Source organism: Amaranthus tricolor, chromosome 5 (genome assembly GCF_026212465.1).
Source record: "Amaranthus tricolor cultivar Red isolate AtriRed21 chromosome 5, ASM2621246v1, whole genome shotgun sequence".
Taxonomy (NCBI): Eukaryota; Viridiplantae; Streptophyta; class Magnoliopsida; order Caryophyllales; family Amaranthaceae; genus Amaranthus; species Amaranthus tricolor.
Genome location: NC_080051.1, coordinates 18434212 through 18506300, shown reverse-complemented (window position 1 = coordinate 18506300; position 72089 = coordinate 18434212). Strand labels below are relative to the sequence as shown.

Here is a 72089-nt window from a genome sequence, read left to right as displayed (position 1 = left end):
ATTCGAGTTATCAGGTCGATTTTGGGTCGGATCAAAATCGAGTCTTATGTCCACATTGGTTTTTATAAATTTTAAAATTCATTTTAAAGTCGGGTCAAATCAAGTTCGATTATAAAGTCGGATAAATGTCGAATCGTCAGTTGTGTTTTGAACACCTCTCAAATTATACGGTCATCTATCTTTTCTGAGAGGATATTTGATTAAGAAAGACAAAAATGCAAGAAAAATTAAAATCAATTAAAAACTTCCTCTATGACCTTCAACAAAGCAAGAGCAATGTAAAATTAATGAACCTATTACTAATAATCTATTTTATTTGTCTATTAGTAATGAAAAGTTTCTTAACCGAGTTAATTAAGTTTTTTACGAATGTAAATAAGGGACTCTGAATACTTAATTTCAAATTTTGATCAATTTTGTTAACTCGTAAATTTAAATAAAAGTGAGGATTTCGTACGATATTCAACTTCATTGATGAGAAATTTAGTTATTAATTAATAATTATAAGAATAATTAGTGAAAATAATGAAGCATCGCATGAACTCTAGCTTAACTCGTATTTTAGTAATGAATTACTTTTATGTTTTTTTCATTGCATGGTTATTTTTTTTTGTAGTGAGAGTTTTGGAGAGAAATTGTGCACTTTAGAGAATCAAGTGGTATGAAATGCCGAGTTAGTCTATTAGTTGCGAATTTTTCTTATTATCCTTATAATAAAATTTAGACTTTTAAAATTGACTTATTTTTAGCTGGAAGGAATTCTCTAACTTATATTTAAGTTTAAAAAAACAAATTAAAGCAGTACATTAAGAATTAATATATCAGCATTTATATTCTTACATTTTTTCGGCACAATATAAATCTAGTTAATTTTTACTACTTTATTTTAAGGCCTTTCTCTTAGTGTATGCAAATTTTTCAAAATTTTTTTTGAAATTCTAAGATTTTCATTAATTTTCTAAAATCCTAGAATTTCTATATAAATTTAAAATATTTGCATATACTAAGGGAAAAGTCATAAAATAGAATTTCTATATAAACTTAAAATTTTTTGCATATACTAAGTTGGCAACAGTTCTTTCCAGTCTCCATCTTGTCATCAAGATTGATGATAATGCGTCTCAATATGAGTTTGTTTTTGTAGTAGCCACTTGTCACCATGATGAAGTTTTAAGTCAACAATGTTCATACTATTAATAATTAATAACATCATATAGAAGTAATTAACAAAAATAGGTCCTGAGCATTCCAATTTCCAATTAATGCTTATTCCAACAAACTAAGCGTGTTTGAAACTCCTAATAATGGTTATAATTCCAATTAACATTATATAGAACCAAAAATTAAGCGTAATTATTGTCCTTATCAAACATCAACCACTAATTTCGTCCTTTTCCATTTTCATTATTTTTTTACATCATGTCTCTTATTTTACTTTATTTTTTTTTAAAAAATGTATACTACCACAATTTTTTATATCAATCACGTATTCAAATTTTCTATTAATATCATACACACAATTTAGTAACCATAAATTATAATATTATATTTAAATAACAACGAGTTCTACAATACTCATCAAAGTTCACTACAAATAAATGGCAAAAGGGCAATAATACTTCGCCCTACCTTTTAATTGCTAAAATGAAAAAAGTGTGCCGAGTGATTGCCCATTGGGCCAACGCTACAAATGTGGACGCTAAAAATGAAAATTAGATGTCTGAACCGCTGAACGTCGCCAAAAACACGGGAAATGGGCGACGGCTCATCGCATTATGCTTCAGATATTAGCGAAGATCTGGGGATGTCACCTGCCCATCACTGAACATATTTGTGTTAACTTCAATTCATCCATAAAACTCTTACCCACAAAAAGATTCAATGAACTTAACACAAAACTAACATCAAACTCAATACACTTAATAAAACTCCAAATAAAACTAGAAAATTAATTAGAGAAAATAGAAAATATGACTTACAATGTTAAAACTAGCAAAAATGGTGAAGAGGGTAAGTGAAGGTTGTGGTGGTGGTGAACCGAGGCTGTCGTGGTGGTGGAAGGGCCCAACGCAGCCTAGCTGCTGTCCAGGGGCTGCACAACATAGCCAAGCTGCTGTCCACTGGCTGCACAACGCAGCCTAGCTGCTGGTGGGGGAGGCGGCACTGCTGCTACATGGCTGGCTGCCGGCTGATGTTGGTGTTCGTGGGAAGGGTCTCGTGGCCTGTGGTGTGGTTGGGCCACTGCTACCGTGAGGAGTGAGGGAGAAGGAGAAAAGAAGGGTGGAGAGGTTAGGGATGACGGCTATCAACAAGGGTTTCAAGCCCTTTTATTATTATTATTATTATTATTATTATTATTATTATTATTATTATTATTATTATTATTATTATTATTATTCCCCTTTATTTATTTATTTATTTATTTATTTATTTTCTAAATTCACTTTCTTGAAATGCCCAACTAAGAAGGCTCACTTATGTGTGCTCACAAATTCTAGTAAATAGAATAGTTTCGATTCGAATCTCTTTATTTTTAGTAATCGTAATTGTATTTTTAATATAAATATATGTTAATATTTAAATTCGTATATGAAAGGAATTTATTAAAACTACTTTAAAATTAATTTAATATAATTATAAAATACCCAAAAGTTATTAAAATATTAATTAATGACGTCAGAAAATCTCGGGGTATTAGATTAAGGCTTAGCTCAGTGTTTGGATCAAGGGGTAGTTTAAGAGGTTTGTAGGAAGTCAATTTGTATTCTTTAATGAGGTTAGTGGTGTATTTGGTTTGAGAGAGGAAAATGCCTTTTAGGGCTCGATCAACCTCTATGCCTAAGAAGTATCGAAGGTGGCCATAGTCTTTCATGTGAAATTCGGAGGACAGGAAAGCTTTGGTTTCTGTGATTGTGCATGGGTCATTGCTAGTTATAAGAAAATCATCTACATATACTAATATCAAGTTTAATGATAAGCATGATGTTTGGTAAAGAGTGAGTAATCACTCTTGGACTGATGAAATCCACATGTTTGAAAGGCATAGCATAGTTTAGAGAACCACTGTCTAGGCGCCTGTTTGAGGCCATAGAGAGACTTTTGTAGCTTGCAAACATTAGTAGGAGTAGGAGAGTTGAGGTGAATGGGGATCAGATGCCCAAGCCCCTGATATCCTATGGGAAACTTCATGTACACCTGCTATCAAGGTCACCATGTGGGAAGGCGTTTTTTACATCAAGTTGATTAACTTCCCAATCACTAAGAGTTGCCACTACAAGCAGAGCCCTAACTACGGTAAGTTTTACCGTAGGAGCAAAGGTCTCCACATAGTCAATACCATATTGTTGTTTGTTTCCCATGATCACTAGGCGTGCTTTGTATCTTTCTATGCTGCCATTAGGAAGATACTTCGTTTTGAAGAGTCATTTATTGCCTATGGCTTTTTTACCAGGGGGAAGATCTGTGATAACCCAAGTGTGATTGTTTTCTAGGGCAAACAGTTCTTCATTCATAGCTATTATCCAGTGAGCATGCTTGTTGGCTTCAGAAAATACCATAAGGTTAGAGGCTTGATGAAAATTAGCTATGAAACAATGAAATTGAGGGTTCATAGAAGCAATAGTAGAGTTAGCAATGGGTGTAACATAATCTGCAAGCCAACTAGGAGGGGTTTTAGGTCTATTTGAACGTTTGAGAGGTGGTGCTAGTGGGGAGACAATAGGGGCTGTAGAGGTGTCAAGAGAAGTAGAAGGGCTAGGAGGAGAGGCAGGAGGACTTGAAGGGTCATCAGGAAGGGATTCACCATCTGATTAGTCTTCCCATAGAGTTGGTTGTTGAATGGATTTTTCAGGAGAAGGAGGTATTAGTTGATGAAGTTGGTTAGGGTTCAAAGTGTAAGAAAAAAATGTGTTCAAACCATTTGATATCTCTGGACACAAAAGTTTGTTTAGACAGAAGGTTCAAGAGTTTATATCCCTTTTGAAGGGGAAGGTAGCCAATGAAAACACACGGTATACTCCTGGGGTTCATCTTGTCATTATTGTGGGTTGGATTGTATGCAAGGGCTAGGCATCCAAATGGCTTAAGATGGGAGTAGGAAGGTTTTTATTGTGGAGGATTTCATATGGAGTTTTGTTGTGGAGGGTGGTGGTAGGCAATCTGTTGATTATGTAGGCACTAGTTAGCACATAGTCACGCCAATAGGTTTTGGGTAAGCCAACTTGCATTCTCAAACACCTTTCTATTTCCAACACATTTCTATGTTTTCGTTCACACCGCCCATTCTGCTGAGCCCTATCAACACATAGTCAGATTTTTGTTTAAGTAAAGTTATCCAAATGGTTCTAGTGTGATCATCTATGACAGTGAGGAAGAATTTGAAGCCTTCCCTTGTGGAAACTCTGTATGGTCCCCAAAAATCTATGTGAAGGAGTTTAAATGGTTGGGTATCATGAGATTAGTTGAGCTTGTAAGGTTGTTTGGTGAGTTTTTTCATAGGGCAGGTTACACACAGATGTTCTATTTGTGTAGATGGTTTACAAATGACACCTAGGTGGTACAGTTTCATCATAGGGGCATGTCCCAACCTTAAGCGCGATAAGAAAGTTTCATCCATTTTTCCAGACTCAATACACCCATGTGCTACCTTAATAGAATTATGTGCATCATGTTTCATTTCTCCAACCACTGAATTTATGTTTTGCTTAATGAGATAATATAGCCCATCTTTTGACCTACCTAGCCCCTAGACCTTCTGAGTGTCATTGTGAACAATATGCACCATCCAGCATAAAAGTTTACCTTACAATTTTGAGAATCAATGAGCGTTTTTTACAGATAATAGACTATTTTTAAAGTTAGAGACTACCAAAACATCTTTAAGGGTTAGCCATTTGCAAGAGTTACAGAACCACAATGTGAAATTTTGGATGTTTTACCATTATGCAGATTTATTGTATACTCATCTTTCATAGGCCAAAGATTAGTTACACATTCCACACTTCCTGTCATATGATCAGTAGCACCTGAATCTACTATCCACTTAGCTCTTTTTCCATTTGCACAAAAGCATGATACCATATTTGCAAAACCAGCAAAGTTGTTGTCAACTTCTTCTTTTGAATGTGTAGTGTTCACAGAGATTTTGTGGCCTCCTGGAATGTTTTTTAGAAGCTGCTCCAGTTTCTCTACTGTGATTTCACTCCCCTTTCCTAGGATACCTTTTTCTTGAGCATTAGCAGCCATTCTAGCACCTTTGTTCCTACTCCAATTCTGACTTGAATGACTTATCCTAGGATTTCCTTCTTTTCCTCCATATGGTTGTTTATATTTGGGATGCCACTTTGGATACCCCACAACTGTCTAGCACCTCTCCTTCATATGCCCTTTGACTCCTCAAACAATGCAACACACTTTCTCCGCTCCCTTTGCTAAACATTGCAGAGGATTCCATAAGAGATTTCATGGGATTTAGGATAATCCTCTGGGATTCTTCTTGTTAAAGAGAGCTGCATGCAAAATCCACTGTAGGTAGTGGTGTTATCATAAGTATTTGACTTCTCAAGGGCTCCATAAGTTTCATCTAGACCATTCAATAATTGAAATAGTCTCTTTTTTTCTTTTTGCTTTTCAAAGGCTTCTAAGAACCTGGTCACATCTTCACCAGTTGTATTCAGTGTTGGGAGTTGATCCAAAGATTCTAGCTCTTCCCACACACTCTTCATCACTGTATATTACTCATTGGTAGATGATGAGCCTTGCTTAGTTTCATACAACTCTTTATTGAGTTTGTATTTCAGAGATCCATTGGAGATTGAAAACCTCCTTTCAAGATACAACCATATTTCTCCTGATGTCAGCATGTACATGATGGTTTGTTTGATGCCCATTATCCATCCTATAACAGTGTCATTACAAGTGTCCCATAAATCACCTTTGACTCTATCCTCTTCATCTCTTGTCACTGTTCCATTGATGAAGCCAAGTTCTTTTTTGGATGACAATGCTATTTTCATGGTTCTTCTCCACCTTCTGTAGTTGCTTATATATGTGAGCTTATCTACACTCATTGTATTGGGACCATCTGATCTGTGCAGGTAAACGGGATTTTGAGGGTTCATTTTCTCCATGAACTGAATGGTAAGAGTATAGAATAAAGAAGAGAAGAGAGAAAATAAGAAGGGGAATCAAAAAACAAAAATAAAAAGAATGGAGAGGCAGAAGTAGAAAATAGGTATAGATGATAATCAGAGTTCGCAACGCTCTGATACCAGGATGAGTGAAAAAGAATTAGCAATCCAAAGGGAATGTCCTTTGTATTTCATTCACTCATGCTTTTTTAAGACACAAGCATTATATATATATATATATATATATATATATATATATATATATATATATATATATATATATATATATATATATATATATATATATATATATATATATATACATATATATATATATATATATATATATATATATATATATATATACATATATATATATATATACATACATATATATATATATACATATATATATATATATACATACATATATATATATATATATATATACATATATATATATATATATATACATATATATATATATATATACATATATATATATATATATATATATATATATATATATATATGTATATATATATATGTATATATATGTATATATATGTATATATGTATATATATGTATATATATATATATATATGTATATATATATATTGAAGAAAAAGACTTTTGGTGGATATCGAAGATTTGTAATTTTTAGTTTTAGACGCTTTTTAAACCTTTAAAAAATATTTTTTGACACTTTTTGCGTCAAAAATATCAACTTTGTTCCATCAGCTAAATACTCCGTGCTTTTTTGTAGTGTAGCCTTCTCCCCTTCTTACAACATGTCATGTTCCTTAAAAATTAGAACATAATTTAAGTAGTTTTGTAATACATAATCAAAGAAATTACTTATCTAAATCATTCAAATTTATCCATCCCTAATCATTTGATAACAATATTATTTACCTTTCTAGAAATAAGTTTCTCAAAAGATTTTCCAACTTGCTAATTTGAAACAATATTTTTTTGGGATCTAAATATTGATAGCAACAACTCCTACTCGTAAACATCTACTTGTATTATCCGGCCAATATTACATTGTGTTAGACACTGATGGTAGAATCCGTGGGAATATTTCATATTTATTGTGCTCACAAAATCAGGTGTACATTTAGTTTTCACAATTCACAAACAATTCTCCCCAAGAAAGGAAGCATTTTCTATTCCTATAAAACATGGACGGACGGCCTAATGTCTTGTAACATGCTTAAATCTTATAATGATGATATACATGGATCCCATTATGTGATAATGAAATAAAAGCGCATGGAAACAAACATTCATAACAATACTAGAAAAAATAATAAATAATGTCAATAATTTAAATGAAAAATTACGTTCAACGTTTGATTAAGACAATTATTCATGCCGGTATTTTATTATGTAAAAACGACGTATTGTTATCATTTGAAAATTTTTAAAAATACTAAATACCATCAAAATAAATACTATTTAGATCATAAAAAAAAATCTAATTTTTGAAAAGAAAAAATGGAATTAGAACATTTTGATTCAATTTTTAGAATTATTTTTGATCTGTTTTTTGAAATTTACTTACAAGTCTTCCTCTTCTAATAATAATAATAATAATAATAATAATAATAATAATAATATAAATATCTAGTATTCTAGAACGACTAGTAAAAACTACAAAAGTTAAAATCAAAGGTCATTTGATAAAGCATGTTTATAATGGCCATAAACCTACTAAACAAAAGAGTACTCCACTCATTTTTAAAACTCTACAAAATTTAGGACTCGTCTCTTTTCTTCCTTAATTTCTTCACGTGGCACACTGCACCCTACACACTTCCTTCTTCATCTCAAATCTATAATCTGATGCGAAGTACACGAATCTTTATTAATTTAAATTAAACTAAAAGGATTAGAGCGATTTGATAACAAAATGTGTGTTCGAAATATGATTAATCTTACCTAAATATTTGATAATTTAAATTAAAATAAAAGGATTAGGGCTCAAACGACTGACCTCTAATGTAGAATATATACCTTCAACCAACTCATCTAGCAGTACTTTTTATAATTAACTGTTTTCTTTTTTCTTAAAATTTAAGTGATGTCAATTAATATTACTAACCTTATTGGCAAGTATATTATAGGTAGCACAAGTGTGCTCCTTGATTGCCCAAGCACCAACGGCCAACCATATCTATAAAAATTATTCTGTATATTAATATCATAATATCTATGAATTTCAAATCTTTAATAATATATGCTTCTAGAATGGTAAATTATAAGGTACGGTAAATCTTTAATAATACTATAGTATGGTAAATTTACGGTGAGTTATATTTTGGTATTAAATCTTTAATAATAAGATAAACTTGGCTTTAGATTGGCCCTTGCTCACAATTATGTCTAGAGGATGAGATAATTATAATAAAGTAAAAGTTCAATAAGTTTTGTATATATATATGGTAAGATGGACACTATAACCTTTTTTTAGAAGTGAAAAAAAGAAATATCATTCAATTTTATAATTTAAATTATCAATGAAAATTTGGTCATACCTTTGATATGTTATTCTCAAGAAAATATCAAGAGGCCTAGATGTTGCTACTCTAATCAGTCTACCAATCAAGACGAAATACCCAAGTAAGCTAGCACAATGTAATTTAAACCTTATTAAATCCCAGTTTTTAGGGTTATTTTGTGATGACACTTTTTAGGAATATCATCAAAACTAGAAATATATTTTCTTATGCCATATTCATCAACAAGTGATGAATATATATTATTTTATAAGACTCATCATACAATCAGGACCGTCTCTGACATTTTAGGGGCCCTAGGCAAAATAGTATAATGAGACCCTTAAAAAATAATAATAGAAGAAGATTTAATAACATTCATTCATTGTCACTGAAGCACATAATATTCCGATAAGTATTCAATTTCAATACTACTACTTAGTAACAAACTACCAAATTATATCATTTCAATCTTCATTTGAAAACAAACAAAATTAGATACTCTATTAGATAGATAAAAACATGACAAAAATGAATAATTAGAACAAAATAATAGACTTGGGAAAAATAATCCAGAATAGATAAGATTATTAAGAAAAATTTTTAAAAAAATAGATCACTAGTGGAAAAAAACATATATGTTGCTAATTAATTGCCGTGGTTTTTGTTGAACGTAGCTTAAAATAGCATAAAAGAATAATTAAAAAAAAGTTAGTTCAAATGCTGCGGTTTTGTTGTAGCTCGCAGCACATAACCTAAAAAAAAAAATTCAGACTTGAGTATATGTTGTTGCTTATGGCAGCCCGAAGCAAAAAGTGATTATAAAAAATTTAAAACCCGCGTTTCAACATTCATTTGCTCAAAACCCTCATATAACTATTGTATTCTCCTAAAACCCACGACTGTCTTGTTCTTCAAATTCTTCAAAAATTTCTTCAAAAACCCACGAAAATCTCTTTAAAAATCTCTTCAAGTTCTTCAAAAACCCACGACTGCTACTGTGTTCTTCTCTTCAATTTCGTTCATCATCTTCCAAACCCCATGACTGCTACTGTGTTCTTCAATAACCACCCATTGCACGAATTTCCTTCTCCATCTTTGTTTAAATTTTTCAATCCACCATTGTTGATTTTCCTTCAAAAACCCACGAAATAAGGGCTAAGTCTTGTTCTTCAAGGTATAAATTTTTCATCTTTATTTAAGTTCTTCAAGAATAGCTTCATTGTGTTTTAAGGATTGAGTCTTTTTTTATACTAATTTTGATTTTGTTTTTCATTGTAGGTTACATAATCCTATTGTAGAAAAAAAATTATCATATCTAATTACCAAGATATGTATTTTATATTTTAATGTGAATAATTTTACTTGTGTGTGTCGTACTTGAATATTTGAATGTGAATAAAATTAATTAATTAGGATTTTTAGGGTAGATTGAATGTGAATAATTTACTTATGTATATATGTAGTTGTATATTATTATTTTCTTATTATTTTGATTGTGTATTTGATTAAAGAAAATGGTTTTTTTTTTGTTATATATGTTTTCTAATTAAAATATACATAATTTGATTACTTTAAATAATATAAAGGTTATATAGGGTTGAATAGGGTTAATTATATATGTTAAAAGTTGTGTATTAATTTTTTTTTATTAATTAATTACAGTTAGGATGACTAAAGATCGTTCTTGGATGTGTGGAAGCATTGACTCGTCAGAACTTATTGATGGCATATTAGAATTTTGTAGTATTGCGGTTGAACATCAAGTTAGGACGGGGAGAGTTGATTTTTATTGCCCATGTGTCACTTGTGGCAATATATCAAAGGTAGATAGTGTTCATATCCTTAGGGAGCACATATTTCGACGCGGATTTAGGCTTCAATATCATGTTTGGGATTAGCATGGTGAGGAGGGAGTTTACAAAGAGAAAAGTGTTGTTGAGGATGTCAATAATGTGGCCGATGTCAATGAGGATTGTAATTCCCCGAGATTTTCTGACGTCATTAATTAATATTTTAATAACTTTTGGGGATTTTATAATTATATTAAATCAATTTAGAAGTAGTTTTTTTAAAAATTCCTTTCATATACAAATTTAAATAATGTTAACATATAATTATACTAAAAATACAATTACGATCTCTAAAATAAAGAGGTTCGAATCAAAATTATTATTTTTTTTATTAAAATGTGTGAGTACACAAAGGTGAGTCCCTTAGTTGAGTCTCGTAAGAAAATGAATCTAGATTAAATAAATAAGCATAATAATAACAACTATGATAAAAGGGCATGAAACCCTTGTTGCTCAAACTAAGCTGTCACTCCCTTCCCTCCTCCTCCTTCTTTCTCTCTTTTCCCCGTACGCCGCCAGTGAGCAGCTGTGCCGCCACCAGCAACCGGCCAGCCTGCTGCACGGCCCCACAGCAACACCGGTTTTTCTTCCCTCCTCCACGACAGTAACCACAGCCGCGCGTCAGGGACCAGCTGTGTGCAGCACCGCCAGCAAGCAGACGGACTAGGCCTCTCTCCAGCCGATTCTGGGCTCTTCCACCACCTCCACAAGCTTCATTCTCCTCTTCACTTTCCTTACTAGTTTTATCGTGGTGAGCCATCTCCTCTTCCCCTAATTGTTTTCTCCTTGTTCCAATTGAAACTTATAAAGTTTATGAAAAAAGTGTTGAACTTTATATGATTGTTATTGAATCTTATTATGAGTGAGAATTGGATTGATGATTTGAATGTACTTATGAATTAGGTTTTAGAAATATGAATGAAAAGTGTTGAACGTTGTATTATTGTCATTGAATCTTTTTGTGGGTAAGAGTTTAATGGTTGAATTGAACATATTTATGACTGAGGGTTTGAAGTGTGATTAGAAATTATGGGTTGTGTTGGTTATGTGTTAGTTTCTTTCAAATTTACTTTGAGTAACAATTAAAGGTGTTATCTTTGAAATTAGTAATAGTGTGGGCTTTCATGTACTTTATGGTGCTGTATTAGTTTATTGATTCTTGCTATGGACAATGGTTAAAAGTATTTTCTTTGAACATTAAATGGCTAGGGTTTGGATTTAGAAATGAAATTACAAATGATGTGTGTTCTATGCTATATTTTGGTGGTGTGACCATTTATTGGATAATCTTACAAATTGTTTTAAGACTTAGTTTGGTTAAATATTATTGTGATAGATTTAGTTTGTAATGGTTATGATTAGAGTTGAATATATAGAAGTGATGTGGTTGTTAAATTGGGAATAATATTTGCTAATTGTGTAGTTTGATTGTTGCGAATTACAAGTACTCTTATTTGGTTGTTATTGAAGTCATAATGCATAATCTTAGTAAGCCAAGAGCACAATGTCAACTTATCGTCGATGGTTGCTAAAGTTACTTGTCGTTTTATTTTGATTATAATTCTTTCTAGATTTGGAGAATGTAATGATATTGCGATTTGTACTTTAATAATTATGTTTGTAATATTTACTTTTTTTTTTAGTTTCTTATTGGAAGAGCAAGTTACATCTTATCTCTTCCTTCATGTATAAATTAAGTGTTTAGCTCTCGTGACGAAGCATCCTGTAATTTTCTTTGTTTTAAGTCTTCTCTCAAATAAATCTATCTTTCCTTCTGTACTTATCTTACTATTATCAATAATATTGTAAGAGTTGTATTCACTAATTGTTCATTTTATTTCTCAATCGATCCTATACCCCCTTTGCAATTTTTGTTTCATTCACCAATTTAATGTTTAAATAATGCCAACAATTTGATTGAAAACAAAATTATTACAACATTGATGGACGTTAATGAATAAAACGGTGAATTAAACATTTAATTGGTGAATTTAAAGTTAAAATTGTAAATTAAATAAAAACTGGATGCTACCATATGGAAAAAACTTATAAAATGATGAATTAAATGGGATTTAACAAGAACTTAACGGAAAATGATACGGGAATTACTTTGTGCATAAACTGGATGCTACCATGTGGAATTTTCTTAAATAAGTGCTACCACTGGCATTTCATGAAAACTGAATGCTACCACGTGGAATTTTCCTTTAATTAATTAAGTATGGTGTTAATCCATCTTAAAAAGGTTAATGATTATGTAAATGTTAAGCTACATTATAAAACTCTTCTTCTCTAATACTTAACATGAACTAATAAGATTAATTCATTAACCAATTGAAATCCATATAATCTCTTGCTTTCATAGATTATTTAGGCAATATGTCAAGGTGATTTGTGGACTGTAAAGGAGTCAATTAGGATAGACGTTGACAAGCTAAGTTGGGTCTCTATTGTGGTAATCTCTGATACACGGACACGCCAATTAACAGACGTGTCCCGTGTCGGACACGTGTCGGACACGGACACGCAAAAATCCGTGTCCGACACGCCAAATGAAGTGTCTAATATTTTAATATTTTTCCGGACACGCGGACACGGCTAGGACACGCAAGGGACACGGCAAGGGACACGACAAGAGTGAAGGACACGTTTTTAAAAAAAAAAAAAATTTAATGTGATTTTTTCTTAAGAGTTCAATTCTTAATTGTGGTTTTTTAATGTGTTTGTAATTTGATTTTTAAATTTTTAATTTTTTTTTGAATTTGTATGACTTATTTTAAATACTCATGTTGTTTATTTGGTACTTATTTGCATTTTATGTGATTTTTATGTTTTAAAGTGTTTATTTACAAATATCAAATGAAAGATTGTAAAATTATCTTTACTTTGATATATTTATTATATAACCATTTTCGTGTCCCCGTGTCCGCCATTTTTAAGTTGACGTTTTTCCGTACCCGTGTCGTGTCCGTGTCCGTATCCGTGTCCGGTTTAGTGCAACCTAGGTGGTAATAAGTCTTTCATAATTTATATCCTATTATATTAGACCTTGAGATGGATTGGACTTACTTAGGTTATTGGGCCTTTTAGAAGGTCAGACCAAACCGACACAATTTAGAAAATTAGAAATAAATAAGCATTTATTTGCAAAAAAAAAAATAAATAAATAAATTCATAAGTAAGCTTTGATTAAACTTATATCTAAAAGTAAGCGCCTCCGGCCTAATGTTAAGGGTTGGTTTTTGTTCACTGTTACTAATAACAGTCAAAAAATCAACTCAATTCCCTCCTGTTAGTAAGAGCGGCCGATTAGTTGGCTGAATTTTATTGACTCAGCTTAAGTAATGACCCGCTATTGGTAACAACGGATGATTGTTTGGCTGAATTTTTCGACCCATCCGTAGTGATGGCCCGCTGTTGTTAAATGCAAACATACCTAAACCGTAGCATCAAACTAAAAGACGTTTATTTTTTAAATAAGTTTACTACAAATTTATTTTTTTGACTTTTTCTATCTAAATTTGCTTATTGATTTTTAAATTTTCACACAATTTACCCTAATGACCATTGAATATCTGGTCCAAATATTCAAATGGTTTGTATGTGATAAGATAGAATGTGGTTAGTATCCTGGGTAGTAACTTTTGATTTTACACATAAAAATGGTGGGCGAGGACATCTCCAATGGCTTTTGGCTTAGTGGCCAAGATTTACTAGACTATGGGTTGTTTTGTACTTGGCTTTTACATTGATTTTTGGATTGAGTTTTGCCTTTTGGCTTGTTGGTTGATCAATCAGCCAAAAAGTGTTCGGTAAATGGCTTTTAAGTCAGCTGAAAAGTTGGATGTTAAACCAAAATAAAAAAGCTACTCCAATTAGTTTTCTTTTTTGTTGGTTTTTAGCTTATTAGCCCACTTTTCTTTAATAAACAGCTAACTAATACTTAAATTTACCAAACATCTCCACAAACTCCTGGCTATTTTAGCTAGCTTAAATACCAATAAAAATCGCAAATATTTTCAGCTAGTCAAACAAGCCAGTTAAAAAAACCAATCACCAATAGCCAATAACCAATTGCCAAACACCCCTCTATACTCGATCTTGGAGGGTTGAGTATAGGTTACTCATCCACTACCACAATTACGCTATAATTCAAGTGAACAATGCTAAGCTTAAAGGCCAAGTACCATCCCTAGTTCATTTTCATACTATTTCCATCAAATGCCTAACCGTGAATCTTTAGCTTATTAACTTCTGAAGTGAATTGTCCTGAAATCCTAACTCCATCTAGAAATTATACAAATATGACAACGATTTACATTCGGCATTCGCATTGTTTTCCCATGTATCATACATATGTTAGGACAATAATTTCTCATTTCAATGGGTATGTAATATTTAAGGACAGCTATTTGTTTTTTTGGTTTCATAACAGTTGTTTATTATTGTATTCTCTTCTTGTAACACTAAATTCACAATAGCACAAATATCGTCGTAACACCTTTCAACAATGCGATGGTCAGTTTTCAAGTTTTTCAGACGACCAATAATAGACATATTGGTGTGATTCTTACAACTTTCATATAATGGACTGTCTACGTACAGAATTCAACATCTCAAAGAACTGTCGACAATAAGTGTTTGGATCTTCATCGACGTGTACTGGTGATTCATCAACTATCAGTACAATATCAGATGGTTGGGGAAAAAATTGATGGTAAGTGTCTGGGAATATACTAGCAGCTGCATCTAGAGCTGTTCAAAAGTGACCCAACTCGAAAATCCGAACCGAAACCGAAAGTAAACCGACCCGAAAATGTGTTCTTTTTTTGGTTTATCGAACCTACAGTACTCGAACCGGTTGACAACCGAAAATGGGAAAGTTGAACCCGAGCTATAACCAATTTTTGTAACCGAGACATAACCGTCAATCGAAATTACCCGAACCTAATAATGACCGACCCGAGTCTTATCCGACCCGAATCATGCTCGAAATCGAATTCTATCCGATTAAAACCGACTTAACCTGAACGAATTTTAGATCGAACTGCTGTAAACCTAAACCAATTTTTAACATAAAGGTATGATAGACTCATATTCAATCATCTCATTTGTTAATCTAATAAAGTGTCAGATATTTTAATAAATTAAATTTTATAAATACACGGTTTCCTATATTTTGAGTTAATAATCAATGGTCAATGTTTATTTAACTACTTTTAATCGAATTAGATGAATATTGATAGAACTTTATAATTTTAATTTCCGGTCAAACAAGTAAAAGTAACAAAGTAATAATGATTACTAATTGATTTGCATTTTAACTATTTTGCTTTAAATAAAGGAAATCTTATCATCAATTAAAAATTGAATAACTTAATTTGATATTGATTCGATCGATAGTAATTAGTAATACGTAGCTGAATTTTTCTTTAAAAAAAAATCTCGAACCCGATCTGTACCCGACAAAACCAAACCAATTAGTAATCGATGACAACCCGAGACCGATTGACACTCAACACGAAATTCAACCGACACCGAACTGATGCTAACCCGATTGCTTGAATAACCGATATCCAACCGAACCGTAACTAACCGACTCGACCCGAGTGTGACCCGTTGTAACACACAGCCAAAAAATAACTGATTTGAAATGCAACCGAACCGAATGACACCCGTCCGAAACCGACCCGATCACCCAAATGAACACCTCTAGCTGCATCATACACCATTTGCGAGTAGGAATTTGGATTGTTTGACGATTTCTTCTATTACCTCAACAACATCAGAACTTGTTCATAACTCAGTGTTTTGATGATAGTCCTAGGGGTGTTCGTAGGTCCAAATCCGGACTAGACGGAACCCATTGGATCGAAATACCGAAATTTTGTATATTCTAAGGCCAAAGATCGGATCGGTTCCATCCATTTCGTTCCCAGTCTAATCCAGTTTTCTCCCGGTCCGGTCTGAGTTTAGATCGGAAGAAATTTTTAATACCAAAAATAAATTAACAAATAGAAGATTTTAAAATAATTCAGCAAATTAATTATTATAAAATTAAAATATTTGAGTTAAAAAAATTATTTTTGTTAGAAATAAAAAATATGAAGCCCTTCAAATAAGTATATACATAAAAATTGTTAAAATTATTCCTCTTCAAAATTACTTTTATATGATGTATCTGGTCTAATCCGGTCTAATCCAGATTTTTCAGGGTTTAGACCAAACTAGACCGGAAACCCAGAATGAAGAATAAGTAAGACTCGGAGCCCGGATCGGATGCAACTGGTCAGGTCCGTTTTGGGTCTGGTCTCAACCGGTTCCACTCCAAATCGCCGGTCCGTTGTCATTTTGCACACCCCTAGATAGTCCGGCTCATAATAATTTTCAAGAAAACCTATTCTCATTAGATGTTTTCTTACTTCATTTGGTTCCTTATAGCAATGATTTATGTACTTTTTTCAAGGATATCTAATCTCAAAATTCATGTACTAAATTATAGAATTACTAACCTCTTTAAATACCGCTTTTATTTCCGTAAAAAATGAAAACAAGACGTTCATTATTCAAACAAAATATGGCGATGACTATGCAACTACAAACATACCAACGCCTAACTTTGAAATTTAAATTTCAAATTATACGATATATGGGAGACACAATGGCGATCGGACGTCGTCGTCCAACAATAAAAAATCAAAATATTACACAAGAGAAGGCGATGAGTTGGCGACCGAATCCAATTGTCGCCGAGTATTAAAAATAAGGATAATTTTAGCACAGGCACGGGCGACGAGCTGATGACCAACTCTAGTTGTCGCCAATCGCAAATACCCATAATAAGTATGTTATTTTGGATGGGCGACACCATGATGCCATCGCCAATCCGTCGCCACGCCTAGGTTCACTTTTGGCGACACGTGTTACATCACCTGTCGCCATGGGCAATTACCACTCAAATATCACCTTTTAGTTTACATACTTATTTGTAGTGTCCCCTTACATCGTTTGTTATCCTTGTTATAGATGTTAGTATTTGTTTGGAAATTTTTCAATAATTACAATCTCCATATATTTTACAATAACTTTATTATAATTTTTTTAAGCTTATAATTTTCACTTTTTATATATTAATTTTATTATTTAATAAAATAATATATTCACCATTTAAAACATTAAAATTTTTTATTCCTATAAATATTCAACATCAATAAGTTACAAAAAAGATACTATACTCAAAACAATTTAATTTTCTTAAAAAAAATGGAAAAGAAATACACATATATAACAAATCAAACTCCATTTACAAATAATGATGTTGACGAACCAATAAAAGAAGACGTCGACTACGTCGTTGAAGAACCGGATTTTCCTTAACCTCATGCGACGTCGCTTCGCTTTTCCCCTGCGGTATTATACTCAGCAAATCATCCTCCCCTTCCTCATCATGACCATCCAATAAATCACACAAATAATTTTCCAAATCTTCCGGACTAAATTTAACTACCGAATCAATTTTCCCTCTTTCTCTACTCTTAGCCAAAACCACCTTATACTTATCATACATCTTCCTATACCTTGCGTCAACTTTTCTTATTATCGACGCTTTCATTTCATCTCTTAATTGTGTATCCTGTACAATCCAGTCCACCTCCTTACGGTACTCCTCTTCAAAATCAACGTTGAATCTCTTAAAACTTTCTTTCACTTGATCAAGACTCATATCCACCGTTAGATCTTTTGGTAATGCTGATATTACTCTTCCCCATCCCATTCTTTCGTAATTCGCTGCGTATTGTATAACTTTTGCGCCGTGTTTGTTTACCCATTTTTCACCCAACACGTTATACAATTTTGTACACTTAACTTTTTTTACTACATATTGTAAATTATTAGCTAAAAATAAATAAGAAAGAGCAACATCCTTGTAAAGCTCTGATTTATTATCTAATTTTCCGAGTAATACTAAAATTAACCATCCAAATTGTAACGCTAAAGGGGACGATAATGTTTTTCCTTCGAAATAACTTTCAGGTAACGGCGATTGTAAACTTACCGGATAATCAATCAGTATTTTTTCCAATGACGATGAATGATCAGCCAAATGAATTAAATAATTTATCACATATTTAGTTAGCGGGTGGGCCCCACCTCCTGGGATTATTGCTTTATTTGTATCTTTATTTACGGAGGATTCAAACTCCGCCAACATCAGCTTGACGGAGTCAGAAATCCTCCCTAACGAAGACGTAAACTCTAATCTGACAACTGATGTCAAATCCGATGAAAATAATCTATCAATTTCCGATGTATATTCATATAACCCATCATAAAGTTGAAGAAAATTGAACATTTTATCAGGTGATTTCTTTGCGTGTTTCGCAAGTTTCCCAGGTATAATAATCAAAATTAGGGCACCCTCTTTACAAACCTCAGAAAAGCAAGATTCAGTAACAGAAGATAATGTACCAGAAGAGAACAAATTCTCACATAATAATTTCTCATGGGAAAATATTTTCATGCAAATCCCAACATTTTTTAACCATTTTTTCATCTTTAAATCAATAGTTTCCCAATCAAGTTTCTGAACATGAGCTTTTTTTAACCGTCGAGTTTCCATTTTTAGAAGTGCATCATCAACAAATGATCTTCTTGTAAGTTTATATATTTTTAAACATTTCTTACCAAACCCAGCACTCATCATACAATCTGCAATCAATTTAAGGTCAGCAATGGCAGATGAATCTTCAGTAGTATTAATGGGATAATTATCCCCATTACTATTACTTCTTGTTTTTTGATTTGATATAGTAAAAATTGATGATTGGTGATCTGATTGAAGGGAAAATTGATGAATATTATGTTTACTATTTGTTTTTAAAAGAGAGTAAAATTCACTACTTAGTCTTTTTTTGGCAATACGAAGAAGGTTTTGACAAAAGGCTATTTTTTTGTGTGATGGATTAATGGAGGAATTGTTGAGGGAATTTGTGTAGAAAAGAAGAACTCCATGGAGGTCTTTAACGGCTCGCATGAATTCTAGAACTTCTTCACGGGTATGGTGGTTGAATAAGGATGTATTTGGGGAGATATCTGAGGTTTCATAGTCCCATGATGAGATTACTTTCATGGATAAATCTAGGGTTGCTTCCATGACTATGGGGTTTTTTTTTTTTGTTGGTTTTGGTTGTTTGATTAATTAAGGTGTTGATTGAGGATAATTAAGTTTTTTTTTTGGGGGAATTAATTATTGGGTTTGAAATGGTGGGTTAATTGAATTTGATGTTTGGGAGATGGAGGAGGGGAAAGAGAGTAAAGGGTAGGTCATAGGTGCATTTAGAATTAAGGATAATGTTAATGTTTAATTAATGGGTAAGAGGGATTTAAGGAGGGAAGATAGGGGTGAGGGATAATGTATGTTAATTAATTAAATATATGTGAATAATAATAATAATAATAATAATAATAATAATAATAATAGTAATAGTAATAATAATAATAATAATAATAATAATAATAATCATAATAATAATAATAATAATAATAATAATAATAATAAAATAAATAAATAAATAAAAGTTGAGGTTTACAAAAGTCTAATAATTTAATGTCAAAACTAAATATGGTATAGAAGAGAGAGAATAATGAGGAAAGAATAGCAATTTTAATAGATATGAAATAAATGAGATAATTAATTAATATGTGAATCAATGGTATTAATTATAGTTAATACTCTCTTCTTTGTCTAATGTTCTTCTCATTTAAAATATTTTATTTTAAATGATGCGTATTTAGAGATAACGAGACTCGAAAATTTCTTTGAAAACTGTGCAAAAATAAATGGGAAGAAAAAAAAACGGAGGGAATATGTTATCACTTATAACTTAGGGAGTTTCTGTACTTCTGGACAACTGCAATGTGTCCAAACGTATAGGACAAATGAAATTATAAGGTATCATGTTTGTTGCTTGTTTTTGCAGATTGATTACCTATTTTTGAGCTTTCAAACATGCTAGAAAGACGTCGTCTAATATCCCACGAAGACTTGGAGGAAGCATGGATCAAAGCGGAAGAGCAAAAATATTAAAATTTGGGTTTACTAGCTTCGAAACGACTGGTCACACGTCAAATTCGGAGTTCTAATGAAGAAATTATGATATTTCCAAAATGGCAACAATTGAACCAAAATGAGCTTTCGAGTCAGAATGTTGAACGAGTGGTCAGTTCAACCACAATGATTGGTCGTTCCCCTAGCAAGCAGCAGCAAAATGTGCAGCAGCAAAATGCTTCCACGGGTATTCAAACCTGAGACCTGCTGCGCATATGCAACTAGGGGTGTTCATTACAGGGTACCCGGCATTTTGAGTACTCAGAAAGCCGAAAACGGTTAGTCGGGAATCTATTTTAGTGGCCCGTATTCCCGTCCAATTTAACCGGGTATCCGAATAAATCGGGTCGGAACACCGGATACCTCATTTTATATAATGTATTTTTGGGTAGATTTATTGGTAATTATTTGGCAAATTTGATTACGTTATAAAATATTGCGAAGACGAATTTAATGTTAGAATTTTAGAATTCATAAAGCAAATAAAACCAATTAAATATAATCTCAATGGAAGCTGAAACTACTTTTTAAGTCATCATCCAGAAGATTAGAAACTACAGCAGGAATTTAATAATCTTATGGTTTATTTGTTTTGTTGATGGTTTATCTGCATCATGTATTATATTGCATTGATTATTGTTATGAATGGTAGTATACTAATGTGTGACTTGAGTGCACATAAATGGGGTGAATTCATGAGTGTAACTCTTGGTACTTTGGTAACTAAATGGGTGTAATTATGTGTGGAGTATTCATGAAGAATTATGGGTGTTAATGAAGATTAATGAAGAATATGTAAAGGTTTGATTTAAGTATGCTCGATCAAGTTTCTGTCAGAGGAAGCTGTAGGGTCGCTCGACCCATTCGCTCGACCGAGTGAGTCTTTTGGTGGGTCGAGCGGTCAGTCAGAATGCTCCAGATTTTGCTACTTCTCGCTCGACCGAGCCGCTCGACCCGAGCGAGCTCTCTGTTCAGTCGAGCAGTCTCTCTGATATGCGTGGGATGCTGATTTTTTGACCTTCCATGTTCCTAGAGTTATTTCATAGTATTCATTATTCAATATTAACTATGTATTTATGTGAGCCATTCATCTTCATGTATCTAGTACTATAAATAGGGCTCTCATACTCACACATCAAACACAACCCCTAAGCCAAACACATAGCCTTTCTTATTTGTTATCTCTATCTCAATTGTAATTCTTTATATTGAAGTGTTGTTTGTATTCTTTTGATATAATATAAACATAAACTACACACCACGGAGGACGTAGCCATCATTGGGTGAACCTCCTTAAATTTTTGTGTCCTTTTAGTTACATTGTCAAACTTTATTTTGTTCGTTGTTGTTTGTTCTTAGCATCGTAACGTATTTGGCGATCGTTTTCAATTGGTATCAGAGCCAAGTTGTTTTTGCGGTGTTTTAAGAAATTATTACTTGAAAATCATGACTACAATGAAGCTCGACATTGAGAAGTTTGATAGGAATGTAAACTTTGGCTTATGGCAAGTCAAAATGAGAGCCATTTTGATTCAAAATGGTGTGCATAAGGCCATTGATGGTGTAGATAATATGCCGGAAGGAACGTCCGCATCGAGATGGGAAGAGATAGACACTAAGGCATTATCGGCAATTCAATTATGCCTTTCCAATGATGTTCTAAGAGAGGTTGTTAAAGAAACAACAACCAAGAGTATATGGGAGAAATTGGAATCACTCTATATGGCCAAGAGTGTTACCAATAGGCTACTCTTGAAGAGTAGACTCTACGACTTACGCTTGGAAGAAGGTAAACCTTTAAAACCTCACTTAGATGAGTTTTGTTCCATTGTTATGGATTTACAAAACATTGATGTCAAGCTTGATGATGAAGACTTGGCAATTTACCTTTTATGTTCTTTACCCCCTTCTTATAAAAATTTTAGAGAAACTCTACTTTATGGTAGAGATAATTTGAGTAGTGATGATGTGAAGAGTGCCTTAACACAAAGGGACCTTATTGATACACAGTTGTCACAAAAGTCACCAAGCAATGCTAGTGATGGTTTGTTTGTAAGGGGGAGGTCACAAGAGAAAGGTTCCACTAGTGGGAGTGGAAACAAGGGTAAAGGGAGGTCCAAGTCCGTGAGGCCAAATAAAAATAAAACTTGTAACTATTGCAAGCTTAAGGGCCACATCAAGAAGGATTGTTGAAAGTTAAAGAAAAAACTTGAGGAAGAGGCTAGGGAAGGAACTAGCAATGCTAATGCTAGTTATGTGAATGATAGTGATGATGGTGATGTTTTAGTTGCCACACATGGGTACAAAGATAATGATGAGTGGATTCTTGATTCAGGATGCACATTCCACATGACTCCCAACAAAACTTTCTTCCAAACTTATGAAAGTGTTGATGGGGGAAATGTTACCATGGGAAACAACACTACATGTAAAGTTATTGGGATTGGGAGCATTAGAATAACAATGTTTGATGGGATTGTGAGGACCTTAACCGATGTGAGGTATGTTCTGGGGTTGAAAAAGAATCTATTATCTTTAGGTACTCTTGATAAAATCGGGTGTAAAATCACTTGTGAAGGTGGAGTTATGAAGGTTGCCAAGGGCTCACTAGTGGTGATGAAGAGGAAGTTGAATGGGAGTTTGTATGCTCTTGAAGGTTCAACCATTCTTGGCTCGGCAAATGTATCCACAAGCACAATGTCCGATCAAGACACCAAACTTTGGCATTTGAGGCTTGGCCACATGGGCGAAAGAGGTATGTTTGAACTCTCTAAACAAGGTTTATTTGATGGGAAGAAATTTGGGAACCTTGGTTTTTGTGAACATTGTGTTTATGGGAAACACAAGGGAGTTAGTTTTAAACCCGCCATTCACAACACTAAGGGAATTTTAGACTATGTCCATTCCGATTTGTGGGGGCCTTCTAGAATGCCCTCCTTTAGTGGTTGTAGCTATATGTTGATCTTTATTGATGATTTCTCTAGGAAAGTTTGATGTTATTTTATAAAACATAAAAATGAAGTTTTTGATGTCTTCTTGGAATGGAAGAAGATGATTTAAAAGAAAACCGGTAGGAGCATCAAGACCTTAAGAACCGACAATGGTCTTGAATTTGTTGATAGTAAATTTCTCAAATATTGTTCTAATGAAGGTATTGTTAGACATAGAACTTGTGCAGGACGTCCTCAACAAAATGGTGTAGCGGAGAGGATGAATAAAACATTGTTAGAAAGGGCTAGATGCATGCTAAAACAAGCTAATTTGAGGAAGCAATTTTGGGCCGAAGCGGTGGCTACGGCATGTTATTTGATTAACCGTTCACCTAATACCGCCTTGAAGTTCAAGTCGCCACAAGAGGTGTGGTACAACACTCCGGTAAACTATTCTAGTCTTAGGATCTTTGGTTGTCCAGCTTATATTCATGTAAATGATGGTAAGTTAGAACCAAGGGCTAGAAAAGGCATTTTTGTGGGATATGGAGTGGGTGTAAAAGGGTATAGGGTATGGTGTAATGATTCAAAGAAAATAATTGTTTCTAGAGATGTTGTTTTTGATGAAAATAGTATGCTTGTATCTAATGTTGAAAAACCTTTTGATAATGATGTAAATAATGATGCACAAGTGGAGGTTGAATCTTCCAATATTGATGATGAAAAAGATGATGATGTTCAACAAAGGTCTCCTCCTTTGTCCACAACTAGGCAAAGAAGGAAGATCGTGGCTCCAAGGAGGTATATTGAAGAGTGTGATTATGTTGTTTATGCTCTCAACATTGCTAGCGAAGTCGAAGGGTTAAATGAACCAAGTACGTACAAGGAGGCTATGGCCTCAAATGACTGAAGCAAATGGTTGATTGCTATGAAGCAAGAGATGGAGTCTCTTGCAAAGAATGGAACTTGGGATATCGTTGTTGCACCAAAGAAAAAGAAGATTGTGGGGTGCAAGTGGATATTCAAGAGGAAGGAGGGTCCTTCTAGTGATATTCCTCCCATCTACAAAGCAAGGGTAGTTGCAAAGGGATACTCTCAAATTGAGGGTGTTGATTTTCATGAGGTTTTCTCACCGGTGGTGAAACACTCTTCTATAAGGGCATTGCTTGCTTTGGTGGCGATGGAGGATTTGGAATTACACCAATTGGATGTAAAGACGGCTTTTCTTCACGGTGAGCTTGAAGAAGAAATATTTATGAAGCAACCGGAAGGTTTTGAGGTAGCCGGTAAGGAAAATTATGTGTGTAGATTGAAGAGGTCATTGTATGGGTTGAAGCAATCTCCAAGGCAATGGTATAAAAGGTTTGATTCCTTTATGATTTCAAATGATTTTATTAGAAGTTCTTATGATAGTTGTGTCTATTTTAAGAAGTTTGAAGATGGTTCTTTATTATATTTGCTCTTATATGTTGATGACATGCTAGTAGCATGTAGTTCTTTGTTTAAGGTGGAGAACTTGAAAGAGTTGCTTTCAAGTGAATTTGATATGAAAGATCTTGGTGAAGCCAAGAAGATTCTTGGGATGGAGATTTTGAGAGATCGGGCTAAGGGTGTCTTATACCTTAGTCAAAGGAAGTACATTGAGAAAGTTGTGCGACGTTTCTCTATGGATGATGCTAAAGGTGTGTCTACTCCTCTTGCTTCACATTTCAAATTGTCCAAGAATTTGTGTCCACAAACAAAGGCGGATGAAGAGCAAATGGTAAGAATTCCATATACTAGTGCAGTTGGTAGCGTTATGTATGCTATGGTATGTTCTAGACCCGACATTGCTCATGCGGTGAGTTTGGTGAGTAGATATATGTCTAATCCGGGGAAGGGACATTGGGAGGCACTAAAATGTTTATTGAGGTATTTGAAAGATACTTCAAATGTTTGTCTCATGTATGGGAAAAATTCAAGTGAGCTAACTGGGTTTTGTGACTCGGATTATGGTGGTGATCTAGATAATAGAAAGTCCACGAGTGGGTTTGTGTTTACTTTGGGTGGTTCGGCGATTAGTTGGCAATCATCGTTGCAAGATGTGGTTGCCCTCTCTACAACCGAAGCGGTATACATAGCCGTGGCCGAGTCATTCAAAGAGGCAAAGTGGCTTAAAGGTCTTGTTGGTGAGATGTGCAATAAAGTGTGTGAGGTAAGTGTGCATTGTGATAGTCAAAGTGCAATGCATTTGGCTAGAAATCAAAATACATTTCATAGAAGATAGCACATTGATATTAAGTATAATTTCATCCGGGATGAAGTTGAGCACAAAAGGGTGTTGTTGAAAAAGATTGACACTACGGAAAATCCGGCCGACATGATGACAAAGTCATTACCTACTACCAAGTTTGAATTATGTGTTGACTTGGTAGGTTTAGCTCCTTGCTTGAAGTAATGCCCTCTTGGGGCATTTTGAGGTGTCTATGTTTTTATTATGAAGTGGATTGATGAATGTTTTGACTTGGGTGAACTCAAGTCAAGGTGGAGATTGTTATGAATGGTAGTATACTAATGTGGTAGTATACTAATGTGTGACTTGAGTGCACATAAATGGGGTGAATTCATGAGTGTGACTCTTGGTACTTTGGTAACTAAATGGGTGTAATTATGTGTGGAGTATTCATGAAGAATTATGGGTGTTAATGAAGATTAATGAAGAATATGTAAAGGTTTGATTTAAGTATGCTCGATCAAGTTTCTGTCAGAGGAAGCTGTAGGGTCGCTCGACCCATTCGCTCGACCGAGTGAGTCTTTTGGTGGGTCGAGCGGTTAGTCAGAATGCTCCAGATTTTGCTACTTCTCGCTCGACCGAGCCGCTCGACCCGAGCGAGCTCTCTGTTCAGTCGAGCAGTCTCTCTGATATGCGTGGGATGCTGATTTTTTGACCTTCCATGTTCCTAGAGTTATTTCATAGTATTCATTATTCAATATTAACTATGTATTTATGTGAGCCATTCATCTTCATGTATCTAGTACTATAAATAGGGCTCTCATACTCACACATCAAACACAACCCCTAAGCCAAACACATAGCCTTTCTTGTTTGTTATCTCTATCTCAATTGTAATTCTTTATATTGAAGTGTTGTTTGTATTCTTTTGATATTATATAAACATAAACTACACACCACGGAAGACGTAGCCATCATTGGGTGAACCTCCTTAAATTTTTGTGTCCTTTTAGTTACATTGTCAAACTTTATTTTGTTCGTTGTTGTTTGTTCTTAGCATCGTAACGTATTTGGCGATCGTTTTCAATTATATATACATATTTTTAGTCATCATGTATTGTTGATTACATATATATAATCTCATTATTTTTAGTATTTCATTATTTGTTTGTTGATTTTAGTTGATATGATATTTCTTAATTGCTCTGAGTTATTTGCTTCTATCTTTATTCATACTTTGTCATTTGTGTTTGATTGAGATTTTAGTTTATTTGTTGTTAATGATTTTGATATGGATGATGATTAATATTGGTATGATTTTGATTAGTGAGTAGTAGTTTAGGGTTAGAGGTTGACTCATCTTGTGCTAATGGATTGATTATGATGGATAATGGGTCAATGTTGGTTTGATTGTGAATCCAAAAAGTGGGTCACTCCGCTTATTGTGTCGAGGTCACCCGGATCACCTTTCAAGCACCAACGATAGTTGGGTTTGTGGGAGTTTCGACCTTCTCTCAATGGGTAGAGTCGAGGGCAAGGGATCAACGAGAGCTGACCCTTGCACTCAACCCATGGAACGAGAATTTTACCCTTCGCCTATGAGAGTAGGGAAGGATTGACAGGTTGTTGGATTTTTATTGCCCGCTGGTCTTTTTCTCACTCACGAGAGTGGTGAGAACAGGATTCTTGGAGGCTATCCCAAGCCCGATCCAGGATCGGATCGCTCTTCGTATTTGAATCAACACCTTTGCGATTGAGCCAAAGTAAACCTTGAACTCACCATATTATAAGGTTTGTTGCACACGAGTTAGCCCCTACCCCATTGTGGTGACCATAGCTCATAACTAATCTTCCATTACATGATCCCCCAACATCTAAAGAGGTTCTAAGTCTCACAGCTCATCTCCTTGTGGACCGACCCCCTACTTGCCACTACACTTGTGTATTGTTAATTAAGGGTGTTTATAAATTTTGTTTGATTAGAGGCTTAAGCGACGACACTAAAAAGATGCCCTCTGTCAAATATACATTTAAGTATATTTTGATATAGATCGATACTAGAAAGTTTTGATATGAAATAATACGAGTCTAAGATATTATGAAGATTGATAAGAGATCGAATACTCTCTAAAGGGGGGAGGGGGTGAATAGAGAGTATGCCCGTTTAAAATTTTCTAGAACTGCTTAGGTCGAATAATAGATCTATGAACTATGTGCGAAAATATACTTAAATAAGAACGAGGGATTTGTTAATGGGGTTCAGCTATCAATAGCCTACTCCCTGGGTTCTCTTCCAACCCGTAGGATTCAACGCCTTTTATTAATGAACTTAAGATGACTTAGAAGATCTCTCTATCTTCTCTCACCACGTTCTTCCCCTTGAAGAATGACTTACAAGTTCCCTTAATAAAAGCACTAATCCCAATCTCACAAAAGAGAAAACAAATGAATACTTTAAAAAGTATTTCAAGCTTTAGGCGTAGTTAATATTTTAATAACAAAAGTTCTAACTCTTTTTTTAACTCTAAATCCTATTACAAATGAAAGAGTTAGAGGCATTAAATTTTACAACACTTTATGAATATTAGATCTCAATGCAAGTAGAAAGCAAATTTGTGAGAAGTGTTGCAATCTTCATCCTTGAATGAAGCTTCATATATATATATGCCATGCCTTAACATAATCTTGCAAACCAAGGAAGCTTCATCAGATAATCTCACTAATCTGATCAATCTGGGTCAGCCTTCAAAACCTTAAGATACAAGCAAAACTGACGCTCCACTTGAGAAGTGTTGTCACATGTTTAAGTCGGGCTAAGTATAGAGATACTTCAGACTCTGATGATTAGTGTAGATCCTACATATAACACCATACAAGTAATGCCTCCATATTTTGAAAGCAAACACTATAGAAGCTAACTCCAGATCAAGGGTAGGATAATTAACTTCATGTACTTTCAATTGTCGTGATGCGTAAGAAATCACCTTACGGTCCTGCATCAGTACACAACCCAATCCTTTCTTCGATGCGTCACTGTAAACAGTATAATCCAACTTTGGGTCAAGTAGAGTAAGAACAGGGGTCGTAGTTAACCTTTCCTTCAAAGTCACGAAGGCCTGTTCACACTCGTTAGTCCACTCGAACTTCTTCTATTTCTTCATCAACGAAGTCATAGGCCGGGCAATACGCGAGAAATCCTTGACAAAACGACGGTAATATCCAGCCAAGCCCAAGAAACTTCGTACTTCGGTGACATTCTTTGGTGACGACCAACTTCGAACTGCCTCTATTTTTGCCGGATCAACCGAGACGCCCTCCGTAGAAACAAAATGTCCCAAAAATGAGACCTTTTCCAACCAAAAGTCACATTTTGAAAATTTTGCGTACAACTTGTGTTCTCGCAGGGTTTGCAGGACTAAACGTAGATGTTTCCCATGATCATCCCAGTCTTTCGAATAGACCAATATGTCATCAATAAAGACTACCACGAACTTATCCAAGTACGCACTAAACACTTGATTCATGAAACACATGAATGCAGCTGGAGCATTTGTTAACCCAAAAGGCATCACAGTGAACTCATAATGCCCATAACGTGTTCTAAAAGCTGTTTTATATATATTCCCTTCAGCTATATATTCTCAAATTTCTTTATAAGCTCTAAAATGTTATTTTATTATTTTATACTACGAAAAGTAAAATTTTAATATTATATTTACGGTTTTATTAGAACGTTACGTTTCAATTTTGTTTCCTTAAACTAACTTTACTACTTATCATTTTAACCTTACAACTTTGATTTAATTATTTTAGACCTAAAAATTAACTATATTTTTCTTATTAACTTTAAGTATAGTTTTAACCAAAATTTTCTAAGTAAACTATCAGATTTTCATACTCAAACCTTAATCATACTTTCCCATTAATTTAAAACATTTCACTAGTATAAACTAGGACAAAAATTTGATGAACCAAAATCCTTTCTAAATCAATCCATAATGTACATCACTTACACAAGCTATCACCATTTCCTTACACAAGTTAACCTTCTTCTACACTCTAAACTCTTACTCATCCACTTACACACTCCAACTCTTACACATTCACTTACACACTCTAAATCACTTACACAAGTTAACCTTCTTTTTCATACAATCTTATGAACTAAAAAGTTGCCCAAAATCCATTATAAATGTCCCTCCTTAGCCATGAGATCACTTGCACCCCCATCATCAAATATTTCTACCATTCTTTCTTATATATTCACTTCATTAACATCTTACTAACTTTATACTCCTTTTATTAATTGAAGAATCAAATGAAGATGGAGCTTGATCTTATCACTTCTTAAGCCAATAATCATCAACTTTTGAAAAGTCAAGTATTATCTTTTGGAGCTTGGATATCATTTTCTTTTGGGTAATTGAAGATCTACTTCTTTGAAGCTTGGAGCCTTGAAGACTTTCTCTTTTGGAGCTTATTTCTTTAAGTTCTTATTTTCCTATTATTATTCTCTTACTTGGTTTAGCATCACCTTTGGAGGAAAATGGTACATATTTTCTTAACTCTCTCGTTATGTGATATTTATTTATGGTTACTCGATAATATAAAAGCATGATCAACATGATTTTATTTTAATCATTTAAACTTTACATGGTAATATTAAAGTCATATCCAGTTTAGTGATATTTTCGTCAAAACAATAATACTTTTGGGACACTCGAAAAAAAAAGTCATATATATGAAAATTTTTGATTAATATGATAATATAGATATATATGAATTTTACTAGTTAAATAAACTTATGTGTTTAAAATGATTCCATATCATCTTGGAGTTTTGATAAAAATTTTTTATTATTTTGGACTCAAGTAATTATAAAGAATTATTAATCGGCTTGCCAGTTTAATAGTCAAACAAATTTGTTAAAATGCTTAGCGTTGTTTTTCTCGAAAGCTCATTTCATTTAGATTTTGGACCCTTAATAACTTGTCGGATTATGTTTTTTTATAGTTATGATAGATCCCTTTTACTATTTTACTGATTATTTGATAAAATACGTTATTAAGTACTTAGAAATATTACCCTTGACTTTTATGATTATTTATGACATAATAATGACTTAGTTTATCCTTAGGAATCTTAGTATAGCTACGAAAATTTTTTATTTAATTAATATTAATTTATTAGATACTAGTAATTTGTTTCTATTAAAAGGGTAGAATTGTCAAAATTTTGACTAGTGGAAGTTTGACTTATAAGAATGCAAACTATTTCGGTTTAGAGTCTTGTTTGATATTGCATGATATTGATTGTATGACTCTGATATTAAGGTAACGTCGAACCATGGACCGGCATGTAAAATCCCGACGTCCGTGTTAGCCGGCACGTAAAATGCGGTGTTAGACAGGGGGTCCGAGAAAAACCCATCCTGTGAAGTCTCGAGCATAACAGTATTGAGAGGAGTGACGGTCCTCACCTAACCAGACCCTTACATTTATCAGTTGTCATTATTGTTGTGATCTTGTGATGTGCTGTGATGGTAAAGTTACGAGGCTTAATTGAACTTGATTAAATAAGCATTAAGGTTACCAAGTATTTAGTAGCAGTAATGAACTTCTGCAAGTATTGAGAATGTAACTTAGTGGCTTAGTAAAGGTCAATAATGATATTAACCATGTAAAATAAAATAATTTAATATTACTTATTTATTTCATTTTGTTATACATTATTTTACTATATTTTATTTATTTTAAAACCCGATAAATTACGGGGTGTTACATGCCATGGGTGAGATGACCATAATGTTGCACGACGTGCAACGCATTTTAGGAGTTAGCATTGACGGTTCACTTCCCGCTGAACTTGTTGATGGTGACTGGAAGCTTGGTCTGGCCGGCCTGTTTGGGGAGCCAATTTCGGAGCTGCGTAGGAAGGGGTACTTCACCAGCGGGAGCATTCACGTTGGTGAAATGTTGCAGCTATGCCACCGTTCTCAGTCTCTGGAGACTCAGACTACTGCGTATTACCTGGCTATAGTGGGTTCCACGCTGCTGGTAGATAAGACTAGAGTCGGAATGCAACCTCACCCTATACTTGCTGTGACTACTGATCAGGATGAGATTGCTTGGGGTGCAGTGACGCTGGCTAACATGTATCGCCAACAGGGTATGGCGACAAGGATTGGGTGCAAGACTATTGCTGGTTGTCTGACACTGTTGCAGACATGGATTTACGAGTACTTCCCATCCTTCCGCCCCCATCCTCGTCAAGATGATATGCCTAACAAGACTAGGGCGAAAATGTGGTCCCCGCAGAAGCCAATCCGTGAGCTGAGCAGACTGAGAGACTGTAAGAGTATACTGGACTCCATGACAGAGACACAGGTTTTGTACATGACCTCGCACATCGTTATACTAATTATTTTAATTTTATATTATGTTGTTAATGTTAATTTTTTTTAAGCAGGTGGAATGGACTCCATACATGACTTGTCCTAGGGCTTTATTGAGCAAGCACCCACGCACCGCCTATATCGGGGGTATCACTTGTTTTGATATCGTGGAGGTGTATTTGCCTGAGAGGACAGTCAGACAGCTTGGTTTTGCACAGGCTATTCCCCGTCTATGTACATGGAGATGTGGAGTAGGTTCCCCTATTGTGCCCGCGTTGGTGATCAGGCACTGCGTTGAGCATCTGTTCCATCAGAGGCTGTCCCTGAGTAAATCGACTGGTTTAGAGTGTCTTCCCACACATTTCTCATCCCCGGTGAAGGACCTACTGCTCGTTTGGTGCAGCGGATAACAGAGTTGAATACGTTAGTGTTTCTGTTTATCTATTTTCATTTTTATGTGTCATTACCGAAATTGTTGTCTAATTTTTTGATAATACAATTGTTTTGTTTGTACAGTTTGCAGCTGAATTTCCAACTCGACTCGCGCCATTGCTCAAGATGCCAGCTGTTGTTAATATGACGCCCCGAGAAAGACAGGCTGTTGATATGTATTTGGATGAACTTAGAGATTTGTTTTCCGAATGGCAAGCGTTTAGAGGGCACACCCCTTCATAGACATTTATGTTTGTATTGATGAAGAATTTGTATTATTACGTGTTGCATTTGATTCACTAACATATTTCTTCACTAACATAATTATGGAATGAATACTATAAATACAATTACTACAATGAATACAATTATTAAAATGAAAACACTAAGTACAATCAGTCCAATAAACACAATCAACACAATAACTACACAACATTGTACTATGGAGTATCTAAATTGACTGCATCTTCGGCGGTGTTATTTTGTTGTGGTCGTTGTACACCACACAGTCTATTCCAAAGTGATATCTTGTTGCGACACTGTCTCTCTAAATCTCTACATGAATTGTTAGCTGCTGCTCTCCAATTTTGCTGGACTGGCGGCAGTGGAGATGAATCATTGTTCATTAAAAGCTGAACATAATGATTCCCGTACACCCAAAGAATATGTACAAGTTTATTAACGCCATGCATTCCCCCTGTTCTCCTTAACGGAAGCACTAAACAATTATACATTGGATTACCATCGGCAGAGCCATAATACGCAATTGCAATGTTGAGAAACGTTGCTGCAGAATACAATGTTGTCATTTCCATCCAGTGAAAGTACGGGGCGGGTCCTTTGCTATGGGCACCAATTATGTATATAGCATGCTCCACCAACTCTGCTGATTGATACACGCGTGCATATTGATCTCTATGCGTTTCCATTTCCAAACTCATTGCACGTCGTAAAAGAGGACATGCAATTGCGTCACCTATAACATCAATCCAATCCATAGTTTCCTGCAAATATAAATTTATTCATAATAATTAAAAGATTAAACTATTTAATATATTAACAATATCAATTAATTTAATAATTCAAATTTCAATATATTAACAATATCAATACAAAAATATGAAATAAAAAATTTTACTAAATAAAATACATATATAAAATAAATTAAACTAAAATAACATAAATAAATAATTTAACTAAACACAAAAATATATATAAATATATAATAAAATAAAATAATTTACTATAATATTTAATAAATAATAATAACTTCAAAAATAATTATAATAAATAAAAAGAATAATTTTTCAAAAAAAATAAAAAAAATAAAAACAACCCAGTCGCACAAAATGTGCAACCAGACCCAGGGGGAGTCGCACAAATAGTGCGACTCCCCCTAGTCTGGTCGCACAAATCGTTATCATGCTCGTTTTGGTTCGCCATTGTTGTTCGATGTACACTTTTAGCTTGTTTAAGTTAACGTAGTGTTTTTAGAGAGTTTTAGAGAGATGTTACAGTTTTTAGAGAGTTTTTAAAGAGATAATACCGTGTTTGAATTCGTATATTTTACAAAGACGCCTCTGAAAATTCAATATATATAGAGTCGCGATAAAAATGTTAGGATTACGTTCAAACTTTAAATTTAATGTTTTTAAAGTGATAATAGTGTTATTAAGTGCGATTTACATTTGTTAAACAAGTTTTAAGTGCAGAAGCAAATTCGTAATTTCATTAGAAGGTGTCGATAAAATGAAAAAGATGGCAATAAAATTATAGTAGTCTTGTACTACTACCGTATACACTTATTCACAATTATGTTTAAAAATTAAAATTTTAGAATTAAGTCAACGAATATGAACCTTTTTTTATTGGCTTGTTATTTTAAACATCCCCTTAGACTAATTTTATTGCACGACTTACTTGAGACATCATACAATTTTAAAACTTTCCTATAAATGGACAAATGACAATCTTATTGCAAGAGCTATTGATCTGATTGGGTTAAGTCGGATAAAAGCCCGTTTAGACAGGACTCGTCCCAACCTGTTTAAAAAGTACATCATAAAATTTAAAAACTTTACTAATTCTTAAATGAGACAATTTCTTGGTGAGATCATCTCTATTGGGATGACCCAATATATATTTTTTGTCTTAAAATAATCACTTATAACGTTAAAGTGATCACTTATAATTTTAATATAATCACTTTTGTAGTGTTAGAGTGATTACTCATAAACTTAAAACGATTATTTATAATCTTAAAATAATCAATTAAAAAATAGGCTATTATATAAAACTGTCTCATGGTGAGACTGTCTCATGGTGAGACGGTCTCATACAAGACGAGCTGTAAAAACTTTCTAAAAAAGTGTGAATATATTTATGGCAACGAGGCCCAATGATGACTCAATCCGACCCTTCATCAAAGTCCGATAATAATTCGACCCATTATCAACCTGACTCGTTAATGACCTGTTTAAAAGTGACCCATTGAACAGCTCTTACTCCCAGTCGATTGACATCCTTAATTTCTTAAATAATAATTGCATCCAAAAATGATAGTTTATTTAAAAAGAAAAGCATTACAACTATATGATCTGAAAATCTTTTATCATAGTCAATTATATTCATAATTTGTAATTTATGTGTATTCTAAATTAATTAAATCCAATCAGAATGATGCAAAAAATAATCTACTCTTTTGTGTATTTTTTTCAAAAAAAATTTGCAAACAATATCCTATGTGACAATATTTTTTGTTAAAAAGAAATTTTCAAGATTATTCAAACAACAATTTATTGCAATCAATTAAAATCTTAACATTACCTTTTAAAATTCGCTTACTAGTTAGTGTTAGAGTGTATAACATATTCTGGGGTCTCAACCATCAGCTTATATTTTTGGTTGAGATGGTTCCTTAACATGGTATCAGAAGCCTACGTGACAAGAGGTTACGGGTTTAAATCTCAACCATCCCACATTTAAAGTGGAATATAGCACCAGGTATGAAGAGGTCCGGTGTTGCATCCACACTTCTAGCCCAATAGGCTCTTGTGTGAGGGGCGTGTTAGAGTATATAATATATATTCTGGGGCTTCTACCATCGGCTTAAGTTGATGGTTGAGATGGTTCCTTAACAATCTGAATGCAAACAACCATATCAATTGCAATAATTCTTCTAATTTCTACGTCCCTTATAATTTAAACGAAGAAATTTTTAAACTTATTAACTTTATTTAAGAAAAATATATTTTTCAATGTAAAAATTCAAGTAAACCATTTTACAAACCAAAAATTAAAAAATAAAATCATCTTGATTGCTAATCATACTACAAATAAAGTAAAAGTAAATAGAAAAAAAATAGGAGTATTACTAATTTGATAAGAAACGTTTATTAAGAGCATCCTTACTCATGATCCAAAAAAATGGCATCTTATAATTTCACAATTTTTCTCTCTTTTAAAAGTTCATCTTTCAACCTAATTTTAGTAACAATAACCTCTTTTAAAAGGTCATCATCCTCTCTTTCTTACTTTTTTTCTACCCACCATAATTTATCTCACTTAATTTATCTAACATTTATCTTTATTTTTTTATAATAATATTTTCATGTACAAAGTTAATATAATTTTTTATTTGATTAAAATAGATCTACTGTTAGATAATTTAAAAAAATTATTCTTTTAATAAAACTAATATTTTTTCATAAATATAAATATAGACATTAATAATAATTAAGGAAAATTCATTAACTTCAAATAAAGATTACAATGCGCATACATAAAATAAATACACAAATTAAAAAACTAAAATTTTAAATGATACATTAATTGTTGTTCCCTCCAAACTTTTGCCAGATATTTTCAATCAAGACATCTTTTAAGGATAAATGTGTTTGTCGATCTTCAACATCATCCTTATTTACCAAGTATCGGTTGATATCGACAATTCTATCCGTGTAATACTCAAAGTCATCATTTAATCCACTTGTACCTTCCGATTGACCTTTTGGGCGATTTTATGTATCTCTTTCATTTTCCACTATCATATTATGCATAATTATACAATAAGTAATTATATCAGAGAGGATTCTTCATCCCAAGCAAGTGAGGGCTTTCTAATTATTGCAAATTGAGCTCGCAACACCCCAAATGCTCGCTCCACATCCTTTATTGCTGCTTCTTGATGTTGGGTAAATAATCTTGCTTTTGCTGTTTGTGGTTCAGTAATAGACTGAATAAAAGTAGCCCATTTAAGATAAATTCCATCAGTGAGATAGTAAGCTATGCCGTATTGATTTCCATTCACCGTGAAATTGACAGGTGGTGCCTTTCCTTCAAACAAATCAACTAAAAGAGGTGATCGATATAGCACGTTGAGATCATTATATGAACCTGGCATCCCAAAAAAGGCATGTCATATCCATAAGTCATGATCAGCCACCCCGTATGCTAGCATAAGAAGAGCTGCAGTACACTTTTGTAAAGCACTTAGACCTTTTCTATTAGTTGCATCACTGTTGGTAGTGAACCATGGATCACTGTTGGAGACAGCTTTCATTATCCGTAAAAATACATGTTTCTTCATCCTAAACCTACGTCGAAACAATCGAGAAGAATATGTAGGATTTTCAGCGAAATAATCATTAAATAGTTGGGAATGACCTTTTGAATGGTCTCTTTGAATTTGACATTTTTTGTTGGTTCTCACCCTTGGTTGTAGTGTTGAAACAATAGGAGGAATAGCGTATTGAAAGGAATAATCAACCATATTATCTATTAGTTCATTCTCTTCGTCAGAAGATGAAGAACTTGAAGTAGATGAGGCAAAATTGAATTTAGAAAAACTCATTTTGAAGTTATACATCCAATTGAATGTGGATGTGCATATATATAATATTATGCATGTCAAAAGGCGATGGAAATGAGAAGACTAATGCATGCCAAAAGGTGATGAAAAGGAAAAGACTAATGCATGCCAAAAGGTGATGGAAATAAGGAGACTAATGCATGCCAAAAGGTGATGAAAATGAGAAGACTAATGCATGCCAAAAGGTGATGGAAAGTAAAAGACTAATGCATGCCAAAAGGTGATGGAAAGGAAAAGACTAATGCATGCCAAAAGGTGATGGAAAGGAAAAGACTAATGCATGCCAAAAGGTGATGGAAAGGAGAAGACTAATGCATGAAAACCTTACATAAATAAAACATCTTTTTAAGACATTACATAATTAAAACATCATTTTAAAACATTACATTATTAAACCATCATTAAAAACAATACATAATTAAAACATAATTAAGACATTACATAATTAAATCATCTATTGACGATTGTAATTCTGAAAGTATTGTCCAAGTTGAACCCTCATATCAGCTTCCCATGGCTGAAGAGTTTCCTTTTTGCTTAATGTTTGATAGATCTTTCAATTCATTCGATATTCTTCCAGTTGAAGTTGTTTTTGTTTTCGGGCTTCTTTTTGTTTTTGAAGTTCTGTCTTCTCCTTGATTATTTCTGAATTAAGTCAAGGACTCTCTCCAAATGCACTCAAAGCTTGAATTGATTGATCTGCAATCATTTTTCCAGTCATGCAAGTCTTTGCCTTCTTCACACCCTTGGGGCAAGTAGTTGATCCTCCTTAAGGTTCACTTGTTGGTGTTTCAAAATCTTTTTTCGTCCTTGATCTTTTCCCACTACTTTCACTACTAACACCACCAGTTGGTTGTTGATCCAATCGTTATCCTTGATTACTTTTTACCACTTGCTTCCACTTGTTATACTTTTTTAAAATTTTCCATTGCTCAATCAAGTTAAAGTTACCGTGTTTTCTTTGATGGATTAAATGCGCTTCTTTGAGCATATCTTCTTCTCTCATGCCACTCTTCTTCCTCCTAAGAGTCTCGTCATAACTTCCAGACCACTTCAAACATGCTGGAGCAACTCTACCCCAACAACATTTAAGCATGTCGGCGGTTCTTCGTGGGATCAGATGGGGTCGTTCCATCCTCGCTGCTTCATAAGCTTCCTTAACTTTTTGCCACCTCACTCTTATCTTTTGTTTGGTGCTCACAATTGGATCTGTACTTCTGTTTATGATTGAACATATGAGAGCAATATCTTCAATCAAATCCCAACTTTTCTTTCAAGGTATAGGGGCTTCATCATTAGGATGCTGTTGAGATGGTTGAACCAATTGAGTGAAGTTCGGTGGTGAACCAAATTGTGAAAGTAGATCTTGAAATGATGGTTGGATGTAGAGACTAGCATCAAAATGATGAACAAAATTTCCTCCATCTTCACCATATTGATCATCTTGATCATTTCCTTCGTTTTCATCATCATCATCATCATCATACTCCATCTCATTTTCGTCTAAACTTTCACCCCTTATCAGAGTTGAATAGTTATTAATATTAGAGTCGACATTGTGAGATTGATAATGGTGGTGAAACATAGTTTGAGAATTTGGGATATTTTGAGGAATATATTAAGAAGAATTTGGAGTATTTTGAGAAAATTGAGGATTTTGATACTGAATTTGAGCACTTTGATTGTTATAAAATTTTTTTCTTGGTTTTTTTTACTTGGTTTTCTTCCATAATTTGGGTTATTTGAATCTATATTTTTTTTGGGGATTATTGAAATGATTATTTTGGTATTTTTTTAACAAAAAAAGTAGAGAAAATATGTAAATATAAAATTATGTCAAAAAATATCAATATGGATCTCATTTTATAGATCTCGAAAAAATATGACCGTTGGTATAATTTTTTTTTAAAAATAAAAAATTAATTAAATCCGAAAATAGCCGTCATTTACATTAAACAGCTATTTTTGGCAACCAATCAAAAGCAGCCATGTGGATTTGGTAGATGACACGCGTGTCAGGGAGTCCAGAGGGGAGCTGCTGGTTTTCATGGACCAATAAGAATGCGACACGTGGCAATTTTTTTGAAAAAAAATTGAGTGACCGTTCACTTGAATGGGTCATGTGAAGACCTTTGGTGATCTATTCCCCAACCCACCTAATAAAAGATCACTATTTTTATTATTTTTTTTCCCTTGTATGGTCATGAGACCCAAAAAGAGATCATCATTATTGATGCTCTAAGCATATCTATATTCAAATAAAATAAAATTTTGAAACTCCATGCTACTTTTGTGAAATTTTGAAAATCGTTGTCATCTTCCTACCTCGTAAACGTGTAGGCAGTTTTTAAGTACATCTTTACTATCGACCATGGTCACGCTTCTAACACCATCCCCATCACCACCACGGGAATTGATCGGTTTTGAAAGTGGGGATTCGGGTTTGGGTTTGGGTTTGAGGTTGGAATTACTTGATATGAAGGGCGAAGAAGACATAGTGTTTTAGGTGGGTTATGCTTCTTTGATGGGGTTAGAGAAATGTGTTAAAATATATGCTACATATAATTTGTTATCTATTAGGTGGTCATTGAATTGTTTTTGGATCGGTTAAATATCAAGTGTTGCATTTATGTTGGTTTTTAATTATTTATAAATGCGTGTTAAAAATCGGATTAAATTAAATTCGATTACAAGGTCAAATAAATATTAGATTATCAAATCGTTTTCAAACACCTCTAATCATTAAGTTGTAAAAGTATTTGTTCAGTTATAGGTGGACTTTAAGGTATTATATATATATATATATATATATATATATATATATATATATATATATATATATATATATATATATGTTAGATGGGGTGTTTTTTTTTATTTGTATTTTTAATTAAAGTCAATAGGTTATACTTACGAATTATGAGATGATTTAGTGTGGTTGAAAATTATGTGATAAGGATTTAATTTCTTACCATCTACTCAAAGATTAATTAATCTATGTCTTTTATTTGTAGAGACATTTTCTTTACATAAAATCAATAAAAAAAATTAACTCGAATTTAAATTTTTCTGATTTAATTCAAATAGCCTAACATCAATTATTGGGAATTTAGGATGGTTGAAATATTGCTTTGGAAATTAGTAACTAGTAAAGTCGTGGAACCCAAATTGTAAGGTGTATAATTCTCTACCAATAATTTTCGTCTTTGAACGGTTTCAATGGTGCACAATTTGTCCACCTAACGTTCAATATTTTTCATGCGTTGCCTTCTTTAACAGAATAATTGACCATTCGTCTTTGTTTTTGACAAATACTTAAATGAAACATCCTCATAGTGATAATACTACCTCATATTCAAATTATTAGTCTCATTTTGTTTTTTATATTTGTCGAGATAATATTTTAATCATTAATATCTCTAATTTTTTATAATTAAAAATCAAAAACTGTTGATATTAATAATTTTTGTATTGACACGAGTCAAACAAGATCCCACATGATTATATTTTAACTTATAGATTAAGAGTAAAATAGAAGCACAAATTGCGAGTGATAAGTGAATAGTGACAAAAAATAAATAAGACTAATGAGTAGAATAAAAGAGAGTATTTTATTGGGTTGACCGTATAAATTTGGTGTGTGAAAGCTATCACTGGCTTACAATTTTAAAGTGATCAATTAAAGAAATGTACTAATTGCATGGGTGCATTTCATGATTAGACGGTTTTATACAAGACGAACTGATTATTATATTTTGGAGAATTTGATTCTAAAGGTTTTATCTTTAGATGGTTATCTTTGTTTTTTTAGATATTAGGTGGTTATCTTTTAAACATAAGACTTTCATTTATCCTTTAAAGATTCGACATTTAAATAACTTTTTCTTCTAAATGTTCGATCTTTCGTTTATCCTTTAATGATTTAACTTTTGCATTATTTTTCTTTTAAAGGTGTAAATAAGACATTATGAGTTTATGAACCAAATAAGTTTGGGCTTGAGTTGAGTCAACCATACACAAACCCGAGAATTTGAAAAAACTAAGACAATTAGACCATTTATTTCCCAAAATAAGCTCCGTAAAAACTTATTTCCCAAAATAAGCGTCCGTACATCCAAGCCTAGCCTCGGGAAGAGTCGCTGTTAGTAACAGCGAAAGTGAAAAAAAAATTAAAAGCCCAAAGTCGCTGTTAGTAACAGTGACTTAAAAAAAATTTAAAAGCCCAAAGTCGCTGTTACTAACAGCGACTTTAAAAAAAAATTTTTTTTTTTTTAGTCGCTGTTACTAACAGCGACTTTAAAAAAAAATTTTTTTTTTTTTAGTCGCTGTTAGTAACAGCAACATGTCCCATTTGACATGACCAAGTTTGTGCAGCAGCGTAACCTACATTTTAGAAAGGGAAATACTAAGATGGGGCCATTTGTACATGCTTGTATCGGCATGAATGAACTTGTCCAATAGATAGAGTTCTAGGATTGCATATGGAGAGAATGAGATGTGTAATTCCTCCTTGAATAAAGTAAAAGGATCAGAGAAATCATAACCTTGGTACTAGAAACTTTTCAAAACTTACCACTATTTTCAATAAGCTTGGAAGTATTTAATCTCTTGGACGGCATAGAACTCAATAATCTCTGATAATCTGAAATCAACGACTGAAAGAACAATAATAAAAAGACATACAAAAAGAATTGTTGTCATCTTGAGGACCAAGTAGCCAATTCATCATAATTTTGCATATGTAAGAAAATCGTGCTTACTAACAATTAAATTTTGTAGCTATTTTAAAGAATTTGACTATAACATAAAATGACATCATACATAGAAAATATGTGATACCTTTGGAATTGATGAAGTATTTCGGAGTTCTTCTATCTTGTTAAGCTTCATACCAGCAAAGATTTCATATATCAGACAACCTGAAAGATAAAATGAACAATTTTAGAAATGCAGACATATATAAGCAATAAATTAAAATACAACAAAAAAATGCATGGTTTATTAGTGTACTAAAACATTAAACATTTAATAAAAAACCTTAACCACCCAGTAACAGCGACTTTGAGGTGAGCTGAAAACTTAAAACGCATTAAGTCGCTGTTACTAACAAAAAAAAAAATTTTTTTTTTAAGTCGCTGTTAGTAACAGCGACTTTGGGCTTTTAAATTTTTTTTTTAAGTCGCTGTTACTAACAGCGACTTTGGGCTTTTAATTTTTTTTTTTTCACTTTCGCTGTTACTAACAGCGACTCTTCCCGAGGCTAAGCTTGGATGTACGAACGCTTATTTTGGGAAATAAGTTTTCACAGAGCTTATTTTTAAAATTAAGTTGTTAAATAATCTTATTTTTTTCAAATTTTCCACAATCCCAGACTCACTAGTTTTTTGGACTCCTACCCTTGAGATCTTAAAAACTTTGAACCCAAATCTAACACCAAGTCTGATAAATCATGAGTCTGTAATGGGCCATAAATAGATCTTAGTTTAATTGTTCACACTTTAAGTTTATTACATCTTAAAGATCTAATTAACACTAAAAAATACATAAATTTTTGTGAAAGACGGTTCTCTTTAAGTTTATTACATCTTAAAGATCTAATTAATATTAAAAAATACACAAATTCTTGTGAGAGACGGTCTCTTTGAAAGACTATCTCTAAATGAGCCAGCCTATTATATTTTTTTGAAATTTTATAAGTAGGCATAAAAAATTATATAAGTAGACATTTAAGATATTATAAGTAGAAATTAATGATATGATAAGTAGGCATTAAGGATAATGTAAGTGGACATCAAAAATACAATAAGTGGAGATTAAGTTTTAATGGGTTGGGTCTGAGAGACGTCTCTCCAAGAGACTTAAGTTTATAAATTTATTATATTTAATTCTAAATTTAGTCCAATTAAATAATTCCCTCTTATTCTGTTTATTTTGGTTTTGGCACATTTGCCAAGGCACATTTTAAATTTTAAATATCTTTAATTTTGCTTGAGTAAAAATTATAAAAGTTAATATTAATAAAATTTACAGTAAGACGAAGACAAATGAAACAAGATTTCAAATGATTATATTGTAACTTATAAATTAAGAACAAATCCTATAATAAGAGTGATTGATGTATAATGTTGAAAAATCAAATGGGACAAATAAAGCAAATAGAAGAGAGTTTAAAATAGATTAAAAATGAGTTTCGAATTCATTTCAGGATATGTAATACATTGGGTCTATAACAAGTGAGGCAACTCTTGAAAATTTGAAATCTTTAAGTTAAAAAATCAAATAAATGAACCAAATAATCCAACTTTCAAACTTATTTCAAAAATAAGCGTGAAATTTCCAAACCTGTGGTTTGGGGCTGTTCGCAGTTGGTAACTGCGAATAGGTCAAAAAAGACAAAATAGTTGTTCTCAGTTGGTAACTGTGAACAGCAATTTGACCTGTTTTTGTGGAGCATACTATTCGCAGTTACTAACTGCGAACAGGTCAAAACAGGTTAAATAGCTGTTAGTAGTTAGTAACTGCTAACAACTATTTTTGTCTTTTTTGACCTGTTCGCAGTTAGTAACTGCGAACAGCCCCAAACCTCAAGTTTGGAAATTTCACGCTTACTTTTGGGATAAGTTTGAAAGTTAGATTATTTGATTTATTTTTTTTAATTTTTTAACTTAAAGATTTCAAATTTGCGCAACTCTTTAGGGAGTTTAAGTCCTAAACAAATCTAATGAACATATTGGAGTTGAGTCTGACTCTATAGACCAAGACCCAATGATTTTTCCAACTTTTTGTTCCAAACCCAAAAATTTAAGTCCGTTCTAAATCTCAACTTGATTGTTCCAACAGTCCTAACTAAGGTCCCTCATTGTATTAAAATTTACAGGTTACAAATTTCTTTTTCCTTTGTCAACAGTTGATGAGCTTTTCTTTTTATTGATGCTATTAAGTGTTGATTTGATTATGTCATGTTTTGTGTGATTGGTTGTGTTTTGTCTTACTGATGATATAAAGTGATGCTTAGAGATGTTCATTTAAGTCATCGGTTTAATTTCAAATTATATGCTTCAGATCGGTTTGAAATCGGATTTCACGTTCATATTTTCATAATTGTAAGTCATTTTTAAGTCGGATCAAATCGAATTATGTTATAAGATCGTATTAATTTCTGATCCGGAGTCTCTTTTGAACACCTATAAATTGCTATTGTTTATGTTTTGTGATCGCCTATGAATAACTTTCTTACTAATTTTTCTCTTTCCTACTAACGCTTGAATTTCACCAATCAATTTGATCTGATTGCTGATAGAGCTTATGTAAATTTTCTTTTGATAAGGATTACTGTACTTGTATATAGGGCTGAACAGAATTTGGTATAAACCGTACACCAAATTCGACCAAATCGTAGTTTAAGTATTTGGTCTGATCTACGGTCTAAATGGTCTGGTTCGATTTTTTTTAAAAAAATTACGATTTTCAGTCTGGTCTAGGTTTTAAAATTTTCAAATCAGATCGGACCGAAAAAAATTCCGATCTAGTAAAAACCGTAAACCAAAACCTGCATTAATATATGAGAAGGCCCAATTTATAATTCTTTCTAGCGGCCCAATTCCCAATTTATATATATATATATATATATTAGTGCTTCTCTTTATTTAAAAAAGTGCAATCCCTAAATTTTTGTTCTCAAGAGAAGCACTAATATATATATATAGTTTTATGCTTGTTTCTTGCTTATTTCTTGCTTTTATTTATAGTTTCTTTCTAATTTTTAGTCTCCATATCCATCCACGGAACCGTAAGTCCCAACTCCCAACAGTTAACGTTTCTGCCGTCGGCCTTTCAAATCTCAAGTGTAGAATCTCATAATTTAAGTATTTATTTTTTGTTTATTTTTATTGGGTCTTTTGGTTGAATTACACAAATTGTGGATTTAAATTGACAAGAAAGGTGAAAAATTTATGAGTAGTTCATAAAACTTAAAAGGTGTGATGATTAGTGTCATTTTCTTGCTAGATTGAGATAAGGAAATTGGTTTTGCTAAAAGCAAGATATAAAAATTTCCCCTGCTTGGCTGCTTTTGGTTATAATCAAATAACTTTGTGATTATTAATTCCATGTATATAGAAGCTCATAATCTGGTAGTAAATTTAATAGATTGTGGGCTAAGAACTTTGTGTATTGATTTTGCTACGGCTATTTATGTGTTACACTACAAAATATTGTATTACACTACAAAAAACAAATTCTATATATTAAATGCCCTAAATAATAATTGAATTTTCTTATCATTGATAATTAGAAATCAAAAGAAATAAACCATTGTGTTGAACATTTATTGCAACTTAACATTGTAAATCAATTTATAAAAACGAGTAAAAAGTGTTCCAGCCCATCAGTAATTTCTGCTAACTAAGATTCAAAAGCAGAATTTAGTTCAAAGCTGAGCCAAATCATATCTTGATTTAGGGAGCTACATTCATCTCTATGGCACTAGTAATGAAAGCCGAAGAGCCAAACTCCAGCCCCATTTCTATTTAATTTAACTTCAAATTAATAAATGTAAACAGAGAAATAAGTAACGGAAAGCTTGTGATTCAATCAAGCAATCTGTGTCGCAAGATCTGTTATCGATCTACGCCCTACAAACGAAGTGCCGGACTACTGTTATACAACCAAAGTTCAGGCACCAGATACCTCGGGCAAATTACTTCAAAATTTAAAGAGTTTTAATGCAATCTCAGCCGAAAGATGGTGAATATTATACGAATTAATCATTGATATTAACTCAGTATAGTGTCGGAAAGTTTACATCATTGATTGCAAAAAAATTACAGAAAAATCAAAATAAATTCGATGAAATTTGATAGTTCAAAATATGATACTAGCAAAAGAGAGAGATCAGATGGTAGTGCATGATGTAAAGAATTCATCAATGGAATTCAGAAAATGTTTATGGATAAAATCATCATCATATCTCATTAAGAAAACAGGATAAAAAGAAATTGAAGAATAGTAAGGATCAGATGTGTCAATCACCACAAATAAGACATCTAATGAAGATGCTTGTAAGACTGGGGCGACAATAACAATCATCATTTCCCGATGTTTCCACCATTTCTTAATCTTAATCTTAGATCTGAAAAAACTTGATGAACAGAGAAGGAGAGGAAATACAGATTAGGGTTTAGGATTGGAGACAATTTTTCAAGTGTTTGTAAAGTAGATTATATAGTGGATGAGGGTACATCTACCCTACGATTAGTTGCCACTTTCATATTAAGTCAAAGCCCAGATTTGTGTAACAGGCTATTGGGCCTTGTATATTTGGGAAAATTTTTAAAAAATAAGATGATTTAATAAATTTATTCAAAAAACAAGTTTTATTCAAATTTTTTTTTCAAAATAAGTGTCTTTAGTAGGCCTAGTGTATACTCGCTTTTACTAACAGCGAATTAAAACAAATGGTCAAAAAATTAGTCAAGGGTGAAGTCGTTGTTATTTATTAACAGCTACTTAATGGTTGACTGGTCAAACCATAATGTCGACTTGACCCTTGACCTGGTTTGACTTTTATTGACTTTTTTGTATGATTTAAACTAGCCGTTGTAAAATTGAAAAAAATTCGTTATGAAGTTGAAAATAATTATTGTTATTATGTTCTATAAATAACTCTATCATTTCCCTACTTCATTGTATCCAAACTCCATCATTCTTGTTTTAATTAATTGATTTTGAAGGTAACATAAAGTATTATGTTAGTATTATTCTCAATTTATAAATGTTAATATTATTTTTGAATGTTTACTTATGTTACTATATCATATGTGTTCCGTAGATGTCACAGGAGCATTCTATTGAAGAGCTTTGTGATTGTGGTTATGAAGTTGAGATTAATACAGATTGGAGTGACATCGATCCTGGCCGTGATTTTGTTGCTTGTCCTTTCTACTTGGATGAAGGATTCGGCTGTACGTACTTTAGATGGATTGCTCCGGAGGGTACCAAATGGCTTGAAAAAGAAAAACAAGAGCTTAAAGGTGAGGTATTTAATCTCAAGAGACAAATAGATGATATGGCACATAGAAAAGAATAGACTGAAAGGATTATGAGAAAGTTTAAGAAGCAATCTTAGTTAGCGGCTGTGGTTTAACTTAACGAATGAACTATGTGATTTGATATGGATTCGTTCAACATGAATGAAATTGTGTTGAATTTTCGAGAGCATTTTCCCTATTTGAGTATGAGTGTCTGCTTGATTTTGATTAAATTCATACTTAATTCTTGGCGGAATGATTCATCGCCGAAAACTCTGAGTAATTAACATCATTTCATTCATAATAAACATGTGATAATACGATAAACATATATACATCTACATATATATTACAAAATATACACAACAGTCCACATGTTACAAATATACAATATATACAAAACGTTACTAATGTTTAATATATACAAACAGTATACTAATGCTAATCCTCCTCCTGTACCCTCTCTAACTGTGATGATATTTTACGCCTCCTACGATAGTAAGAGGCGGTCACATGATGCTCGGGTAGGGGAGGTGATTGATACTGGGATGATCCAGCACCCTGTGAGGACCCGGCACCATAGTCGGGGCACGTTAAGTCTACCTCCTCAAGATGAACGTCGGCATGATGAGGAGATGACCCCTGCTCGTCCATAGTGGTGTCAGGCACAGCGACTTCTGGAATGAAGTGCTGAAACTGTATCCCCAGGAGTACGCCTTGGGCAATCTCCCGTGTAGGCTCCTCTTGGCTAGAGCTGATGATAGTTGCAATGCCCTGTTCCTGCATTCAATTTGTATTTAATGAAATCTATAATATGTAAGTTCTATGGATAATAATCAACATGGAATAATACTTACAAATTGTGTCATCGTCGGTGCTGCGAGAGCGTACCGGGCGGCTGCGATGATACCTCGTGGTGTCATCCATCGACGAGTGATGGAGAGGAACCACGGCATGTAATCCGCCGAAGTAGGTGCGCCTACAGCATCGATCGGTGCACCTTGGGCCAGCAGCTCTAGCCTGTGCTCCCAATGAGCGATATGGCGCCAGTTGATCTCGAGCCAGTTCTTGGGTTCCCTACCCTTGCGTGAGCTGTGATGGAGCTCCGCCTTTGTGTCACATGGCGGCGGGATGCCCTGTACCATCCCAAATTGGCGCAGTACACGCTCAGGGAGATGCACTTCGACTATGTCGAAGCAAATCAGAGGTACAAATGCTCTCCACGCCCCTGAGAATATGCCTGAGTGCTGAGGCAATGCAGCGTATGCCTCAGCGGGGTAAGGGTCCCATCGAAACTACACGTGAAAATGTAATTAATAAAATACGCAATGTGATAGTTATAATAATGTATGGTGATACTTACCGTACAAGTGTGTTCCGTCAATGGCAATAAGGGGTTTACAATACTTGAACCCCTCAATACTAGGTTTAAAAGCCCAGAACACACGTTGGAAAGTTCTAATACGAGAACGGATGTACACACCAACATCATTATCTTCCTTAAAAAACCACTCAACTACAGTCCCAGGGTTAGAAACTTGCATTGCTTTCAAGAAGCGTGGAAGGAGAGGATAAGAGTCTTCCCATGTCCCATAGATGGAGAGAAGGGCTTGCTGTTTAGCACACCATGCCCGCTTATAGGTCACTTCGACACCAAATTGGTCTTTCACCATTTGTCGCACCATAAAGACGTTAATTGATGGGTCTTCAACAACACAATTTCTAATAACTTGTTAATCACAGAAGATGTCAAATGAATGTGTCCAGCTGACACATTTTTAGTACTTAATACACAACCTTCCCTTTATATGTAACAATCTCCCATGAAGCTGAATATGAGCTCTTCCTAGCCCTTAGCCTCCAAGCACACCCTCTCTTACACTTCAAGGTAAGCACGGTTTGATTTGAAGTCTCAGTTCGGTACACAATGTTCCTACGAATATGATACAATCTAACAGAGTCCAACAAGGCATCCTTGTTATCAAACATCATACCATTTTGAAACTCTCCTTCATCGGTGTAGGTTGTATCACATGCCCGACCTTCAAGAGTTGTCCACAACGTGTTCATCTAGAGGGGGAACTAGTGCATAAGGTGTAGGAGCAACGATTGTTGGAATGTTGCCTAAGGTTATGTCATTAGCTAGAGCCTCCTCATCAACACTCACATCGTCCTCAGAAGGAGCTTCAACGAATTCATTGCTCTCACTATTAACATCATCCTAAGGCTTATTTGTATCTTCTAAGTTAAAAGTATCATCTTTTGAGACTTGAATTTGAAGTTGATTGGGTTCATTAGAAGAAGAAGAGTAAGATAGCATAATGGCATTTTGGGTTTCTTGGGTAAGGAAGGGCGTAGGAAAAGGAGCAGAAGAAGTTACATTCAGGAATATATTTGTTTCTACAACATTGACATCTTGATTCCCTAGGGGTACGCCTTCTACATATAACTTTAAAGAAGGAATAGAGGCAGACTTTGAATACTCCTACATTGCATCTATAGCCTCCTCATCCTCAACCGGAAGAGCTAACAATTCTCCACTCATATTGTATTTAAAACTTACATTAACATTACTTCTTGTAGTGTCAATGCCAATCTTAGAGCATATAAGATGTTTAAATTCATTCAAGTCCATGTTTGAGTTGCATGCAAACAGTTTTCGTCTTCCCCCAACATACTTAACATTGCTACTACTTGATCGAATTGAACCATTCCAAAAACATACGACAGTCACACGAAATGAAGCCATTTCTACAATAATACGTTCAAAATCAACATCACCATCAAGTTCATTAGAAAGCAAGTACATTTTTCAAAATTAGGGTTTGCATTCAAACATTCTCTACATTAAATTCAAATATTTTCCACATTAAATTCATGAACAAACAACCACATTATGAAAATCATGGCAAATAACAAGTACATTTGACATATTTATAAAGTTTAAGTATAAATGACCACTTTAAATGACATACTTTTTATAAACAAAAAGAACTAAAAAAATTTATAAGAAAAAGGTACCTTAATAAGTTGTAGATCACCAAGGAGTAGTAATTTGCAAGTTTATGAACCTGCATTTAATTGAAACTTCATGAAGAAATATAAACCCTAAATTTTCGAAAAAAGAAAAAAAAAACAAAAAAATTATTACCAGAAGTAAATGTAGTAAGATGATAGAACTAATTAGTAGTACAAACTTGAAATTTGATGAGATTAATTGAAGGATTGAAGTTGATTTTAATGGTGAAAAGAAGAGGGAGATTTTTGTGGGTTATTAGGGCTCTCAAACGAAGTAAAGTGAAATGAGGAAGAAGGAGAACTGCAGAAATTTAGCACGCATAAAGTGGTTGTTACTAACAGCGACATTATGGTTTGACCAGTCAACCATTAAGTGCTGTTAGTAATAGTGACTTCACCCTTGACTAATTTTTTGACCATTTGTTTTAATTCGCTGTTAGTAAGAGCGAGTATACACCAAGCCTAGCTTTGGAATCAAGGACGCTTATTTTGGGAAAAAAGTTTGAACAAAGTTTGTTTTTTTGAATAAAGTTATTAAATCGTCTTATTTTTTTCAAATATTCTATATTTGGACTGATAATGCACTCTTTTTTTTTTTTGAGCTCGATGTATTATGTTTTGTTAAATTAGTTTATTTTTTAGCTATTTTTTTAGAGATTGTCTTGTAGTGAAACAATTTTAAAATGACGAGTTTATATAATCATAATTTATATATTTAAATTGTTGTGAGAGACGGTCTTTCCGAGATCAGCAATTATCCTGTGAGACGGCCGCATACGTGCAACCATTTACAGGTCCAACATATAATTTTGAAGTTGGCATTTTAAAACTTGAATTGGATATTTTGGATCTTGAAATAGACATTTTAAGTCTTTGATTTGACAAACTTTAAACCATTAGAATAGACATTTTAAGTCTTCAAATAGGCATTTTACAGTTGGAGTAGATAAGTAAGATATAAAGTTTAGGGTTAGAGTAGGCATTTTAAGAGTTAGAATTGACATTTTATGTGGTGAAAGGGGTGTTTTAAGGATTGAAGTCGATAGCTAAAAAATTAATTTAAGCCTTTGAAAAAGGAAAATTAAAGCTTGAAGTAGGGATTCTAAATGTTCGATTTGACATTTTAAGTCTTGAAATGAGTGTTTTAAGACTTGAATTCCGCAAGTATAAAATTTTTTTGGTCGCACGCGTGAGACGGACGAATACAAGTTTTTGTGTTCCGAGATACACTTTATATATGAGCTAAATAGCCCAATTAATACTAGACGGCCGCATAAAAATGTGAGCATCATGCTTTGAGGTCGTCTTTCTGAAAGAGTCTCTCACAAGAATGGCTATTTGTATATTAGTTAAACTATTTGGCTCATATTTAGAGTGTGTCTTAAATGTGAGCATCCTTCAATACTTTGTATCATTTTTTATATAATTTATAGTTTAATTAAGTTCGATTATACATACTTATAGCCATTTTCTTCTATACATATGAAACTCCATCTATTTCACTTCAAGTGTTTCCTTAATTTTTTTTTACCAAATTATTGTTTGTAAATATAAATTTTAAAAAAAAGTAAATAGTTATAGAATATTACATTTACTTAACAAATTAAGATCTCATCTTAAGTTAAGTGAAGACTAAAATTTAAGTTTAAGTCCAAATTTAAATGTGGCTAATATATGATGATGATCTCAAATGACTTCAATAGTATTATCGAGTCAATATAAACTCTAACCGTGATAACTTTAAGAAAAAGTTGTCTAAAATAATCTCATTTATTGTCCATCTGTCGTTAACAATCGCTACTATTAATTATTTTTAGATAATCCAATCTTTGTATATTATTTGCTAACAACAGCTCTTTTTATGTTTTAACTGTCTAATGTAGATACCAATTAGTCATTACGCTCACTTCTTTTTCCCCTTATGTTTCTTCGTTGATCTTATCCTACTAATCTTTGGTAATAGCTGGTTAAAATGTGAAAATAGGTACTGTCAGCAAATAATATACAAAGGTTAAATTATTTAAAAATAATCAATATTAGAAATTATTCACAACAAATAAACAATAAGTGGGATAGTTCTGAATAATTTTTCCCAACTTTAATGATTTGTCATTAACTTTACTTATTGTGACAATCTCTTTTATCCTTATTATTTGAAGTGGATAATTGTAAGCACGTAGTTTCTATTTCTTGTTATAAGTAATGTTTGGATAAAATTTGATTTTTTATTTTGTTTTTCTCCCTTTATTGTTGTAAGAAAGCATTAGGCTTTGTTACCCCAAGCAAAAGCGGGCCAAAATAAGTTTTACTCTTTGTGATACGATCGCTTATTAATCTAATAGTCAATGGCGTCATATAAAGTCTATAGATAATTTAATTCAGAATATTTACAATTACTATTCACTTCAATAAACTAGGTATAAGGCGATCTTTTATATTAATTTTATTCACTCTAACATATTGAATTTTGATTATTAAATAGAAATATGATTAATTTATAGTCTATCATCTTATTAGTTCATCTTATAGAGTAATAGATATTTTCATAGATTATATTTTATTTTAGATAATTTTTTATATTTAGAGTTAACAATAAATGGTTAATGTTTATTAAACTGTTTTTAATCAAATTAGATTAAATAAAGGAGAATGATATATACAATCCTAAGAATTGTATATAAGAAAGAATCTTATACTTTTTTCATGTAATTTATTATTCTTTTTGCTTTGGAAACATAATATTCTTAAATATATTTTATTATTTTATCATTAATTCTTTCATGGGAATTTTAAATAACTATAAAAGCTATTAATTGTACCCAATTTCTATACTAGATTCTCTTGAAAACCTAAAATTGTTGATAATATATAGAATTTGTTAATTTTTATGGGTGGAGGTCGAAACGGGAAGGGGTGGGACTCGTTGCACAGGTAGTGAGCAGTGATGGTGTTCGATTGGTGAGAAAGGAGAGTCAATGATGGTGACCGATTGAGGTTCGAGTAAGGTGGCCGATGTTGTTGGCGGTTGTTTCTGGTGTGACTGGGGGAGGCTGGCTGGTGGTGGAAGAAGAAGTTGGGGTGTAAAGTACATTAATACGACTAATATATATTAATACTCTTAAAAAATAAAATAAAAATAAAAATAAAAAATTAGAATGTTGCTAAAAATAAATAGAAATGAGGAACGAAGGTGTAGTGATATATATGTAAACCCTTTATCACTCACGCACTAACATGCAAATTAAGCCCCATATATATATATATATATATATATATATATATATATATATATATATATAATGATGATATTTAATTATTTTAACATACACAATAAAATCGCAAAAATAGATAAAACTTAATGATATAATTATGAGAAGCATAATACAATATAATAGTCCCTTAGCTAGCAAGCTAAGCTTTAATTTATAAGTCACAAAGCACACAGTGAAGCATACATGCAAACATATATTATATTTAAATAATTACTCCATGCATATTCTCCAACACAATTATTGATGCACAAGCTAGCTTTAATTTATAATAACACAATATTATGTAAACGTGCTTTAATTCAGTGCTTAATTGGTGCAATAGTTCTTAAATAAAAAATTTGCGGCCTTTCTGTTACCCCATAGGCTCTTTGGGTCATTGGCTATCGCTAGATTAATACGACAGTAACTTAGCATTTGCTCTATAACGGCATTATTTGACGGATGATTATCGTTATAGTGATCAAATATTTTACTACCGACATCTATACCTTTTTCAACGTAATCAAATCCTTTTTTACTGAGTTTTAATATTCTAACGAGGCCTGCTGGAAATGATGCAGCTTCGCAGGTGATGAACAGAGAAGCATTGAAAACAAGCAACACAAGCACAGCAAAGGTAGTGAAGTTGTGTGTATTCTTCATATTATTCAATTATTGGCGTGGGTATATATGTGTTTATTTATGGAACTAAGATTGTAAGGATTGTAATACGCAGTGCAAGTAATGAGTAAGTGTACGTAGCTTTATATATATATATATAAGGATAAATGAAAGAAGCTTCACACGACTTGCTCTGCATTATTGCATTATTGCATTATTGCGAGGTACGCGTAAACATTCAAAGACGACTTGGGGTCGTTGTTATATCTTATGGTCTACAACATTAAATAAGTCTACTTGTTACATCATTAAAACATTCAAACATAACTTTTTTTTTACCTTTTATTTTTCTATTCAGTTAACGGTTTTTGAACGGAAAAAATTTAAAAAGGTTACGGTGTAATAAAACGTTTAATAATACGATGGTACTATTAATAATAAAAAAACTTAGGGGTGCCATTGATAAATAGCTAAGAATTTTCCTTTGTTATTTTGTATTGTCCTATTCATTTTACATCATTTGCATATTTTGAAATTAACTCGTCACTTTCTTTTAATATTATTCATACATTATTACTCTTTTATATTTGTTCCCAGAATTTAATGTATCTTTTTAATTTTACAAAATTACCTTGTACTGCTTTGTCCTCTTTGATTTGCATAAAAGAGAAATTGAGTTATTTTTAACAAAGTATAATGAATAAAGAAAGTCAATGAATTGTATGGATGACATTAAAAGAGTGTTAAAATGTATGAATAAGATTAAAAAGATTGATGAATCAATATCCAAAAATAAAATAATAATACAATTTAAGTGGGACAAACTAAAATAAAAAATAGAAATAAGTATACCTTTTTAGTTTCTTTTTAATTTTAATTCAAAGTGACAGAGAAAGTAGTTTTATTTGGAATTTTCCGAATTCTTTCCTACCAACCCCAAGTTCCACCTTTATTATTTAAGGTATTTAACGTAGGCCATGATTGTTTAGGATATTGATATTTGTGGCTATTTTTTTTAAACGAATTTTATATGACACAATCTCTTATACTTAGATTAAAAAGTTTAATAATAAAAGTTTTTAGTTTATGGACTTTTTGTTTTGAAGTCTTTCACCGTGAGATAGTATCATACAAAATAAAATATTTTTTTATTGAAATTTCAAAGTTATTCTTAACTCATTTTTATTTGTTTTCTATTCAAAATAAACTTTCTCAACTCAATTTTAACATTAATTTTTAATGACAGTCAATTCCACCCCTTAATTTACATGTTAGTGCGTGAGTGATAAAGGGTTTACATATATATCACTACACCTTCGTTCCTCATTTCTATTTATTGTTAGCAACATTCTAATTTTTTATTTTTATTTTTATTTTATTTTTTTAAGAGTATTAATATATATTAGTCGTATTAATGTACTTCACCCCCCAACTTCTTCTTCTACCACCAGCCAGCCTCCCCCAGTCACACCAGAAACAACCACCAACAACATCGGCCACCTTACTCGAACCTCATCGATCACCATCATTGACTCTCCTCTCTCACCAATCGAACACCATCACTGCTCACTACCTGTGCAACGAGTCCCACCCCTTCCCGTTTCGACCTCCACCCATAACACCTCCCACCACCACAATCGCACATCGACAATACAACAACCACTACAATCGCCACCACCACAACCACACACCACCATAATCATTATAATCGAACATGGGTGTGGGTTTGGTTTATCAATTTTAATTGATTCTGGGGTTGAGGTGGTGTTTCAGGTGGTTTATTAATTGAGATGGGTGTCGGATTTTGGTGGTGATGCAATTTGAAGGATAGTCAATGAAGATGGTGGTCGAATAGGTGCTTTTGTGGTTTTAGGACAACAAAGATGGTGGTTGAATAGGTGTTTTTGTGGTTGTAGGCCAACAAAGATGGTGGTAGCCTACGTGGTGAGTGTTTTTCTTTTTTTTTTTTTCCTTTATTTAGTTTTTTTTTTTATTTTTCTTATTATTAATAAGGTAACCTGCTATCCCAGTTCACCAAGTCGTAGGATAATTCAACTTTTGTATTTTTTCAATTTTAATAGGAGTAGTATTTACCGTTTTATTGCTCATTATCAGAGGCAAAGCCAGATGGGTGACCGACAAGGATCCAACGCCGTGAGCAACTTTTGTAGTCTACTATTATAGTCTATTTTTAGTTCGCACCACACATATTTTTTTGATTATATATATTGCTAGTATTATATTATATTTTTTAGGTTCTCTTTTTTTTATTTTCTGAGTTTACCTTATATATAGCAAATAATAGCTTTAATAGCTCATCTTGTATGAGACCGTATCACCATGAGACGGGCCAATATATTTAACTTATTTTTCTAATTTATCACTTTAGAATTATAAATATCACTTTAACATATTAAATATATACGAGTCAGTTTAACAAAACAAAATCAAAGTAATACTCCAAATCATTTATTACAAGAAAAGAAATGGTGAAGCAAAAGGAACTAGACAGTTACAGTAGGAACGAAATAATGCATGAGTTATTGCTTGATGTTCACAAAAAGGGGAAGCCAGCTCATGGGTTAAGGGGGGATATCGCCAAAAAATACGATATTCACTGGAAGACCGTAAGTAGGATTTGGTCTACAGTTAAAAATCAACAAAAGGAGGGGGCCACATTAGATGCGACTAGTAAAAAGTATGGCAGAATCACCGACACAATAATACCATTTGATGAAAGAAGATTCCAAGCTTTAGAAAAGTCCAAACAGACAAGTCAAAAGGTAGTTGCAAATGCCATGGGTGTTAGCCAAGCAACTGTGTGGAGGTGGAAGGAAAAGAAACACATACACAAGCATACAAATGCAATCAAGCCACTATTAATCGACACTAGCAAGAATGACAGATTATTCTTTTGTATTAGTAGTTGCATTTATGATGAGCAGACATATGCATTCAAATATAAAATACATACCTTGGTAATGAGATATGATAATTTTGTTTCTACAATAAGATTATGTAACCTACAATGAAAAACAAAATCAAAATTAGTATAAAGAAAGACTAAATCCTTAAAAAACTTGGTGGTATTAACTACCATATTTCACACACGAACAAAAGCAAACTAGCTAGGGAGGGGAGACTACCAGATTATTTAATAGTTAGGAAAGAAATCATTTATGAGTCACTTCGTCATTTGAATGCAAAACATTTAGAGGTTGCTTTACTGTACTTGGGAATTAAAGACCAGGAGGTTTTCCACTCAACAACAGCACCAACATCAACAAATGTAAGGCAGCAAAAATACCAGCAGCATCAACCGTCAACAGAAATTACAACAACAAAACCAACAACAACGAATGTGAGGCAACAGGAATACCAGCAGCATCAACAGTCAACAGAAATTACAACAACAGCACCAACAACGACAAATGTGAGGCAGCAGGAATACCAGCAGCATCAACAGTCAACAGAACCAACAACATTTAATTTAAGGCAACAAGAATACCAGCAGCATCAACAATCAACAAAACCAACAACAACAACAGAACCAACAACATAACAACAGAATTACAGCAACACTCATCAACAAAACAACCATCGGCAGCAACTAACCAGTAGCAAAGCGTCCAACAACACTTTTGGGATTTTTAATGGGAAAATGTTTAGGGTTAAACATCATGTAGATTCATTCAAACTGTTTATGAATAAACATTTAATGAAAGTTTTTGGGATTTTTAATGGCAAAAAAAATCATTTTAGGCGCATCTCTTAGAAAACATAATGTTTTCATCATTAAGATCCATAAACATACTCTTTGCCTCCTAAAATCATGAACATTGGTGGCACTATAAGTGTGTATATGGATTTTTGTAGTAACAAACAAGCCCTCTTTTCAAAAATCATTGAGCTTTTTTTTGGCCTCAATAAAAAAATCATCACTGATTAACATACAGATGCATAATCAAAAATAACAAAAATGAAATATAACATCATTAGTAAGAGAGAAAGTTTCAAATACAAGAGAAGGGTCCCTTAACATCATTATTTTAAAATTGTTTCACTACAAGACAATGTCTAAAAAAAATAGCTAAAAAATAAACTAATTTAACAAAACATAATACATCGAGCTCAAAAAAAAAGAGTGCATTATCACTCCAAATATAGAATATTTGAAAAAAATAAGACGATTTAATAACTTTATTCAAAAAAAAAACTTCGTTCAAACTTTTTTCCCAAAATAAGCGTCCTTGACTCCAAAGCTAGGCTTGGTGTATACTCGCTCTTACTAACAGCGAATTAAAACAAATGGTCAAAAAATTAGTCAAGGGTGAAGTCGCTATTACTAACAGCGACTTAATAGTTGACTGGTCAAACCATAATGTCGCTGTTAGTAACGACTTTATGCGTGCTAAATGTTTACAGTTCTCCTTCTTCCTCACTTCACTTTACTTCGTTTGAAAGCCCTAATAACCCACGAAAATCTCCTTCTTCTTTCTACCATTAAAATCAACTTCAATCCTTCAATTAGTCTCATCAAATTTCAAGTTTGTACTACTAATTAGTTCTGTCATCTTACTACATTTACTTCAGGTAATTTTTTTTTTTTTCGAAAATTTAGGGTTTATATTTCTTCATGAAGTTTCAATTAAATGCAGGTTCATAAACTTGCAAATTACTACTCCTTGGTGATCTACAGCTTATTAAGGTACCTTTTTATTATAAATTTTTTTAGTTCTTTTTCTTTTTAAAAAGTATGTCATTTAAAGTGGTCATTTATACTTAAACTCTATAAATATGTCAAATGTATGTGTTATTTGCCATGATTTTCATAATGTGGTTGTTTGTTCATGAATTTAATGTAGAAAATGTTTGAACTTTAATGTAGAGAATGTTTGAATGCAAACCCTAATTTTGAAAAATGTATTTGCTTTCTTATGAACTTGATGGTGATTTTGATTTTGTACGTATTGTTGTAGAAATGGCTTCATTTCGTTTGATTGTCGTATGTCTTTGGAATGGTTCAATTCGATCAAGTAGTAGCAAGGTTAAGTATGTTGGGGGAAGACGTAAACTGTTTGCATGCAACTCAAACATGGACTTGAATGAATTTAAACATCTTATATACTCTAAGATTGGCATTGACACTACAAGAAGTACTGTTAATGTAAGTTTTAAATACAATATGAGTGGAGAATTGTTAGCTCTTCCTGTTGAGGATGAGGAGGCTATAGATGCAATGTGGGAGCCTCTATTCCTTCTTTAGAGTTATATGTAGAAGAGGTACCCCTAGGGAATCAAGATGTCAATGTTGTAGAAACAAATGCATTCATGAATGTAACTTCTTCTACTCCTTCTCCTACGCCCTTCCCTACCCAAGAAACCCAAAATCCCATTATGCTATCTTCCTCTTCTCCTTCTAATGAACCCAATCAACTTCAAATTCAAGTCTCAAATGATGATACTTTTAACTTAGAAGATACAAATGAGCCTTGGGATGATGTTAATAGTGAGAGTAATGAATTCGTTGAAGCTTCTTCTGAGGACGATGTGGGTGTTGACGAGGAGGCTCTAGCTAATGACATGACCTTAAGCAACATTCTAACAATCGTTGCTCCTACACCTTATGCACTATTTCCCCCTCTAGATGAACACGTTGTGGACAACTCTTGGAGGTTGGGCATGTGATACAACCTACACCGATGAAGGAGAGTTTCAAAAGGGTTTGATGTTTGAGAACAAGGATGCCTTGTTGGACGCTGTTAGATTGTATCATATTCGTAGGAACGTTGAGTACCGAATTAAGACTTCAAATCAAACCGTGCTTACCTTGAAGTGTAAGAGAGGGTGTGCTTGGAGGCTAAGGGCTAGGAAGAGCTACTATTCACCTTCATGGGAGATTGTTACATATAAAGGGAAGGTTGTGTATTAAGTACTGAAAATGTGTCAGCTGGACACATTCATTTGACATCTTCCATGATTAACAATGTTATTAGAAATTGTGTTGTTGAAGACCCATCAATTAAGGTCTTTGTGGTACGATAAATGGTAAAAGACCAATTTGGTGTCGAAGTGACCTATAAGCGGGCATGGTATGCTAAACAGCAAGCCCTTCTCTCCATCTATGGGACATGGGAAGATAATGATGTTGGTGTTACGTCCGTTCTAGTATTAGAACTTTCCAACGTGTGTTCTGGGCTTTTAAACCTAGTATTGAGGGTTTCAAGTATTGCAAACCCTTATTGCCATTGACGGAACACACTTCTCCTAATCTCTCTACTTAATTACTTAATTACTTAATTACGCAGTTATTTTCTTAATTATATAATTAGTCTTTTAATTATTTCTTAATTACATAATTAGTCTTTTAGTTATTTCTTAATTACATAATTAGTCTTTTAATTATTTATTTATTTCTTAATTCCATTATTATTTGAATATTATCATGTCTTTTTTTTTGAAAAAAGCCTCTAAAAAGTTACTAAAGTGACAAAATCATTAAAAGGTTCTAGCTCCAAAAGAAAGGCCACTTCATCTCCGTCAATATCAACAACATCTTCGGTTAGTAATTATAATTTTGAACCGAATTATCCAGAAGGGTACGACCAAGAATTACACGATTATGCAGAAGAAGTGAAAAGAGAAATACAAATTGATGATGAAGAAAAACAAGAAGAGGAACCAACGACCCCTATTGGGATACATAGATCTCAACAGTCATCAACGAGATCACATGAAGAACAACTACAATAACAACAACAACAACAATAACAAAAACAAAGACAAGCTTGTGGTGAACGAGTCAATTTCCAAAGCATCGTTAGTTTTATACTTTTATTCTTAAAATTGATTAAATTTTAAATTATTATTTTTTTATATATTATGGTATTTGAGAATGTCTTTATATTTAAAATTAGATGAAGCTGAACCAGTAAGACAACCTTTTCCAGCAATGCCACCTCCTAGTGGTAGAGCTGTTTCACATGTGTGGTCGTATTTTACAAAAGAACCAACCGACAATCCGGATGTTTTCTTATGAACTTGTCAAATTTGTGAAAGTCAAGGGGTAAAGCCCTTAATTTCATACAATTTCAGCAGAGGTAAATACTTTTTAAGTTTTTATACATACATGATATTTATATTTTGTAAATCAAGAATGTATTAAAAATTCATTTATTGTGTTTATGAATACGTGTTAGGTGGTGGTATCGGATCTTTTAACAAACTTTTGGCAAAGAAGTATGGAATCACAAAAGAAACTCATGCAGCAAGCGGCAGTGGAACCACTAGTGGAAGCCGACAGTGGGACATTCTCGGCGGAGGTATGCCTTTTAAATATAATCGTAATGATATGAATGATGAATTTCTAAATATGTAATTTGTGATGAATTGCCATTTAACCATGGTGAAAGAAAGGCATGCGAGTATTACACTAGAAAAACTTTACAACCACAATATAGAGTAATCCCTAGGAACACTCTTAAACGACGCACAATAAAATTATATGAATCAAAGCGCTATGAATTAGTAGAAATGTTTAAATCTTTTGATGGTAGGATTAGCATAACAATTGATATTTGGTCTGCTCCCCCACATTTAGAACCTTATATGTGTGTAACAGCACATTGGATAGATCATAATTGGATTATTCAAAAAAGAATAATTGCTTTTGAGTTGATGCTCGAAAGACATATGGATGAAAACATAAAATATAGATTAATAGAGATATATAAAGAATGGAACTTGTTAGATAAGATATTTTGTTGTTCTACCGTTAATGCAACCGCCAACATTAAATGCATCGAACTTTTGTATAACGAACCTGCTTTTAGTTTTATCCTTAGTGGTAGATTATTACATGTACGTTGTTGTGCTCATATTATTAACTTATCTTGCCAAGTAGGTATTAGACAACTAAGTGATTTATTAGATTCCATTAGAGACATAGTGAAGTGGCTTACAGTAGGACATGTAAAGAGAAGATATAAACAATTATGTGACCATTATCAACTAAAAAAAGTGTATTGGTCATTACATACTCCTACACGTTGGGGCTCAACCCATGATTTACTAAAAAAGGCAATTGCTTATCGTCCGTTTATAACACAACTGTATATTGAGTGTACAGATAGCCGTATAAGTGATGAAACATGGGTACTAGCTATAGGCGTACAGAAAATATTAGAAGTGTAGGTTCACGCAACTAAGATTTTTTCATATGTTTACAAACCAAACGTCCACTTAGTAATAAGTGAATGTATTACTATTTTTTATCATCTTCTTAAACATTCGCATAATGATAATAATATATTTTTAAAGCCAATTCTTGCAGATATGATGGACAAGTGGAAGATGTATTTTACTGATTTTCCTTTTATTTATGAAATTGCGACAATTTTAGACCCATGTTTTAAGACGAAAATCCTTAATAAAGTAATTGGATTTACTACCAATCATTAGATTGCTCGCCTAGTGATGTACATAATTATGTTGGAAATTGTAAAAAACTTTTAGCGGAACTTTATGATTACTATTCTAGTGTATATAACCCAAGTCGCGATACGTCTAGGCGTGCTAGCGTCTTGGCACGTCCCACTTATTATAATCCCGTAATAGCAAACATTATAAGCCAAGATGATAGTTTTGTAGGACCATCTTCTTCCTCACCCTCCGCTTCATATTTAAAACTAGATAATTATCTTAAACATCACTTTGAAATTGACCAAGGTAGTTTTAATATTTTAGAATGGTAGAAAGAAAAATCAGAAAAATTTCCCATATTATCAAGAATTGCAAAGGATATCCTTGTAATTCCTGCTTCTACTATTGCGTTGGAGTCTGCTTTTAGTGCAGGTAGAAGAGTTCTAGATGAAAAGAGATCTCGTCGTGCTCCACACACTATTCAAATATGTGTTTGCAAGAAAGATTGGGATCAAGCGAAGCTCTGAACACAAAGACTTAAGAACGATGATGATCAAGACGATGATGATCCATGGATGATGATGGATACATCTGCATCATCGTCAGGTGGAGAGTCAGCGGAAGCATCTAACCAACAAGATAATGACGAAGACGAATAGAATCATGAATATCGGACAACGATCAATCAACATTCAACAACCACAAATGAAAGGTATGACAAAGAACTACATGGGCTTTGATTCCTTCGGGATACGAAGGCAGCTTAGTATTCCTTCAGGTACTAGGTTCAAGGCCATTTTCTCCCTCTTTTTTTATTAATCATCTTTATCGTTTCTTATTAATTTTTTTTCTTTCTTTTTAGTAAATATTTTAATAACGATGACAAGCAATGAATTTTGCTAATAATCAAGTGATCATCAAAGGTAAGTCCGCATTATTATAGTATTTTTATATTATATTTAACCGAAAAATAATAATGGAACCGATGGTCCGATCCGCCCGACCCGGGAAATGGAACCGCCGAAACCGCCTTATGAACCACCAAGGAACCGTTTGGAACCGCCCGGAACCGAAAACGTTCAAATCAGGTTCCACATGGAACTAGAACCGGATGGAACCGGCCCAACCCGGACCGTGGCCATCACTAGCTGTAACATTAATGCTTAAAAAACGTAAGATTATACGTCAAGTGTTGAAATTTCAAAAGTACAATGTTATTTTGTGGAATCTTTTTTAAGATTTGCAACCACTAGCCATTGGCAAAAGTTTGTTGCTACTAGGGGTGTGCAATGGGCTAGAGGCCCTTTGGGGGCCCTAATCCAGCACTTTAAAAAGTGGGTTTTGAATGGGTCGGGTTTTAAATGGGCCTTTTATTTTGAAAATGGATTGGGCTTTAAATGGGCCTTTGTTATTTTAAAATTTCCTTTTGTTATGATACAATATTATTAACGGAAATTCCACATGGTAACATCCAGTTTTCGTGAAATGCCAGTGGTAGCACTTTTTAAAAAGATTCCACATGGTAGCATCCAGTTTATGCACAAACTAATTGTCGTAGCATTTTCCGTTAAATTCTTGTTAAATTCCGTTTAATTCATCATTTTATAAGTTTTTTCCACATGGTAGCCTCCAATTTTTGTTTAATTCACAATTTTAATTTAAATTCACCAATTTAATGTATAAATAATGCCAACAATTTGAATGAAAACAAAATTATTACAACATTGATGGGCGTTAATGAATAAAACGGTGAATTAAACATTAAATTGGTGAATTTAAAGTTAAAATTGTAAATTAAATAAAAAACTGGATGCTACCATGTGGAAAAAACTTACAAAATGATGAATTAAACGGAATTTAACAAGAACTTAACGGAAAATGCTCGGCAATTGGTTTGTGCATAAACTGGATGCTACCATGTGGAATTTTCTTTAAAAAGTGCTACCACTGGCATTTCATGAAAACTGGATGTTACCATGTGAAATTTCCCTATTATTAATTTATAATAGTTTATAATTTAATTATAATGGACAGATGCAAATAATAAAATTATAGGACATTTATTTCAATCAAACATGTTTATTTTAATGAAAATTCACAAAGACATTTTTTTAAATGCATCGAATTGGGCTGAGAGGACCCGGTTCGTTTGGGCCCTTTTTATTTTTGATAAAGACCCAACCCGATTTATTTTTATTTGAGCCTAACCCGACTCTAATCCAGCTCAATGAACACCTCTAGTAACTAGAGGTAGAATATCCCTTCAAAAAGTAAGGATGAATATCAATAACCTATGCAATAACCCAATTCTAATTTTTCGCTACCCTTTCCATTTTATCGCCACCCATATTTTAAATTAATTTAATTAAATGACGAAAATGCTCTATGACTTAAAAATTTTAAAACTTCTATAAAACACTTCAAACTCACTCAATAACACTTTTATCACTTCAAAAAAACAAAATCAACACATAAAATTGATCGAAGCTAAAACTTTGGAATCGAATTGGAATCGAAGTCGTTAACAAAAAACTCGAGGTAATTTCTATTTTAATGTAATTCAAAATACAAAAAAAAAAATTACCAGTCGCACAAAAAGTATGACTGTACCTAGGTCGAGTTGCACAAAAAGTGCGACTGAACCTAGGTGTAGTCGCACAAAAAGTGCGACTGAACCTAAGTTCAGTTGCACTTTTTGTGCGACTTGTATTTTATTTTATTTTATTTTTTTTTGAATTTTTTAATTTCTTTTGTTTAATTAATTTATTTTTTAAGTTATTGTTATATAATAAATGTTGTAGTAAATTATTTTATTTTAATATATTATTATATTGTGATAATGTTATTATAATAATTAGTTTTGAATTTAAATAATTTATTTAAATGTTTAATTATTTTTTTATATAATAATAATAATATATTAATTAAAATTTAGTTGTTAATTAATTTTTAATATAATAATTGTTAATAAAATTTTATTTTAGTTGTTAATTAAATTTACTTAAATGTTTATTAAATTAATATTGTAAGTGTAATTAAAATGAATATAACTTAATGTATTTTTTTATGCTTTTAATTTTATATTAATAGTTTATTAAAATATGAAAATTGTAGTAAATGGTTGGAAATTAGGGAAAAGGAAAAGGCTTTTTTAGAGGGTTATTGAGCGGCAATAGTTCTAGGCCGAGTTTACTGAGAGAGGATCCCCGTGAGAGGAGGGTAACGGGTTCTGCAAGGCAAGCCAGGCAGGAACAGGCGGCCAGACATAGTCAGGGCCAACGTGCGAGTACCCTAGACCATGTAGTCGCTTTGAGCGCCAGACTAGCCTGCGTAGTAATATGGTCGGCTCAGGTGACGATGATACTGATTACGACGATTCTGTTAGTCTGGAAGAGTCTGTCGGTCAACATGAGTGTGCCGGTCACCCTGTTGATTGGACGCTCGTCAGAGGGCATGCCGGTCAGTTTAGGATTAGAGGGCATAGCACGGCTGACACTTCTGATCACGTAGGAGTCAGCCAGGTTGAGGATACGGCTGCACGGGGGAGGAGGCGCTCACAGTCCGCGGACATGGACTGGTTGATCAGATCACCCCAGCCCGTGGGCCCTGTTGATACCACTTTAATACCCAGCTACGGTGGGCACGTAGCAAAGGTTATATTTGAGGGATTAGAGCGCACGCCTCCGATTTTGGATTGTCGTCCTAGGAAGAGGACGTTGGATGCAATCATCAAACTGTAGGACATGTCTGATGAGCTGTACGGGGTGTTACCTGCCACTCCTCTAGGTCGTCTGCCGTATATAATGCACCAGCACATTGATAGTGCTCTTATTACGACATTTGTGGAGAGGTGGCAGCCTGATACCAACACCTTTCACATGCCATGGGGGGAGATTACCATAATGTTGCACGATGTGCAACGCATTTTAGGAGTTGGCATTGACGGTTCACTTCCCGCTGAACCTGCTGATGGTGACTGGAAGCTTGGTCTGCCGGTGTGTTTGGAGAGCCAATTTCGAAGTTGTGTATGAAGAATACTTCACCAGCGGGAGCATTAATGTTGGTGAAATGTTTCAGTTATGCCACCGTTCTCAGTCTTTGGAGACTCAGACTACTGGATATTACATGGCTATAGTGAGTTCCATGCTGCTAGTGGATAAGACTAGAGTCGGGATGCGACCTCACCCTATACTTGCTGTGACTGCTGATCAAGATGAGATCGCTGGCTAAAATGTATCGCCAACTGGGTATGGTGACAAGGACTGGGTACAAGACTATTGCTGGTTATCTGACACTGTTGCAGACATGGATTTACAAGTACTTCCCATCCTTCCACCCCCATCCTCGTCAAGCTGATATGCCTAACAAGACTAGGGTAGAGATTTGGTCCCCACAGAAGCTAATCCGTGAGCTGAGCAGACTAATAGACTGTAGGAGTATACTGGACTCCATGACAGAGACACAGGTTTTGTACATGACCTCACACATCGTTATACTAATTGTTTTAATTTTATATTATGTTGTTTATGTTAATTTTCTTTGTAAGCAGGTGGAATGGACTCTGTACATGACTTCTTTTAGGGCTTTATTGAGCAAGCACCCACGCACCGCCTGAGAGGACAGTCAGACAGCTTGGTTTTGCACAGGCTATTCCTCCCCCTACGTTGAGATCCACCCAAGCTCTGCGACTGGCACAGATTTCCTATTCAGTGACATTCGCTTCTCCGTCTATGTACACGGAGATGCGGAGTAGGTTCCCCTATTGTGCCCGCGTTGGTGATCAGGCACTGCGTTGAGCATCTGTTCCATCAGAGGTTGTCCCTGAGTATATCGACTGGTTTAGAGTGTCTTCCCACACATTTCTCATCCCCGGTGAAGGACCTACTACTGCGTTTTGTGCAGCGGATAACAGAGTTGAATACGTTAGTGTTTCTGTTTATCAATTTTATTTTTATGTGTCAGTACCGAAATTGTTGTCTAATTTTTTGATAATACAATTGTTTTGTTTGTACAGTTTGCAGCTGAATTTCCAACTCGACTCGCGCCATTGCTCAGGATGTATTACGCGTTGTGTTTGATTCACTAACATATTTATTCACTAACATAATTATGGAATGAATACTATAAATACAATTACTACAATGAATACAATTAATAAAATGAAAACACTAAGTACAATCAGTACAATAAACACAATCAACACAATAACTACACAACATCTTTGGCGTCAGTGGAGATGAATCATCGTTCATTAAAAGCTGAACATAATTCCCGTTCACCCAAAGAATATGTACAAGTTTATTAACGCCATGCATCCCCCTGTTCTCCTTAAAAGAAGCACTAAACAATTATACATTGGATTACCATCGGCAGAGCCATAATACGCACTTACAATGTTGAGAAACGTTGCTGCAGAATACAATGCTGTCATTTCCATCCAGTGACTGTACGGGGCAGGTCCTTTGCTATGGGCACCAATTCTGTATATAGCATCCTCCACCAACTCTGTTGATTGATACACGCGTACATATGGATCTCTATGCGTTTCCATTTCCAAACTCATTGCACGTCGTAAAAGAGGCCATGTGTCCTCGCCCCCTAACTCTGTGACGGCAATAGCTCTAAATCCACAGTTTCCATCACCTATAACATTTTCAATCCAATCCACAGTTTCCTGCAAATATAAATTTATTCATAATAATTAAAAGATTAAACTATTTAATATATTAACAATATCAATTAGTTTAATAATTCAAATTTCAATATATTAACAATATCAATACAAAAATATGAAATAAAAAAATTTACTAAATAAAATACATATATAAAATAAAATAAACTAAAATAACATAAATAAAAAATTTAACTACACACAAAAATATATATAAATATATAATAAAATAAAATAATTTACTATAATATTTAATAAATAATAATAACTTCAAAAATAATTATAATAAATAAAAAGAAATAATTTTCGAAAAAATAAAAAATAAAAACAACCCAGTCGCACAAAATGTGCGACTAGACCTAAGGGGAGTTTTGCAATTTTCTTTTTTTTTAAAAAAATTTCAAATCGATTAATTACTTACCGAATCGTTATCATGCTCGTTTTGGTTCGCCATTGTTGTTTGATGTACACTTTTAGCTTGTTTAAGTTAATGTAGTGTTTTTAGAAAGTTTTAGAGAAATGTTACAGTTTTTAGAGAGATATTACCGTGTTTGAATTCGTATATCCTACAAGGACGCCTTTGAAAATTCAATATATATAGAGTCGCGATAAAAATGTTCGGGATTACGTTCAAATTTTAAATTTAATGTTTTTAAAGTGATAATAGTGTTATTAAGTGTGATTTACATTTGTTAAACAAGTTTTTAAGTCCAGGGGCAAATTCGTAATTTTATTAGGGGGAGGGTAGCGATAAAATGAAAAGGTTGGCGATATATAATAATGGTCATAATTCTATATAGAAGTATATATAATTAATGTTGTGACCGGTGGGAAGTACATGTTGATGACTTGATGTAGTGTGTAAAGAAATTCCATTTTTGTAAGGGCATTATTAAACATCGCCATCCTTTTTATTTTATCGCCACCCATATTTAAATGAAATGACAAAAATGTCCCTGAACTTAAAATTTATTTAACACACTTCAATCTCACGTAATAACACTTTTATCGCTCTAAAAGCACTAAATCAAAAGGTAAAATTTGTGGAGCTAAAGCGTAGGAAATGAAATCCGAAACACTTTTATCGCCACCCTATGTATATTGAATTTTCAGCATTGCCCTTGCATAATATTCGAACTCAAATACAGTAACATCTCTCTAAAATCTCTCTAAAAACGAACTCTAAGTTAAAACAAGCTAAAAGTTGGAATCAATTTACAATGGCTAACCAAAGCGACTATGAATCCGATTCGGTACGTAGTTTAATCGATTCGAATGGTTCCTTTTTAAAAAAAAATTGTAGTCGCACAAAAACGTGCAACTGGGCCACGGTTGGGTTGCACAAAACTTGCGACTGGACCACGGTTGAGTCGCACAAAACGTGCGACTGAACTGCGGTCCAATCGCACGTTTTGTGCAACTGAACTGTGGTCCAATCGCACGTTTTATGCAACTGAACCGCGGTCCAGTCGCACATTTTGTAATATTCATTAGAGTAATTTAATGACTTTATTGAAAAAACAAGAGAATGTTTTTTACACTTAAACTCTATAAATATGTCAAATGTAGTTGTTATTTCCCATGATCTTCATAATGAGGTTGTTTGTTCATGAATTTAACGTACAAAATGTTTGAATTTAATGCAGAGAATGTTTTAATGCAAACCCTAAATTTGTAAATTATATATATATTTATGCAGTCAATAATCAATGTGCCTTGTTTTAAGTGTTGTTATGAATGTTGTGAACTCTAGTTGTGAGGGTAGTGGAACAATGTACTTGCTTTCTTATGAACTTGATGGTGATGTTGATTTTGTACGTATTGTTGTAGAAATGGCTTCATTTCGTGTGACTGTTGTATGTTTTTTGAATGATTCAATTCGATCAAGTAGTTGCAATGTTAAGTATGTTAGGGGAAGACATAAACTGTTTGCATGCAACTCAAACATGAATTTGAATGAATTCGTAGGAACGTTGAGTACCGAACTGAGACTTTAAATCAAACCTTGCTTACCTTGAAGTGTAAGAGAAGGTGTGCTTGGAGGCTAAGGGCTAGGAAGAGCTCATATTCACCTTCATGGGAGATTGTTACATATAAAGGGAAGTTCGGGTATTAAGTACTGAAAATGTGTAAGCTGGACACGTTCATTTGACATCTTCCATGATTAACAATGTTATTAGAAATTGTGTTGCTGAAGACCCATCAATTAAGGTCTCTGTGGTGCGACAAATGGTGAAAGACCAATTTGGTGGTGAAGTGACCTATAAGCGGGCATGGTGTGCTAAACAGCAAGCCCTTCTCTTCATCTTTGGGACATGGGAAGACTCTTATCCTCTTCTTCCAAGCTTCTTCAAAGTAATGAAAGTTTCTTACCCCGGGACTATAGTTGAATGGTTCTTTAAGGAAAATAATGATGTTAGTGTATACATCCCTCCTAGTATTAGAACTTTCCAACGTGTGTTCTGGGCTTTCAAACCTAGTATTGAGGGGTTCAAGTATTACAAACCCCTTATTGCCATTGACGGAACTCACTTGTACGGTAAGTATCGCCATACATTATTGACAGCGATTGCTCAAGATGGGAACAAGGGAATCTTCCCGCTTGCCTTTGCTTTGGTAGAGAAGGAATGCATAGCTGCGTGGTCATGGTTTACGGCGTGTATTCATGAGCATGTGATGCATAGTCCAGGTTTATGTGTTATTTCTGATAGACATGCGGGCATTCTAGCAACCATGGAGGAGCCGAAATGGCAACCTCCAAATGCCCATCATAGGTTTTGCGGCATTTGTTAAGTAACTTCAACCGTCAAATGGGTAATGTGAAGCTGAAGAAGATGTATGGTAGGACTACAGAGCAAAGACAACCACATAAGGTCATCGAGGGATTGAAGGCTATTGGTGTTGCCAAACGAGAAGCTCTTTTTTGGATTGATCAAGTTGGTGATATGTGTAAATGGTCAATATGTCATGATGGAGGTTATAGATATGGTGTTACTAATACCAACTTAGCCGACGTATTCAATAACGTGATGAAGGGTGTACGTTTCTTACCTATAACTACACTTGTGGAGTTCACCTTCTACCATGTTAATGATTATTTTGTTAAAAGACGCGAGAATGCAAATGCATGGCTAATTGGGGGAAGTAAGTACACTTCACACGCCACAAGAATTATAACCTATAACACTGAAAAGGCAAACTTGCATGAGACCGTTGCATTTGACTATAGACGAGGCCTTTTTCAAGTTAAGACTGAATGTAGTAATAGAGGATCCGCCAAGGGTGGTAAAATACAAAGTGTGGATTTGAGAGAGAGGAAATGCACTTGTAACAAACCCTCCATATATCACTTACCTTGTTCTCATGTTCTTACCGTTTGTATTAAAAGACACTTATCGTATGAGCGTTTTGTGGACTCCTGTTACACTACCCAAAGCTAGGTTAATACATATGAATCTATATTCATGCCGTTGATTGATAAGAGGTCATGGCCTCAATACACCGGTGTTGAGGTGATACACGATCCAGATCATATTCCTGGACTAGGAAGACCTAAGTCAAGGAGGATCACCAACGAGATGGACGAAGGGTCAAGGAGACGCAACGCTTGTTAACGGTGTGGTAGTGAAGGTCACAACACTAGAACTTGC

General features: G+C 33.4%; 4 protein-coding genes and 3 non-coding genes across 7 annotated transcripts; 1 reads left to right on the top strand and 6 right to left on the bottom strand.

The window, feature by feature from the left end:
* Positions 1-17786: 17786 nt before the first annotated feature.
* Positions 17787-19637, bottom strand: LOC130813517 (exocyst complex component EXO70H1-like). Its single transcript, XM_057679356.1, has one exon. It carries the CDS (start codon positions 19635-19637, stop codon positions 17787-17789), a length of 1851 nt encoding a protein of 616 aa, XP_057535339.1.
* Positions 19638-36634: 16997 nt separating this feature from the next.
* On the bottom strand, positions 36635-37411 carry LOC130813516 (uncharacterized). Its single transcript, XM_057679355.1, has 2 exons — positions 37036-37411; positions 36635-36954 (listed from the first exon to the last, which is right to left on the bottom strand). Exons 1-2 carry the CDS (start codon positions 37409-37411, stop codon positions 36635-36637), a joined length of 696 nt encoding a protein of 231 aa, XP_057535338.1.
* Positions 37412-38297: 886 nt separating this feature from the next.
* Positions 38298-38921, bottom strand: LOC130813515 (uncharacterized). Its single transcript, XM_057679354.1, has 2 exons — positions 38751-38921; positions 38298-38699 (listed from the first exon to the last, which is right to left on the bottom strand). The coding sequence occupies exons 1-2, from the start codon at positions 38919-38921 to the stop codon at positions 38298-38300; spliced, it is 573 nt and encodes a 190-aa protein (XP_057535337.1).
* Positions 38922-46153: 7232 nt separating this feature from the next.
* On the bottom strand, positions 46154-46245 carry LOC130814376 (small nucleolar RNA Z196/R39/R59 family). The gene has a single exon (XR_009042403.1). It is a non-coding gene; the product is annotated as a small nucleolar RNA Z196/R39/R59 family (small nucleolar RNA).
* A 70-nt stretch (positions 46246-46315) lies between these two features.
* Positions 46316-46402, bottom strand: LOC130814375 (small nucleolar RNA Z195/SNORD33/SNORD32 family). Its single transcript, XR_009042402.1, has one exon. It is a non-coding gene; the product is annotated as a small nucleolar RNA Z195/SNORD33/SNORD32 family (small nucleolar RNA).
* Positions 46403-46439: 37 nt separating this feature from the next.
* Positions 46440-46523, bottom strand: LOC130814389 (small nucleolar RNA U31b). The gene has a single exon (XR_009042410.1). It is a non-coding gene; the product is annotated as a small nucleolar RNA U31b (small nucleolar RNA).
* A 20476-nt stretch (positions 46524-66999) lies between these two features.
* On the top strand, positions 67000-67854 carry LOC130813514 (uncharacterized). The gene is made up of 4 exons (XM_057679353.1): positions 67000-67238; positions 67366-67517; positions 67581-67690; positions 67783-67854. Exons 1-4 carry the CDS (start codon positions 67000-67002, stop codon positions 67852-67854), a joined length of 573 nt encoding a protein of 190 aa, XP_057535336.1.
* Positions 67855-72089: the final 4235 nt, after the last annotated feature.

Excerpts from the sequence above, each read along its gene's own strand:
- LOC130813517 (XM_057679356.1), bottom strand. The coding sequence starts at position 19,637 with ATGGAAGCAACCCTAGATTTATCCATGAAAGTAATCTCATCATGGGAC.
- LOC130813516 (XM_057679355.1), bottom strand. The coding sequence starts at position 37,411 with ATGAGTTTTTCTAAATTCAATTTTGCCTCATCTACTTCAAGTTCTTCA. Across the intron at positions 36,955-37,035 it reads TCTAAGTGCTTTACAAAAGT|GTTCATATAATGATCTCAAC; the intron begins GTACTGCAGCTC and ends TTGGGATGCCAG.
- LOC130813515 (XM_057679354.1), bottom strand. The coding sequence starts at position 38,921 with ATGGAGTATGATGATGATGATGATGATGAAAACGAAGGAAATGATCAA. Across the intron at positions 38,700-38,750 it reads CACCGAACTTCACTCAATTG|AAAAGTTGGGATTTGATTGA; the intron begins GTTCAACCATCT and ends ATACCTTGAAAG.
- LOC130813514 (XM_057679353.1), top strand. The coding sequence starts at position 67,000 with ATGTATCGCCAACTGGGTATGGTGACAAGGACTGGGTACAAGACTATT. Across the intron at positions 67,239-67,365 it reads ATGACAGAGACACAGGTTTT|CACCCACGCACCGCCTGAGA; the intron begins GTACATGACCTC and ends TTATTGAGCAAG. Across the intron at positions 67,518-67,580 it reads TATGTACACGGAGATGCGGA|AGGTTGTCCCTGAGTATATC; the intron begins GTAGGTTCCCCT and ends CTGTTCCATCAG.